Source organism: Triticum aestivum, chromosome 2B, assembly GCF_018294505.1.
Source record: "Triticum aestivum cultivar Chinese Spring chromosome 2B, IWGSC CS RefSeq v2.1, whole genome shotgun sequence".
NCBI classification, from domain to species: Eukaryota; Viridiplantae; Streptophyta; class Magnoliopsida; order Poales; family Poaceae; genus Triticum; species Triticum aestivum.
The window spans coordinates 197957494-198029582 of NC_057798.1; positions in this window are offsets into that span (position 1 = coordinate 197957494).

Consider the following 72089-nt stretch of genomic DNA (forward strand, 5'->3'; position numbering starts at 1 on the left):
CAGAGTCTTTGGCAGTCGAAGACCAACTTTAGTCAGGATAAGTGTACTAGATGTTCCCCTTCAAAACGGCCAATTGTTGGCGCCCTTCTCGCTCAATATTTGGGAAGAGGCCCACGACCTCTATAAATAGAGCTAGCCACCACAGAGTAGGGAGGCGAGATTTTGGGTAGATTAGAGAGGGAGAGAGGCGACTGAAATCACCCAAGCAGTTCATCGCACCAGCTCAAGAACACCTCTCGCGAGGCCGTTCTCCCACTGTACTGTTCATCATCAGCCCCTGAGGCAATCCACCACACACACACTGGAGTAGGGTATTACACCACAATGGTGGTCTGAACCAGTATAAACCTTGTGTCAGGACCCCGACTCAACGCCACATCGATCTAGCATGTAACACCTCATATCACTTTGCGGCCTCACGCACGGTATCCCCACGGGTGTCGCCTTACCTTTGCCCGGGACCGTTTGTGCCTTTTGGCACACGTATATGATAGTGTCGCTAGCATCCATATGATAAGGAGCCCGGGCTGACATGGTTAGTCGTAAACCCAAAGTGGCACAAACTTACAGGGACATGCATCCTTGACCCAGCATCGAACATGTCGGTCATCAGCGAGTGAATCCAGGCTGTAGCACTGGGCTAGTAGGACTCCGGTGAATCCGGGCTATAGCAGGCTAACAGGACTTTGGTAGACACCGCGTGACATTTCCCCGAAGGGACAGACACAGGAACGAAGAAGGACACATGCCAGCCAGCCTAAGTGTTCCGGAGCAGTAGCAAGCTACCAGGGCTCAGTGGAAGCACTAGGAGACATTTCCCGGTAATAAAAGCTACCAAGGATAAACAACTAGATAGTCAGATCCCACACATACCAAGCATTTCAATAACATACACACAATATGCTCGATATGTGCAAATACAACATGGCATCACAACATAACTCTACGACTCAAAGTATTTATTCAATAGGCTCCGAGGAGCGAGATATTACAAACATGAGTCTCATGACCCAGCATTCCGAGCACACAAGTCAAGCACAAGCGGAAGCTTAACATGTCTGAGTACAGACATCCACAAATGAAAAAGGCTGAGAAGCCTAACTATCTACCAGATCCTGCCGTGGGCACAAGATCGTAGCTGAGGTAACAAGCTAAACATCGAAGTCCATGCGGAACTACTAGTGAGACAGAAGTCTCTGCAAAAACATAAAATAGGCAAATGTGAGTACAAATGTACCCAGCAAGACTTACATCAGAACTAACTACATATGCTTCATTATCAACAAAGGGGTGATGGGGTTTAACTGCAGCAAGCCAGCTTTGACTCGATGGCTATCCTGAACTACGACTGCAAGTAACTCTTTTGAGGTGGCGCACACGAGTCCACATATTCACCATATCAATACACCACTATGGATCCGCTCCCGTCTCCCTACGAGAACGCCATCCATAGCACTCATGCTTATCTTGCGCATTTTAAAGTATCCACTTTCACTTGTCTATGAACTATACAGGCAACCCAGAAGTCCTTTACCGCGGACACGGCTATTCGAATAGATAATGTTAACCCTGCAGGGGTGTACTTGTTCACACGTGCTCTCGCCACTTACCGCCATGTACACGTCATGTATCTCGCAACCTTCAAGCGGAAGCCCGGCGAGGGTGTCGGCCATGACCTGACTAACCACACAAGTCTCTCATCCAGGTTTATCACCTATTCGGGTTCCATCCGCAAGGAGATCCGGTCGGGGTGTCGCTCATGGCCCCAAACGATGTGTGCAGGGTTCCCAAGGCCACCATTCGGGTGCCACTTGGTACACCGGGCCATTGTGCCTAGTCTGTCCCAAGCCCACCTGTACCGGGTGCCACTTGGTAGACTACTAGCACTACCTAGAAACACCAGAAACTAGTTGCAACTCCTGGACAGAGATCATGTTGATTAATAAGTCAAGAGGGGTCGAGTTACCGGAATGCAATGTGTGGTAGTAACTGTTCATGGATCACAAACACAGAACTCAGTTCCTGAGGACGGCTGCAATGAGACAACCCACCATGTACTCCTACATGGCCTCTCACCGCTACCTTTACCAAATCATGTTCACACACTTAGCTCTCAACAGTAGGACATGCTCACCACATTCCAATTCATCCCTGATGAATCAGACCTGACACAACTCTAAGCAATAGCAGGGATGACAAACAAGCATGAATGAGTAGGCACATCAGGGCTCAAACAACTCCTACTCATGCTAGTGGGTTTCATCTATTTACTGTGGCAATGACAGGTCATGCAGAGGAAAGGGGTTCAACTACCGCAGCATGTAACAGTTGAATCGTTGTTGTCCTAATGCAGTAAAAGAGAGCAGGAGTGACAGAGTGGGATTGTATCGGAATGAACAAGGGGGTTTTGCTTGCCTGGCACTTCTGAAGATAGTATAGTTCTTCATCAGTGTCATCGATCACATCGTTGGTACACGTCTACTAAGAGGGGACAAGCACCGGCAAACAAAGAAGAAACACAATCAATGCAATGCACAATATGATGCATGATCATGACATGGCAATATGTTGTGGTTTGAGCTAATGCAAATAGCAGCAGGTTAAATGGAGTTGGTTTGAATCTAAGATTCAAATTCAAACTTCATATATGACATCTCAAATGCCATTCATTTCATTTGTCCTAAACAGTAGTCATAAGTTGTTCTAACATGCATGAAAATGGTACAGATGGATAGATTGGATTTTTCTGATCATTTTTCATATATAATTTATCTTATTTGGAGTTACGGTTGAATTTATATGAATTTTAGAAGTTTATACTATTTTCTGGAATTTCCTGAATAAACTTAAATCCAGAAAATGCTTTACTGCATTAGCATTGCATCATTGCGATGTCAGCAGGTCAACAGGGGCTGTTCGGGTCAAACCTGACTAGTGGGGCCTACTGGTCAGTGAGCCAGTGTTGCCTAGTGTCACAGACAGGTGGGCCTAGTCAACGAGCACGTCAGCGTAGTCAACACTGACACATGGGTCCTGCTGGCTTATAAGCTAAACTAAAAATAAAGTAAAACCTGGGTTAATTAGACGTGGGGCCCATCTGTCAATGGCACACGGTTAACTAATGGCATCATTAGTGTTAAACTAATGAGCCATGTCAGCGGTTAGCGCCGGTGATGACCAGAGCACGACGACGCTTGCCGTCCGGCCAACTCCGGCGCCGGGAGGACACGCGGCTGGTGTCGTTGGAACGGCCGCGATGCGGCGCGTCCAACGGTGGTTGCGGCTTTGGCTGGGGTGGCCGGTAGCGGCAACTGCGGCGAGCGAGGCGGCGGCAGGAGCTCGGGCAATGGCGGAGATGGCGCTATAGGGCACGGCAGGGAGAACCCGTGGGTGTTTCGGGTTCGCAGGTGCGTGGCGAGCACGCTGGTGATGCTCGGGCGAGCGACCAAGCTCAGGAGCGCGGAGCTCGTTGACCATGGCGGCGGCGAGCCTCGGATGAGATGGGGAATGGGGCTCGAGCAAGAACGCGAGTAGGAGAGGAGGGGGAATAGGTCCGTGAGCTCACATCAGGTTGAATGAAGGAGACGGCGAGCTCGGGGGAGGCCTGACGACGATGTACGGCGACGGTGATCTCGGCCCTCCGAGGTTGGCGACGACGGCGTAGGTGAGGAAGAAAGGCCTCCCGGCCTGCTTGGCTTGGTGAAGATGACCAGGACGATGCGACGAAGCTCGTGGTCATGGGCAGAGGGCGAGGGGGTGGCTGTGGCAAACGGCGTCAGCGACGACGAGCTCCGCTCGGGCGCGTGTAGGGAGAGAGCAGAGGAGGGGGAGAGCGTTCGGGAGAGAGTGAGAGGGGGCCAGGGGGCTGCGTGGCGCTCGGGGATGACTCCAGGGCACTAGGGAGGCCAACAGGGAGGCAGGAGGTGGCCACGGGTGGCTGTGTGCGCCGCACGCAGCTGCTTCTCCTCCTGGCAGAGGAGGAAGACGACAGGAGCTGCGGTGGTGGGCAGGGTTGCCAGAGAGGCCTGGCCAGGTGGGCTGCCTACTGGGCCGCAGGTAAGGCCAGGTCAGTTCTCTCTCTCTCTCTCTAATATTTCTCTTTTCTATTATTCTGTAATCTTTGTGGCTTTTCTAAAAATACCTAGACCCTTTCAAAAATCACTAACTACACATGCCCACGGTATAAAATATATCCAACATGGAACATTTCAGTTTAGGAGTATTTGGACATTTAAAATAGTTTATAGAATTTAAATGTCCAAATTCAAATACTTATGATTTAATTCAGTGACCTTAGGATGACCTAGAAAATTGTGAACCATTTTTGTCAGAGGTTTAAGACCAAGGCAAAGATGATGAACATTTTAGAAGGGCATTTTAGGTTCATTGATAATGATTTTATGTTGAACCTATTTGATTTGATCTGGTGCTAGGGTTTGATCAGTCCCCATTTCAGGTTTAAGAGAAATTTAAACATGATGCAACACAAGCCTAGCTGACCCAGAGCAGACCAGAACTAGGGAGGTGACAACTCACCCCCACTAAACAAGAATCTCGTCTCGAGATTCAGGACGTGAGGTAAGAAGACAAAGGGGACACTAAGTATCACAACTTCATGATCCAACTGTCTTCTCGAGGTTGTTGATTTGTTGACTCAAATTGATCTTGACGTCTTTGCTTTTGAGATCTTCATCCAACACGAGGGCAAAAGAGCGAAACATGTCTACATGGATGGATCATCTTGATGATCACAAGATCAACTCACGGAATGAGACGTAGAACATCTCTCGAGCTGAGACACGAAGCATACATCCGAGGGGATGTTGTGAAACGGATGACGAAGGTTCACTAGGTAGACAACAATTCCACACCTAAAGAGGGTGGTGAACGGTTGTCAACGTAGCAAGAAATTGAGTTGCCATGATACCACGACGAGACACCTTAGGGATGGTGACTCGTAGATATATCCCCTTGAGTGGCAAAAATAATTACCTTTGATTCAGAGGTCACTGAAACTCTTTATATCATCCTAGGGTAAATCACAAATGATCTTTTAAAGGACTTCTAAGAAATAGCATACTCAGTTGGAAAGGGAGCTAGGGTTTTGAGACAACTCGGCAATGGAAGGCACATTTGGATTGTTACCGAGGATTTAACCCAGTGACTGAGCGTGCTCTCAAGAACTTGAGCATTTCCATATTCATCAAGGTTTTACCAATATCCGTGTCAAGGATCCTGGCAACACAACATACTACCATGATGAATAACGACGGAGGATGCAGGTGCAGAGAAGGACAACACTTTCTCAGATTTTTCCTTGACGACGCCAAGGAAACAAAATTTGGAGGATCGACCGAGAGACATTTAGCACTCCACTTCTAATGTTCTCCTTGACGTTCTAGGTACCACGATCATGCTTAAAAGCATCAACATGGCCATTAAGTAAAGGTCAGACTTCGGAATACAAAGGATCCATACGAAGCAACTTCTATAATAAGTCACTCAAAATCCTCATGGAGAAGATGGTCAAAGTGCTCATTCAAGATACTACAATGATAGATCTTACGACTAGGTGTGTCGGCCAGAACATCAACCTTGTCAGGACCTACATCATAGATCTTGGAAAGGTTCCAACCATCATATCTGCCTGAGATTCAGATCTGGTTGGTGTCAGAATATTCCAGACCCATCAAGTCTAGAAAGAAAAATGAAAGTTTGCAACACAAATTGACGAGATGGCATTGCGAGATTCTCGGGAAATGAACTATGATAGCAAGCTCCAAAACATGAGCTGGTTCTGCTGCACACATGTGAACACGCTGTCCCAGACAGGCATGACCACATAGTAGTCTTATAATAAAACACTACCGAGTTCCGGTGGGGAACCATCAACGAGGATATCGAAGTCTTGTGCATGAACTAGTATTCACACATCAACTCCTTTTCCTTGAACAAGTCAGTCAGTGGCTTGGTGTGCTAGGGACACATATAGAATGGAGGTAGCTTGCCTATCAAACCATAGCATACTTCGCACATGCATGACTGACTTGAGATGGTTCCAAAGGAGGCAACATTGACTTTCTTGGATTCACGGTGGCAACTTGCACCAAATGCACATGAATTAGAGGAAGTCAGTTCTTTCATCCGGGCATATGCTTCATGCATGAGACATGAAGATAATGCTTATAAAAGTTTCCAACACTAGCTTAAGATTCAACAAAATCGTGGAGAAGATAAGGATGTTGTCGATGGGCTCAACAACAACTCATCTAGGATCCCGTACAATGGAATTCCACAATCACGTGAACAAGATGATAGCATTGGTCAGACTCAAAGATATAATGGTGTATGCTCGAGGGGTCAACCACGAGTAAGACAACACTACGAATATCGTTGGTTTTGATTAGATTTGATGATAGCCCATACTCAAATCAAAGTTTTGACAAGACAATAGATCCAATAGTTGATCACGGGGACCAATCGATGAAGATATCGCCTTTATTTAACACACACACACAAGATATCCCTCAAAATGAACTAAGTCAGACAAGCTTCCATCTTCCAGCTCTCCAAGTTGTTGTTTAGCTTAACCAACCAGCTCAGGTGTATGCAACACATATTCTTGGAGAAAGGGTGGTTACAAGCAATCGACTTGCTCACAAACTCAACATAGCGGTCAGGTGTCAACCTGGTTGTACTTCCGAGAAGATATTCGGAAAATCACGAACCACCGATATGCTATTAAGCTCGAGAACAATCTTGCTTTTCGGGGCAAGACGAGATGATCAAATAAGCAAGGGATTGGCATAGCCCTAACTCATTGATCGAAAGGTGCACCGAAAATAAGGACTAGGTAGCACGATCAATCTTAGAATGGTAATGATTCAATAATCAACATGCTAAGAATGAGGTTATCGCCCATTAACTACCAAGCAACGGGGTTGCTAGGAGTATAGATTTCACACATCACGATTCACTTGTCGGTATTCCGGTTGCGACAACATGGAACTAAGGAATGAATTATGATGGCGAGAAGTATCACTGTATCAAGAATTCATAAGAGGGTGTGCAATTCTCATGATACTCTTGTGATGAAAGAGGGTGATACTCCGAGGTAGAACAGAACAAAAGCTGGATTGGCATTTTGATCTGCGGAATACAACTGCTTTGACCAAATCCTAGAAATGGATAAGGTACTGGAGTTTGTTTCTCCTAGTCATTCCGAATAGAATGGCTTGACGGACCACAAGAGTAATAGGCATCGATGAACAAATGCACGCATACACTTGACTATCAATTGATAGACGAGGGTCGGAAGACAACTAAAATGGGACAACCCAAAAGAACATATGATTTTCTGAGTTGTGGATGCATGGATTAGCATGTCAAACCAAGTTCAACATGTTTCTTACAGATAACCCATGCAGAAAGGTAGAGCTGGCAGAGTAACAACACAGAATTGAGAACTCATCAAGAGCACTCTGGTTGTGATCTTTCGGTTCAACAAGGAACTTCTGCCATAAATAGTTCATGGTATTGGAAGAAGGAAATACCACGGACCTCGAGGACTATCACAAAGGTTACTAATAACCTAAAGGAATGAGCAAACATTATCAACATGAAGTGAGTAGGGTGAGTTTCGGGTTCAGAACCCGGAAATAGAATACCTACTAACTAAATGGCATCACAGGATGCTTTCGAGAATGATGGCTAGAATCATCACACTGGGAACACGAAGCATGGCTAGATTGCTAGGTGATACTCTAGACACCTAGGGTCATAATAATAGCTCCAACATAGATGCCGAGGCAATGAAGTACCTCAACACACTAGTTTAGTGTGGTTAATCTGGCCCAAAGGAACATCAAAACGGGAGGAAAGGATTTTGCAATTGCATCGGATTATTTAGAAACCTCGGATGACCCGGATAGCATAACGGCTGTAATTGCTCAAAAATATTTGAGACATGCTACAAAAATGGTGGCATAACCACTCAGAAGCACAATATCAAGGTTTCGAGATCAATAGTTAACATATAGAAGTAGTAGGAACTGGATTGAGGCTTAAATCCAACAATCTTATAAGTCTACGGATTAGTAACGCATGATCCTAATAGACAGAAGAGAAAGCCTAGTTCCTTAACCCCGTAGGAAAGATAAGATGACCCAGATCAGAAGGGCACAAGGTATAAGGAGTAAAAAGAGCCTTAAGTTCCATCCCACAATCAATTCCCTTATATAACTAAAGATTTTCCAGACTCAACTTCGACTAGTTTGGCTTGGTAATCCTACAGGCAGTCAGGCTCTGATACCAAAGCTGTCAGGACCCCGACTCAATGCCACATCGATCTAGCATGTAACACCTCATATCACTTTGCGGCCTCACGCACGGTATCCCCACGGGTGTTGCCTTACCTTTGCCCGGGACCGTTTGCGCCTTTTGGCACACGTATATGATAGTGTCGCTAGCATCCATATGATAAGGAGCCCGGGCTGACATGGCTAGTCGTAAACCCAAAGTGGCACAAACTTACAGGGACAAACATCCATGACCCAACATCGAACGTGTCGGTCATCAGCGAGTGAATCCAGGCTGTAGCACTGGGCTAGCAGGACTCCGGTGAATCCGGGCTGTAGCAGGCTAACAGGACTCCGGTAGACACCGGGTGACATTTCCCCGAAGGGACAGACACAGGAACGAAGAAGGACACATGCCGGCCAGCCTAAGTGTTCCAGAGCAGTAGCAAGCTACCAGGGCTTAGTGGAAGCACTAGGAGACATTACCCGGTAATAAAGGCTACCAAGGATAAACAACTAGATAGTTAGATCCCACACATACCAAGCATTTCAATAACATACACACAATATGCTCGATATGTGCAAATACAACATGGCATCACAACATAACTCTATGACTCAAAGTATTTATTCAATAGGCTTCAAGGAGCGAGATATTACAAACATGGGTCTCATGACCCAGCATTCAGAGCACACAAGTCAAGCACAAGCGGAAGCTTAACATGTCTGAGTACAGACATCTACAAATGAAAAAGGCTGAGAAGCCTGACTATCTACCAGATCCTGCCATGGGCACAAGATCGTAGCTGAGGTAACAAGCTAAACGTCGAAGTCCATGCAGAACTACTAGTGAGACGGAAGTCTCTGCAAAAACATAAAATAGGCAAACATGAGTACAAATGTACACAGCAAGACTTACATCAAAACTAACTACATATGCATCATTATCAACAAAGGGGTGGTGGGGTTTAACTGCAGCAAGCCAGCTTTGACTCGTTGGCTATCCTGAACAACGACTGCAAGTAACTCTTTTGAGGTGGCGCACACGAGTCCACATATTCACCATATCAATACACCACTATGGATCCGCTCCCGTCTCCCTACGAGAACGCCATCCATAGCACTCACGCTTATCTTGCGCATTTTAAAGTATCCACTTTCACTTGTCTATGAACTGTACAGGCAACCCAGAAGTCCTTTACCGCGGACACGGCTATTCGAATAGATAATGTTAACCCTGCAGGGGTGTACTTCTTCACACATGCTCTCGCCACTTAGCGCCATGTACACGTCATGTATCTCGGCAACCTTCAAGTGGAAGCCTGGCGAGGGTGTCGGCCACGACCTGACTAACCACACAAGTCTCTCGTCCAGGTTTATCGCCTATTCGGGTTCCATCCGCAAGGAGATGCCGGCCAGGGTGTCGCTCACGGCCCCAAACGATGTGTGCAGGGTTCCCAAGCCCACCATCCGGGTGCCACTTGGTACACCGGGCCACTGTGCCTAGTCTGTCCCAAGCCCACCTGTACCGGGTGCCACTTGGTAGACTACTAGCACTACCTACAAACACCAGAAACTAGTTGCAACTCCTGGACAGAGATCATGTTGATTAATAAGTCGAGAGGGGTCGAGTTACCGGAACCCAATGTGTGGTAGTAACTGTTCATGGATCACAAACACAGAACTCAGTTCCTGAGGACGGCTGCAATGAGACAACCCACCATGTACTCCTACATGGCCTCTCACCGCTACCTTTACCAAATCGTGTTCACACACTTAGCTCTCAACAGTAGGACATGTTCACCACATTCCAATTCATCCCCGATGAATCAGACCTGACACAACTCTAAGCAATAGCAGGCATGACAAACAAGCATGAATGAGTAGGCACATCAGGGCTCAAACAACTCCTACTCATGCTAGTGGGTTTCATCTATTTACTGTGGCAATGACAGGTCATGCAGAGGAAAGGGGTTCAACTACCGCAGCATGTAACAGTTGAATCATTGTTGTCCTAATGCAGTAAAAGAGAGCAGGAGTGAAAGAGTGGGATTGTATCATAATGAACAAGGGGGTTTTGCTTGCCTGACACTTCTGAAGATAGTATAGTTCTTCATCGGTGTCATCGATCACATCGTCGGTACACGTCTACTGAGAGGGGACAAGCACCGACGAACAAAGAAGAAACACAATCAATGCAATGCACAATATGATGCATGATCATGACATGGCAATATGTTGTGGTTTGAGCTAATGCAAATAGCAGCAGGTTAAATGGAGTTGGTTTGAATCTAAGATTCAAATTCAAACTCCATATATGACATCTCAAATGCCATTCATTTCATTTGTCCTAAACAGTAGTCATAAGTTGTTCTAACATGCATGAAAATGGTACAGATGGATAGATTGGATTTTTCTGATCATTTTTCATATATAATTTATCTTATTTGGAGTTACGGTTGAATTTATATGAATTTTAGAAGTTTATACTATTTTCTGGAATTTCCTGAATAAACTTAAATCCAGAAAATGCTTTACTGCATCAGCATTGCATCATTGTGATGTCAGCAGGTCAACAGGGCTGTTCAGGTCGAACCTGACTAGTGGGGCCTACTGGTCAGTGAGCCAGTGCTGCCTAGTGTCACAGACAGGTGGGCCTGGTCAACGACCACGTCAGCGTAGTCAACACTGATGCGTGGGTCCTGCTGGCTTATAAGCTAAACTAAAAATAAAGTAAAACCTGGGTTAATTAGACGTGGGTCCCATCTGTCAATGGCACACGGTTAACTAATGGCATCATTAGTGTTAAACTAATGAGCCACGTCAACGGTTAGCGTCGGCGATGACCGGAGCATGACGGCGCTCGCCGTCCGGCCAACTCCGACGTCGGGAGGACGCGCAGCTGGTGTCGTTAGAACGACCGCGATGCGGCGCGTCCAACGGTGGTTGCGGCTTCGGCTGGGGTGGCCGGTAGCGGCAACTGCGGCGAGTGAGGCGGCGGCCGGAGCTCGGGCAACGGCGAAGATGGCGCTATAGGGCACGGCAGGGAGAACCCGTGGGTGTTTCGGGTTCGCAGGAGCGCGGCGAGCACGCTGGTGATGCTCGGGCGAGCGGCCGAGCTCAGGAGCGCGGAGCTCGTTGACCATGGTGGCGGCAAGCCTCGATGGAGGTGGGGAATGGGGCTCGAGCAAGAATGCGAGTAGGAGAGGAGGAGGAATAGGTCCGTGAGCTCACATCGGGTTTAATGAAGGAGACGACGAGCTCGGGGGAGGCCTGACAACGACGTACGACAACGGCGATCTCGGCCCTCCGAGGTTGGAGACGACGGTGTAGGCGAGGAAGAAAGGCCTCCCGGCCTGCTTGGCTTGGTGAAGACAACCAGGACGATGCGACGGAGCTCGTGGTCATGGGCAGAGGGCGAGGGGGTGGCTATGGCAAACGGCATCGGTGACGACGAGCTCCGCTCGGGCGCGTGTAGGGAGAGAGTAGAGGAAGGGGAGAGCGTTCGGGAGAGAGTGAGAGGGGGCCAGGGGGGCTGCGTGGCGCTCGGGGACGACTCCAGGGCGCCAGGGAGGCCAACAGGGAGGCAGGAGGTGGCCACGGGTGGCTGTGCGCGCCGCACGCAGCTGCTTCTCCTCCTAGCACATGAGGAAGACGACAGGAGCTGCGGTGGTGGGCTGGGTTGCCAGAGAGGCCTGGCCAGGTGGGCTGCCTACTGGGCCGCAGGTAAGGCCAGGTCAGTTCTCTCTCTCTCTCTAATATTTCTCTTTTCTATTATTCTGTAATCTTTGTGTCTTTTCTAAAAATACCTAGACCCTTTCAAAAATCACTAAACTACACATGCCCACGGTATAAAATATATCCAACATGGAACATTTCAGTTTAGGAGTATTTGGACATTTAAAATAGTTTATAGAATTTAAATGTCCAAATTCAAATACTTATGATTTAATTCAGTGACCTTAGGATGACCTAGAAAATTGTGCACCATTTTTGTCAGAGGTTTAAGACCAAGGCAAAGATGATGAACATTTTAGAAGGGCATTTCAGGTTCATTGATAATGATTTTATGTTGAACCTATTTGATTTGATCTGGTGCTAGGGTTTGATCAGTCCCCATTTTAGGTTTAAGAGAAATTTAAACATGATGCAAGACAAGCCTAGCTAACCCAGAGCAGACCAGAACTAGGGAGGTGACACCTTGTGTCCCCTGTGTGTTCATCTTTTTAGCCTAGATTCCTTGCGAGGCTTCGAGACGTGAGTTGGTAGGAGAGAGATCTTCGCGCGCACCCTAGAGTTCGAACCTCAAGGGTCTGTCGGAACCCGAAATCCGACAAGATCCAACTATAATAGCAAATCTCGCGATACATCAAGATCGTATCACCTCAAGAACACGAGAGAGAGAGATCAAACACATAGCTACTGGTACGTACCCTCATCCCCGAGGGTGTACTACTCCCTCCTCGTCATGGAGAGCGATGGGATGATGAAGATGGCCACCGGTGAGGGATTCCCCTCTGGTAGGGTGCCAAAACGGGCTCCCGAGTGGTATTTGGTGGCTACAGAAGCTTGCGGCAGCAGAACTCCCGATCTATTGTGGTGTCCGATGTTTTTAGGGTATATGGACATATATAGGAGAAAGAAGTCGGTCAGGGGAGCCATGAGGGGCCCACGAGGTTGGGGGCGTGCCCAGGGGGTAGGGCGCACCTCCCTGCCTCGTGGCTTCCTCGTTGCTTCCCTTACGTGCACTCCAAGTCTCCTAGATTGCTTCCGTGCCATAAATAACTCTCCCGAAGGTTTCATTCCGTTTGGACTCCGTTTGATATTCCTTTTCTTCGAAACACTAAAATATGCAAGAAAACAACAATATGGGTTGGGCCTCCGGTTAGTAGGTTAGTTCCAAAAGTAATATAAAAGTGTATAATAAAGCCCATAAACATCCAAAACGGATAATATAATGGCATGAATGCTTCATAAATTATGGATATGTTGGAGACGTATCAGCATCCCCAAGCTTAATTCCTGCTCATCCTCGAGTAGGTAAATGATAAAAGAAATAATTTATGAAGTGTGAATGCTAGTAGGTGCATAAGTTTGATCAATGATAATTTCAATCACCTTTTCTAGCATCATTGTATGCATAATAGCAACTCATCTCATAAAACTTTTCATGATCAAGTGACAAGCTATTCAAATGTTAAAGCATAGACCATAAACTTTCTTGAAAACTAGCAAACTATGTTCTCAGTCATAAAAAAATTGCAATTCATCTTATTTTCAGGAAGGGTTTATGTCATAGCTTTGATTTAGCAAATCCCACATACTGAACTATCATATAGTCTTCCATGATTGCTATCACTCAAAGCATATTTTTAGAACAAATAGCATCCATCAAACACAGAGAAAGATAGGGGCTTAATGTTTCACCTCCCAACTTACTTATCATATAGATAATTGTCAACAATAATAATTCATGATCAAATATATTTGAATGGCCATATATGCTTAGATCTTTCCCCATCACATGATGCTTGCCAACTAAAGAGTAGGTTGGGATGAGAAGGAATAATACTGACTCTTGCATAAAAGTAAAAGATAGGCCCTTCGCAGAGGGAAGCAGGGATTTGCAGAGGTGCCACAGTTCAATTTTGAAATAGAGATAAATAATCTTGAGAGGTATGCTTTCATTGTCAACATAACAGCCAAGAGTTCCCAGTTTCTTCCATACTACATAAATTATAGGCGGTTCCCAAACAGAATGGTAAAGTTTTTACTCCCCTCCACCAACAATCATCAATCCATGGATTGCCCGAAACAACGGGTGCCTCCAACTAACATCAATCCTGGGGGAGTTTTGTTTGCAATTATTTTTGATTTGATTTTGATCTTTTGATCATGGGACTGGGCATCCCAGTTACTAGCCATTTTTCTCGTGAATGATGAGCGGAGTCCACTCATCATGAGAATAACCCACCTAGCATGGAAGATACTGACATCCCCTAGTCGCTACATGAGCGATTCGGGCATACAAAACAGATTATTGTTTGAAGGTTTAGAGTTTGACACATGCAAATTTACTTGGAACAGCAGGTAAATACCGCATATAGGTAGGTATGGTGGACACTCATGGAAGAAACTTGGTTCAAGGGATTTGGATGCACAAGCAGTCTTCCCGCTTAGTACAGCTATTTTGGCTAGCAAAGGATTCTAAAAAGCAAGCACCACATGTTGGAGGATCTATAACAATATGACTTCTATACAAATATACCCAAGCATAACTCACTACATTGTCTTTGTTGTCCAACTTGAACTAATTTGCTCAGGTTTGAAAATAACTAATGGGGCTCACAATCATAGAAGATGTCTAAGATAGTATATTTATATGTGAAATGTCTCTTCCTTCAATATTCTTTCATGAATTGTTCAAATGACTAATACAATGTTTGGTAACCTTCAATAAATTTACCACCTCTACTTCTTAGATGTGAAATCATTACTCCCGATGGGGTAAGCATATGAAACATATATAATTTCAGATTTATGACATTCGACTCATTCAACCATTTACTCATAGGATATAAGTGAAGCACACAAGTAAATTACAAACTACTCCAAAAGATATAAGTGAAGATCAATGGGTAGTTAAATAATTATGTAGCTTATGTGAAGACTCTCTCTCATTCAAGAATTTCAGATCTTGGTATTTTATTCAAACAGCAAGCAAAACAAAATAAAACAAAATGACGCTCCAAGCAAAACACATATCATGTGGTGAATAAAAATATAGCTCCAAGTAAAGCTACCGATGGACGAAGACGAAAGAGGGGATGCCATCCGGGGCATCCCCAAGCTTAGTCTCTTGGTTGTCCCTGAATATTACCTTGGGGTGCCTTGGGCATCCCCAAGCTTAGGATCTTGCCACTCCTTATTCCATAGTCCATCGAATCTTTACCCGAAACTTGAAAACTCCACAACACAAAACTCAACAGAAAACTCGTAAGCTCCGTTAGTATAAGAAAATAAATAACCACTTAGGTACTGTTGTGAACTCATACTAAATTCATATTGGTGTTAAACCTACTGTATTCCAACTTCTCTATGGTTCATACCCTCCGATACTACTCATAGATTGATCAAAATAAGCAAACAACACATAGAAAACAGAATCTATCAAAAACAGAACAGTCTGTAGTAATCTGTATCAAACGTATACTTCTGGAACTCCAAAAATCCTACCAAATTAGGAAAACCTGAGAAATTTATGTACCAATCCATAGCAAAAAGAATCAGATCAAACAAAAGTTTCTGGGAATTATCAAAACTAATTTACTGGGTGCAAAAGTTTCTGATTTTCAGCAGGATCAACACAACTATCACCGTAAGCTATCCTAAAGGTCTTACTTGGCACTTTATTGAAACAAAAGCTATAAAACATGATTACTAAAGTAGCATAATCATGTGGACACACAAAAACAGTAAAGGAAAATATTGGGTTGTCTCCCAACAAGCGCTTTTCTTTAATGCCTTTTAGCTAGACATGATGATGACAATGATGCTCACATAAAAGATAAGAATTGAAACATAATGGGAGCATCATGAAGCATATGACTAGCACATTTAAGTATAACTCACTTCCTATGCATAGGGATTTTGTGAGCAAACAACTTATGGGAACAATAATCAACTAGCATAGGAAGGCAAAACAAGCATAGCTTCAAGATTTTCAACACATAGAGAGGAAACTTGACATTATTGCAATTCCTACAAGCATATGTTCCTCCCTCATAATAATTTTCAGTAGCATCGTGAATGAAATAATATAACCAGCACCTAAAGCATTCTTTTCATGATCTATTTGCATATAAAATTTACTACTCTTCTCATAAGCAAAATTCTTCTCATTCGGAATAGTGGGAGTATCATAAGAGAGTCGAATACTATAAATTGTTTCCATATTAAAAGAGTAATGTTCAGAAAAAGGGTAATCATAATCATGACAAGTTTTATAAATATAATCATCACTACTTTTTATAGCATAAGTTTCATCCCAACAATCATCATAAGTAGCAACTTTGTTCTCATCATAATCGATTGAAACCTCTTCCAAGATAGTGGAATCATCACTAAATAAAGTCATGACCTCTCCAAATCTACTTTCATATTCATTATAAGATTCAACATCCTCCAAAAAATGGGATCATTACTTCCTAAAGTTGACACTCTTCCAAACCCACTTTCATCAATATAATCATCATAGGTAGGAGACATGCTATCATCATAACAAGTTTGCATATCAAAACTTGGGAGGCTAAAAATATCTTCTTCATTAAACGTAGCATCCCCAAGCTTGGGAAAACATTAATTGCAACAAATATATTCTCAAACATGTCATTCTCATCAAACATAGCATCCCCAAGCTTAGGCCTTTTCATATCATAAGCATAATCACTCTCATCATTAATAGTAATGATAGCACCAATAGTATAGCAATTATCATCATCACAATGAGTAGTAGGAGCAACATCATTTGAGGGGATACCTTTCTACCTTTGCTTCTCCGTCTTTTCTTTTTCTTCTTCACATAATGTGTAGGTTCAATCCTCCTTTTTGAGCTATTTATTAATGAGATTGGTTGAATAGAAAGCTCCTCCTCGTTTCCTGATTCATCATAAGAAATAATAGGAGGATATTGGGAAGTCTCTTCCCTTTCATTAGTATTCTCTTCATCTTCTATTTTCTTTCTCTTCTTTATGTAAATGGCAATATAAGGATTTTCAATGCAATTCACCGCACAATACATATAAATCTCCTCTAGATCAATATCAAGGAATTTCCTATGGGCAAATTCTGGAAGGTCCTTAATTAAACGTTTCATTTCTTCATAACCCAAAAGTAAACTAAGTTCATTATGATGTGCAAGGAAAATCAAATAATCACAATTCTTGGACACGATTCGATCATGAAACAATTTGCATCGGAGATGTAAATGACCACGTTCAGTGCAAAGTTCACAAGTACGGCAAAGGAATTTTAATTTTTCAGCACTCTTATCTAGCCTTTCTTGCAACCATTTAGTTTCTAAATGCTTATGCCTCTTGCAATATCTATCTTCCCTATTTGGTGTGTACTTGCAAACCCAATGCACTCCACAAAAATTGACATGCTTATAGGAGACATTTTCATCATAACTAGTGCAATCATCATTAGTACTATGGATATTCAAAGAGTTCATATTAACAACATTGCAATCATGCTCATCATTCAAAGATTTAGTGCCAAACATTTTATAGACTTCTTCTTCTAGCACTTGAGCACAATTTTCTTTTTCATCATACTTACGAAAGATATTAAAAAGATGAAGCATATGAGGCAAACTCAATTCCATTTTTTTGTAGTTTTCTTTTACATACTTAAACTAGTGATAAAACAAGAAACAAAAAGATTCGATTGCAAGATCTAAAGATATACCTTCAAGCACTCACCTCCCCAACAACGGCGCCAGAAAAGAGCTTGATGTCTACTACACAACCTTCTTCTTGTAGTGGTTGTTGGGCCTCCAAGTGCAGAGGTTTGTAGGACAGTAGCAAATTTCCCTCAAGTGGATGACCTAAGGTTTATCAATCCGTGGGGGGCGTAGGATGAAGATGGTCTCTCTCAAGCAACCCTGCAACCAAATAACAAAGAGTCTCTTGTGTCCCCAACACACCCAATACAATGGTAAATTGTATAGGTGCACTAGTTCGGTGAAGAGATGGTGATGCAAGTGCAATATGGATGGTAGATATAGGTTTTTGTAATCTGAAAATATAAAAACAGCAAGGTAACTAATGATAAAAGTGAGCGTAAACGGTATTGCAATGGTAGGAAACAAGGCCTAGGGTTCATACTTTCACTAGTGCAAGTTCTCTCAACAATAATAACATAATTGGATCATATAACTATCCCTCAACATGCAACAAAGAGTCACTCCAAAGTCACTAATAGCGGAGAACAAACAAAGAGATTATGGTAGGGTACGAAACCACCTCAAAGTTATCCTTTCTGATCGATCTATTCAAGAATCCATAGTAAAATAACACGAAGCAATTCTTTCCATTCGATCTATAATAGAGTTCGTACTAGAATAACACCTTAAGACACAAATCAACCAAAACCCTAATGTCACCTAGATACTCCAATGTCACCTCAAGTATCCATGGGCATGATTATACGATATGCATCACACAATCTCAGATTCATCTATTCAACCAACACAAAGTACTTCAAAGAGTGCCCCAAAGTTTCTACCGAAGAGTCAAGACAAAAACGTGTGCCAACCCCTATGCATAGATTCCCAAGGTCAAGGAATCCACAAGTTGATCACCAAAACATACATCAAGTAGATCACGTGAATATCCCATTGTCACCACAGATAAGCACGGCAAGACATACATCAAGTGTTCTCAAATCCTTAAAGACTCAATCCGACAAGATAACTTCAAAGGGAAAACTCAATTTATCACAAGAGAGTAGAGGGGGAGAAATATCATAAGATCCAACTATAATAGCGAAGCTCGCGATACATCAAGATCGTATCACCTCAAGAACACGAGAGAGAGAGAGATCAAACACATAGCTACTGGTACGTACCCTCAGCTCGAGGGTGAACTACTCCCTCCTCGCCATGGAGAGTGCCGGGATGATGAAGATGGCCACCGGTGAGGGATCCCCCCTCCGACAGGGTGCCGGAACGGGCTCTTGAGAGGTTTTTCATGGCTACAGAGGCTTGCGGCGGCGGAACCCCCGATCTATTGTGTTGTCCGATGTTTTTAGGGTATATGGACATATATAGGCAAAAGAAGTCGGCCAAGGGAGCCATGAGGGGCCCACGAGGGTGGGGGGCGCGCCCAGGGGGTAGGGTGCGTCTCCCTGCCTCGTGGCTTCCTCGTTGCTTCCCTTACGTGCACTCCAAGTCTCCTGGATTGCTTCCATTCCAAAAATAACTCTCCCGAAGGTTTCATTCCATTTGGACTCCATTTGGACTCTGTTTGATATTCCTTTTCTTCGAAACACTTAAATAGGCAAGAAAACAACAATATGGGCTGGGCCTCCGGTTAGTAGGTTAGTCCCAAAAGTAATATAAAAGTGTATAATAAAGCCCATAAACATCCAAAATAGATAATATAATAGCATGAATGCTTCATAAATTATAGATACGTTGGAGACATATCAGCAAAGCAGCAAGACCAAGGCATGGAAATAATTAACTGCATGCAGAAGTTGAAGCCTAATTAATTCCAGTGATTTAAGTAGTTGCATGCATGCCCTCGGCTGCAACTCGTTGCATGCTGCTCCGCGTACTGGCTGCGAGCGATTCAGAGTGCCTGCATGTAGCCAGCCGTAATTAAGGCAGCTAACTGATGCGAAAAAAGATGCTCTTTAATTGTTGCGGGCCTTTTAAATCCGTGGAATCATTATTGACAAGGAGGGAGATGATTCGAGTCCACTCGTTTGACCATCATGCCAGCGTGCGACCCAACACAGACGGGACGGGACGACACGGTCATAATTTCTGTTTCTCTAGTTTTCTACGGCAAGCTGGCGCGCTAAGCCATGCGTGCCTATGCATTGAATTCCAATGACCGTCGCGCTACCTTCTGCCTATAAGTACTGTTTCCTGGCCTTCTCCGGTGGCACCGTGACCCAACTCGCCATATCCTCATAAGCCCCCACCGGCCCGACGTCGCTCGCCACTTATCCTCGCTCTCGCCACCTCCGCCATGCCCCCGCCCGTCCGTGATAGGAGAGGCCGGAGGCGGTCACCACCAGAACTAGTGTTCGGTTTTTCACTGGAAGGCAGACGGATGGAGGAGTCATTCTATCGGTCTTTAGATGGCAATGCAGAGATCGAGGACTTGTTGGAGTGAGACCGCCTGGCAGAGGAGTAGGAGTTGTTGGAGCGTGACCGCCTAGCGGAGGAGCAGCGTATCACCGATTTGCGCTGCCAGCGGGACATGGAGCAGCAGCGCACCGACGCTCTGAGTCGCGAGCAGAGCACCTGCAACTGGGACGACTACGTGGAGGCCGGCGCCCGGCAAATAGCCCCGGAGGCTGTCGGGCACGCACGCGTTCGTGACGCTGAGTTTTACTACCAGCTCATCAAGTGGGTTTCCCGCTTAGAAGCCGAAGCTTCGGTGGACCATGCCGGCATGGAAAGGGCCAACGCGCGTGAGCAACCCGCCCTATCGCACCTCTGGAAAGTCCGAGGCGAGGCGGAGGACGCCGATGCCGGCGTTTAGCATGTACTGTAGATGGCGGCCGGCATCATCTAGTTAGCTAAGAGTAAGTTAGTACTTGTACGCTACTAGAGTATTAGTGGGAGTAGATAGTTAACTTGGCTATGATGGTTGTCAACATGGAAGTTCAGTACTCTATATGTGGATTAGACCTGTTACTTTGCTCTGAATGTTAAACTTTCTGTTTGAACGTATGGAATGGGCTGTTATTTTCTTAAATGGGTTGTATTTGTCCTCCACGGATTTAGAGGCTGACTTGTGGGCCTACCAAGTTGACGTGTACACAATCAGGAGATGATTGTACATGGAGAGGATGACAGCAGAGACCCGCCAAGGTTAGGGCAGTACACAAGCAAGTGCCTCCTTATTTCAAGCCAATAAAAAATGGCTCCTCCTAATGGATTTCTGACATCTGGGTCCCATGCCATTGTCAACGTAGTCAATAAACGAGAGATTTGCACAACAAGCGGCTAACACTAGGGACCAGCAGCTCACCCAGTTATTTTTGTTTTGGGTTAATTTGATAAATGCCACTCCAAATCTGGTGTTTCCGAGAAATGCCACTACAATTTCCATACTTTGGAAAATGCCATTTCATGCCATTTCTAGTGGCATTTTTTGAAGTCTGGAGTGACGTTTTGCAAAGTTTGTAAATTGCAATGGTGTTTTTCAAAGTTTGCAAAAATTGCAGTGGCATTTTTCAAAGTTTGGAAATTGCAGTGGCATTTTTATGAATCACCATAATTGGAGTGGCATTTATCTAATTTGTTTTTGAGACGGAAGAAGGGTGTCAACTGGGTTGTGCGGGGCACTCTGGCCTGTCTAGACAACCTTTTCTTTTATGTTTACCACAGACCAGCCTAGTAGTTTTTTTTCTTTCTGAAAATGGCTAGCCAGTTTTTTTGTGATTTGTCAAGTAAGTCGCTTTGTCAGACCTGTTGGGCTGCAAATCTTTCAAGACGAGGAGAGCTTCATTCAGCTGGCCGAGAAAATGGCCTATCAGTAATGAGAAATGGGCTATACATTTTTAAAACACATCAAACTAGCAATTTGTTTCAAACTTCTTTTTTTCATTTTGAGATTTTAAATTGCATTGATTTTTATGCGTGGACAATTTATTGGATTTTATATTGATATACATTTATTTTTAAAATCAGTTTGAATGTGACTCGAAATTTTGGGATTAAAAACAATTCGGACCGCATAGACATATACAAAATTTCGTATAATTTTTTAACCGTGGCCACAATATGGGTCATAATGCTAATAAAAAGAATATGGGCTCAAAAAAACCATAAGAATTAGCAAATGGGCTGTAAATTATTAGAAATAATGGCAGATGGCTTGTATGCTGTTTTCCACAGATTTGAGGCTTTCCTAAAAAAGGTTGACGCACAAGCAGTGACTGTTGGATGTCCATCCAACGGTCGTCATGCTTCTTCAATGTCTGCTCTTTCTGCTCCAGCCACTCAAACAAGCGAAGGCGGGACTGCCTACTCCCTCCTCCCAGCGGCCGATTGTGCTGCCGCGCAGGCCTCACCGCCCCACCGTACTCCCATCGCTGACCTAGCCATCCCTCTACTCACCCACACCTGTTGTTATTCTCCAGCGACGACAGACGAACCAGTAAACCCTTGTACAGTAGTACTACCCTCCGCGTGGGAAACAAGTGTCGAGTCTTCCTTGGTTCCGTATCGTTCCCTTCCTTGTCCTCGCCGTCGTCCACCGCCCTGGTGCTCTTGGCGCGGCGTGGTCAACGTGGTCAACGACCGACATGCATCTAAAGTGAACTGTACGTGGAGAGGCTGACAGCTGGGTCCACGGCCGCACGCAAGGAAATGCCTCCCTATTACACGCAAAATAATGATTCGTCCACCTGACATTTGGGACCCACCAAAAGGGCCTCTGTATTTCGCAAAAAAAACGTTACCGCCGCTGATAGCTTGGACCCACCAGCTATATGTTCGCACGCAAGGAAGTGCCTCCTTATTATGCACAAAAAATGAATACTCCCCCTGCTAGCTGGGACCCAATATAGTGGGCCTACTAAGTTGATGGGGATAGAGGGCTTTGTCAACTTAGTCAATATGCACGATTCTAGCTCCAGTGACCGTACGATGTCCATCCAACGGCCATAGTGCTTCTTCAACCTCTGGTCTTCTTGCTCCAGCCGCCCAAAGCAGCGCCGGTCGTGTCGCCTGCTCCTGACTCCCGTGGCCGGCTGTGCTGCCACGGAGGCCTCACCGCCCCCATACTACCCCCACCGCTGGCCAGGCCATCCCTCCACTCACCCATACCCCCTGTTATTCTGGAGCGACGGCAGCCTCACACCGCAACCGAACCAGTGAACCCTCATACTCCTCTCCGCGTGGGCATCCACTGCCGCGTCTTCCCCGACTCCGCATCGTCCCCTTCCTAGGCCTTGACGTCATCCACCACCGTGGTGCTCTCGGTGCAGCGTGGTAAATGTGGTCAAGGACCGACTTCCTTCGAAAGAGTACTATACATGGAGAGGCTGACAACTGGGTCCACGACAGCCGCAAGGAAGTGCCTCCTTATTATGCGGAAAATAATTATTCCTCAACTTTACAGCAGGGACCCACCGGATGGGCCACCGTATTTCGTGAAAAAAACATTTCCCCCCTGACTGCTGGGACCCACCGGACGGGCCACCTATTTCACGAAAAAAAATGTTCCCCCCGCTGTCAGCTCGGACCCACCGGAAGTGCCTCCTTATTACGCACAAAAAATGAATACTCCCCCTTCTAGCTGGGACCCACCTTGGTGGAAGGCTAACTTGTGGGCCTACTAAGTTGACTGGGACGGAGGGCTTTGTCAACTTAGTCAATATGAACGATTCTAGCTCCAGTGGCTGTATGATGTCCATCCAATGGTCGTAGTGCTTCTTCAACCTCTGGTCTTCTTGCTCCAGCCGCCCAAAGCAGCATCGGTCATGCCACATGCTCCTTCCTCCCGTGGCCGGCTGTGATGCCGCAGAGGCCTCACCGCCCCCATACTACTCCCACCGCTAGCCAGGCCATCCCTCTACTCACCCACACCCCCTATTAATCTGCGGCGACGGCAGCCTCACACCACAGTCGAACTAGTGAACCCCCATACTCCTCTACGAGTGGGCATCCACTGCCGCGTCTTCCCTGGCACGGTGTCATCCCCTTCCTAGGCCTCACCGTCGTCCATCGCCCTAGTGCTCTCGCCGCGACGTGGTCAGCGTGGTCAAGGAACGACTTCCATCGGAAGAGTACTGTATGTTGATAGGCTGACAGCTGGGTCCAGGGCAGCCACAAGGAATTGGCTCCTTATTACGCGGAAAATAATGATTCCTCCACCTAACAGCAGGGACCCACCGGACGAGCCACTATATTTCGTGAAAAAAATGTTTCCCCCTGACTGCTGGGACCCACCAGCTACATCTTCGCATGCAAGGAAGTGCGTCCGGGCAAAAAAGAAAAAATGATTCGCCCCCCTGACTACTGGGACCCACCAGCTACATCTTCGCACGCAAGGAAGTGCCTGACAGTCGGTACCCACATGGTCGAATCGTACGTAGCGTTGCCATTCTGGTCGCGAGCGTGTACTTACATACTGGTCGATGTAGAGGTGCGCACTTGTCGTAGTAGAGGCGCGCATGTGTCGTAGTAGAGGCGCGCACCTAGCATGTACACGTACTTATAGCGGCCAGGGTGTAAGAAAGTAAATACGGCCACGTACGTACATACGAGCGGGGTCTTGAACGCCTACTCGCGCATACGTACGGCTAGGGCTCGTGTACATGGCTGGGTCGGAACGGAGAAACATCGTCATCGTCGTGTTCATGGGGAGCCAACCGTCTAGGTTGGAACGGAATGCGCTGTCGTGTTCATCGGGAGGGCTTGGACGGAACAGCCGATGGAAACGAGGCCTAGCATACCGCACAACGGAGGAAACGGCCTTGTGTTCGACCAACCACGTTCGAAACAGGATCCTGTTCATTGGGAGGGGTCTGGCATACTGCAAGACGGAGGAAACGGACTTGTGTTGGACCTCCTACGGTCTAAACGGGGTCCTGTAGATCGGGAGGGGTGTGGCATACCACAAAACAGAGGATACAGACTTGTGTTGGAGTGCTACAGTCGAAACGGGGGTCCTGTTCATCGGGAGGGTTGTGGCGTACCGCAAAATGGGACTCCACGGGATACTGTTCATCTTCACCATCGACCTCCTTCAGCCTCCATGGGCTGCTGTCATCCACCGTCGACCTCCTCCAGCCTCCACCTGCGACTGTTCATCCACAGGCTCCTGTTCATCCAGCCTCCACCATGTGCTACTCCACCGGCTACTGTTCAACCAGCCCTCTCCACGGGCTCCTGTTCAACCACCCCTCCATGGGCTACTGTTCATCCACCCCTCCACCATCTACTATTAATCCAGCCCTCCACGGGGTCGTCCTGTTCATCTAGCCCTCGACGGGGTCCTATTCATCCAACCCCAACCGGCTCGATTGATCGGGGTCCTATTAATCCAGAGGCAACACCACGGGGTCCTGTTCATCCACCCCCACCGGGAACTGTTCATCCAAACCCCCCTGCAACGCTCACTGTTCATCCAGAGGCAGCATCGATCGGCTTCAGTTAGCAGCAGTAGCAAAGGAATCGCTTGATCGGGTTCAGTTAACAGCCATCGATCGATCGCTCGGGTTCAGTAACGCGTAGCGTGCAGTGCAATCGCTCGGATTCAGTAGGCGAATGCCTCGCTCGGGTTCAGTTAGAGCCCAACGCCTCGCACCCACGCGCGTGCGTGTACGAGAGAAATGTGCAAACCTCTGTGCATCGCTCAGCCCCGACCACCCACCGTAACCGGCAACACGCTGATATTTTCCTCGCCCTCGCTTCTACCACGGTTTTTTCCGTCATGGACGGCCCAAAGAATGTCATGCAGCTGCGTCTCCGGCCCGCCCAGGACGAAAATCCCATTTTCTGTCATGATTTTTTGTCATAGAAGTAGGAGCCCACCACATCTATGATGATATTGGGTTTTGTCATAATTATCGTCATAAAAGTGTCATAAGTATGATAGGAAAAAAATTGTTCTACCCAAAATGTCACGGATGTGTCTTTTTTTTAGTGTTTCTTCATCATCTGATACAGTGGTATGGACTTCTCACCCAACCGGCTTATGAACCGGCTTAAGGCAGCAATGCGACCCGCCAGACGCTGAACGTCATTGATACATGCTGGCTTTGCCAGGTAGGTAATGGCCTTGATCTTCTCCGGGTTAGCCTCAATGCCTTTGTTAGAAACCAGAAAACCCAAAAGCTTGCCTGCTGGCAGATCAAAAACACATTTGGCCGGGTTAAGCATCATCTTGTAGACCCGGAGATTGTCGAAGGTTTCCTTCAAATCATCTATCAAAGTTCCTTCTCTCTGGATTTCACCACAATGTCATCTACATAAGCATGAACATTACGCCCAATCTGACTGTGGAGACAGTTCTACACACATCGCTGATAAGTCGCCTGGGCGCTCTTAAGTCCAAAAGGCATAGACACATAGCAGATGGCTCCAAAGGGAGTGATGAAAGATGTCTTTTCTTGGTCCTTAACTACCATCTTGATCTGATGATAACCAGAATAAGCATCGAAAAAACTCAACCGCTCACAACCCGCCATAGCATCAATGATTTGATCAATACAAGGAGAGCAAAAGGATCAGCCGGACAAGCCTTATTTAAGTCCGTGTAGTCCACACACATACGCCAAGTGTCGTTCTTCTTAAGCACCAACACCGGGTTAGCCAACCATTCAGGATGAAAGACTTCAACAATGAACCCAGACGCCAAGAGCCGGGCCACTTCTTCACCAATGGCCTTACGCCTCTCCTCATTGAAGCGACGAAGGAACTGCTTGACCGGCTTAATCTTCGGATCAATGTTAAGAGTGTGCTCAATGAGCTCCCTCGGTACACCTGGCATGTCAGAAGGTTTCCATGCAAAGATGTCCCGGTTCTCACGAATGAACTCGATGAGCGCGCTTTCCTATTTTGGATCCAAGTTAGCACTTATATTGAACTGCTTGGATGAGTCGCCGGGAACAAAATCAAAAAGCTTGGTGTCATCGGCTGACTTAAACTTTAGCACCGGATCATGCTCTATAGTTGGCTTTTTCAAAGACGTCATATCCGCCGGATCAACATTGTCTTTGTAAAACTTCAACTCCTCCCATTCCACAGACAGACTCAGCATAAGCAGCATCACCTTCTTCACGCTCCAAAGCTATTTTCCTGCTTCCATGCACCGTGATGGTTCCCTTATAACCCGCCATCTTGAGCTGCAAGTAAACATAACAAGGTCGTGCCATGAACTTAGCATAAGCCGGCCATCCAAACAGAGCATGGTATGGGCTTCTAATCTTGACCACTTCAAATGTTAACTTCTCGGCCCTGGGATCGTGCTCATTACCAAAGGCCACCTCCAGCTCAATCTTGCCTACAGGGTATGCCGACTTACCAGGCACCACTCCATGGAAAACAGTATTAGACGGCTTAAGATTTTTATCGGTTAACCCCATGTGATGGAAAGTTTCATAATAAAGGAAATTAATGCTTCTTCCCCCATCCATGAGTACTATAGTGAACTTATATCCTCCAGCTCAATCTTGCCTATAGTGAACTTATATAGTGAACTTGGGGCGCCACTGTAACGCCCCGGATTCGATGCGCCAGGTGTCTGCCAGTTATTCACCGTCATTGCCATGTCATTTGCTTGTGTGTTGCATTTTATCATGTCATCATGTGCATTTCATTTTGCATACGTGTTCGTCTCATGCATCCGAGCATTTTCCCCGTTGTCCGTTTTGCAATCCGGCGCTCCTATGTCATCCGGCGTCCCCTTCTCACCTCTCTTCGTGAGTGGGTGTTGAACTTTCTCGAAATGGCCCGAGGTTTGCCAAGCAGCCTTGGTACACCACTGGTAGACCGCCTGTCAAGTTTCGTGCCATTTGGATGTCATTTGATACACCAACGGTTAACCAGGTAACCGTAAAAGCCCCTTTCGTCTTGCAGCCCAACACCTCTCCAAAGTGGCCCAAAACCCATCTAACTCCCCTCTATGCTCTCGGTCGTTCGATCATGATCGCGTGGCCGAAAACCGTGCCTCAATTGGACTCTCCTAGTTCCCTCTACCTATAAATATGTGCATCTCCCCCGAAATCCCGGTCTAACCCTAGCCATCTTCATTCTCGCGCCGCCGGACACGTCCGCCCGAGCCGGACATGTCCGCCGGACACCTCACCCCGGCGAATCAGATCACGCCATGTCACCCCACCACCGCCCGCAGCCATCCAGCCGCCGCCACCTCACCCGGCCCGCGCCCTCTCTCTCCCCACCGCCGCCGCCCACGCGAGCCCATCGCGGGCCCGCCCGGCCCGCTCCGCCGCCGCCACCCGTCCGCGGGACGCCCACACGCCTGCCGCCGCGCTCGCGCCGGCGCCCCGCCTCCAGTCGCCGCCCCTCCGCCCCGGCGACCGCCGCCACTCCGCCCAGCCCGTCGTCGAGCTCCGGCGCCTCGCCGCCCCTCCGTCCCCGCGCCCTGCCGGGTCACCGCCGCCGACCTTCCCATGCACCGCCGCCGTGGCCATCTCCGCCTCCGGCCGGGCGCCGCCCTGCGCCTCGCCGCGCCCCGCCTCTGGCCTCCCCCGTCATCGCCGGCCATCTCCGCGCCGGATCCGGCCAGATCCGGCGGGGGCCCGTCCTCCCCGACCTCTCCCGCAGCTCCGGCCGCCGTCTCCCTCCTCTCCGGCCGTTCTCCGGCGGAGATTCCGACGAGGTTGACTTTTCCCCTTCCCCAAAAACACCTGTCCCAAATATTTTGCGTAATCATGTCATGTTCACCATATTGTATCTCTGCATCCGTAGCTCCGTTTCGTGCGTGTAATATGCCAAATTGTTTGTCTCAACGAGTACTTCATTTAATTCCATTGCATCATATTCATTTGATGTCATCTTGATGCCTGAATCATCATTGCAAGAGTGCTTCATGATGTTTTCTGCTGTCTGTTAACAGAACGAACTCATTTGTCATTTTTGCCATGATTGATGTGTGCATCCTATGAGGTTGACGTCTACATGTGTTTTGATCTATGCCATGTCTTCTTTACAGAGGTTCTTACCATGTATTTTTGTGATCAATGTGGTGACTAGCACAAGCATGCAAACTAGGCTTCGTGATATTGCTGATTTCAGTCCCTGTTCTGCTGTTATTTTGATGCCATGTAAAAGTGATGCTATAGAGAGATCCATGCATATTTTGAGATACTTCAGTAAGGATGTTTTGAACATATGGTTATGCTCTATCCATTCATGCCCCTGGTTGCAATTATGAAGTAGTCTAGCATGTCATTTTCGTGCTCTACTTTTGCTTCAAAATGTTTCCTGGCAGATTGTTTACATGTTATTCAATTTTGCCAAGGTTGTTGTAGTTGATCCTTGCATGCTATGAACTTGTTCTTGACATGCCTAGCTTCATAAACATGTTTTCTTACTGTTGGTTGCCTTGCCATGCCATGTTTTGCTCTATGGTGAGTGGTTCAACCTCACCAACATGCCTTCATAATTCTGTTTCTGCCATGTATGAATCTGTATTATAACTTGCCATGTTCACATGGGTGCCATCATATTTTCTGATCCTTTTTGGCTCATGATCAGTAAGGGACTTTTGTTCTATGAATTTAGTAGTATCATGCCATGCCTTTGTTTTACATGATAAGTTCCTGTAACATGTTGTTTGATAGCTCTGAACATTGCAACCTGATGTTATTTTCTGCAAAGTTTGAACTGTTATTATTTGCAATCTTGCCATGTGTGTTTGAGCATGTTCTAGTGATTTATGGAGATAGCTCAGTGTTCATGTTTTGTTATGCATTACCTGTACATCATGCCCATGTCTTTTGTTTTCATGTTGAGATGTTGTAGCATGTTGTTTTGGTGATTGCAATATGCCTAGTTGCTGTTTTGGACAGTTTGTCCTTTAAACTTGTATAGTGTGTTCAGGTCAAAAAAAACTTGTATAGTGTGTGTGTGTTGAACCGTTGCTCCGTTTTGAGTGTGCTATATATGAAACTTGCTTGATTTTGCATATAGTTTCATATTATCATGTTGCATCCATGTTTTGAGGTGTTTGCTTGATGTTTGTATGCATTTTGCATCAATGCCATGTTTAACTTGTTTTGCTCATATCTTCTAGGCCGTAGCTCCGAATTAAACGAACTTTATATGTAACTTGACTAGAATCTCGTGTAGATCATCTTGGTGCATCTTAACTTTCTGTTTAACAACTTGAACATAAGGTTTGTTCAGTTCTGGACCAACTTCGAAATTTGCATATGAGGACTTACCGGAATTGTTATATGTTGTTCCCGGCCACATTTAAACTTGCTTTGATGTGTTGCTCTTGTTTGCATCGTCTCTTGCCATGAGTAGCTTCATGTAGCCTTGTCATGCATCATGCTTGTTGTGCATCATGCCTTGTTCATGTGTGGTGTGTTACCATGTTGTGTGCTTCTTTTCGATAGTTCCTGTTTCATTGCGATCGTGAGGATTCGCTCGTCTACGCTTGTTCGTCTTCGTGGCTTCATCTTCTTCATGGACTCGTTCTTCTTCCTTACGGGATTTCAGGCAAGATGACCGCTACCCTAGATCTCACTACTATCATTGCTATGCTAGTTGCTTCGTTCTATCGCTATGCTGCGTTACCTATCTTTTGCTCTTCAAGCCTCCCAAATTGCCATGTCAGCCTGTAACCTTTTCACCTTTCCTAGCAAACCGTTGCTTGGCTATGTTACCGCTTTGCTCATCCCCTCTTATAGCGTTGTTAGTTGCAGGTGAAGTTGAAGATTGCTCCATGGTGAACAAGATTATGTTGGGATATCACAATATCTCTTATATTGTTAATGCATCTATACACTTGGTAAAGGGTGGAAGACTCGGCCTTATGCCTGGTGTTTTGTTCCACTCTTGCCGCCCTAGTTTCCGTCATACCGGTGTTATGTTCCCGGATTTTGCGTTCCTTACACGGTTGGGTGATTTATGGGACCCCCTTGACAGTTCGCTTTGAATAAAACTCCTCCAACAAGGCCCAACATTGGTTTTACCATTTGCCTCACCACCACCTACCTTTTCCGTTGGGAGTCGCCCTCTTGAGGGTCATCTTTATTTTACGCCCCCCCGGGCCAGTGCTTGTTTAAGTGTTGGTCCAAACCGAGCGATGTCCGGCGCCCCCTGGGCAACCAGGGTCTATGCCAACCCGATGTCTGGCTCATCCGGTGTGCTCTGAGAATGAGATATGTGCAGCTCCTATCGGGATTTGTCGGCACTGCAGGAGGCTTTGCTGGTCTTGTTTTGCCATTGTCGAAATGTCTTGTAAACCGGGATTCCGAGACTGATCGGGTCTTCCTAGGAGAAGGTATATCCTTCGTTGATCGCGAGAGCTTATCATGGGCTAAGTTGGGACACCCCTGCAGGGTATAATCTTTCGAAATCCGTGCCTGCGGTTATAGGAAGATGGGAATTTGTTAATGTCCGGTTGTAGATAACTTGACACCAGATCCGAATTAAAACGCATCAACCGCGTGTGTACCCGTGATGGTCTCTTCTCGGTGGAGTCCGAGAAGTGAACACAGTTTCTGGGTTATGTTTGACGTAAGTAGGAGTTCAGGATCACTTCGTGATCATTGCTAGCTTCAGGACCGTTCCATTTGCTCTCTTCTCGCTCTTATTTGCGTATGTTAGCCACCATATATGCTTAGTCGCTGCTGCAGCCTCACCACTTTACCCCTTCCTTTCCCTTTAAGCGTTGCTAGTCTTGATACCCATGGTAATGGGATTGCTGAGTCCTCGTGGCTCACAGATTACTACAACAACAGTTGTAGGTACATGTTATGCGATGATCATGACAGGAGAGAGATGTTTGCTTGTCTTGGAGTTCTTCTTCTGCTTCTTCTTCGATCAGGGGATAGGTTCCAGGTCGGCAGCCTGGGCTAGCATGGTGGATGTCGTTTGAGTTTCTGTTTGTGTTTCATCCGTAGTCGGATGATGCTCTTATGTATTGTGATGTGTATTCGTGTGGCATTGTATGCCTTATGTATGTATCCCCATCTATTATGTAATGTTGATGTAATGATATCCACCTTGCAAAAGCGTTTCAATATGCGGGTCTATCCTTGGTGGGACCTTCGAGTTCCTTTTGGATAGGGTTGCATATTGGGCGTGACAAGTTGGTATCAGAGCCTCGACCGACCCTAGGAGCCCCCTTGATTGATCGTGTAGTTTGGCCGTTGTTGAGTCTAGAAGAAAACTGTTTTCGAAGTCTAGTTATATCGGAGAGTAGGACTTCTTTTTACTCCTCAGCCCTTCGTCGCTCTGGTGAGGAATCTTGACGTAGGTGTTTTGAATTACTCCTCTTCCCCTTCAAATTTTTCTTTAGGATCACGCAGTTGGTTTCCCGGTAGTTGTTTCTCAGCTCTTTTTATCCGGTGCATTTCTCGTCAAGTTGACTCAAGCCTCTTCATCTCTGAGTTCAATCCTCAGTTGTTTTCTTTTCCCACCCGCCCACCCTTCTTCTTCTCGGAACTGGAGTCCGTAATCGAGTATCCATCCTACTCGTGCGAAGTCTTTGCTTTCTTTCCTCAATGATTTTAACCGGTGGTTTCTCTTCAAGATATTCGTCGGTTTCCCCTTCAAAGTTGCCTTTGTTTTCCCGCCCTCCCACCCTCTTCTTCCCGGAGCCTGAGTCTGTTTCGAGCATCAATTTCATTCGTGTGGAACCTCTTCAGTCTTTCGTAAATTATTTCAACCGGTGGATTCTCGTCTCGTTCGTCATACTTCATCTCTTTTTCTTTTTCGGTGTTGATCATATTCTTTTCCTCGGCTCAAGTGTTTTACCTGCTCGTTCGCCTCTCGCTAGTTTATCCTTCCGGAGTTTGCAAGCCATCTCAGAAGGTTCGTCTGTGTTCCAATTAATTCGAGGTTGTCACCTCATTCAATTATTTCAATTGTTCCGGTGCATCATCTATCTTTTCAACAATCCTTTCCAACGTTGTTTTCTCTTCAGTGGGCCCTAACCCACAGGTCTTTTTCCAGGATCTTACCTGACTCTTCTAATTCCCATGGAGTTATTCTTAAATTCTTTTCAAGTGTGATGTAAGAATGGATTCCATCAGTCACATGCCTTTTTCCAAGATCAATTTCAAATCATTTTCATTGTTGGCTCACCCCCCTTCGCTTTTCATTCTCCCGGAGTATCTTAGTAATTTGGTGGTATTTTCGGTCGTCATTTGAAGACCGAAGAAGAGTTTTCCCTCCAAATCTTGCCCGTTCTCTCGAAGTTTCGTGGTTTTAGCTTCATGCTATCCTTTCGAATTATTCCATTCGTCAGATATTCTTTTCATCCATCCGGAGTATTTCAGGAGTTGTTTTCCGTCTCGATCATCCGGAGGCCATCATTCCAGTTATTGTTCTCTATTTATCCCGATGCTTCGTTCAAGTGTTCTTTAATCAACTCATGATCTCTTTGTTCTTTTACATCTAAATCCCCTCTAGTTTTATTTGTTCTTCTAATTCTTCCTGGTGATTCTTTCTCTTTCATCAGTCATTTTTGAATTCTTACGGTGGCTCGTTCAAGTTTCTTTTCCTTGATTATCATTTTAATCCATTCGTTCTTTCGAATCCTACCGGTGGTTCATGAAGACCTTCTCAAGTTTGCGATATGTCACTTCTCAATATTTTTCAAGAAGAATAAGTGGTATGCAAAATCCTTTGCTTGTCATCAATTTAATTTGATGAAGGATAAGCATACAATAAATCTTATTCTTATTTCATCCAAGTGAAAAATCCCTTCCTTCGGAGTTTGTTCTTGATGAATAAATTCTAGTTCCAAGTGTTTTCATCTTTTCTTTTCCGGAGTTCAATTTCCTCGGTCATTTCGTCGGAACCTCCATCTAAATCATCGCAAGGCTTTAATCTTATTCTTTCATTCTTCATTCTATCTCATCATCCTTTTTGTCAATGGAGTTCTTCACGGCGGTCCGTCAGTATTTAATTCATTCTTTCAAGAGTTCATCAAGATTCTTGTTGGCGGAGTTCAAGTATCTTTTTTTCTTGCATCTCGAAGTGCAATTAATTCTCTGTATTCTTTTGAAGTGGAGTTTTGCATTTCTTCGTTCTTCTAAGCTATCCAATCATTTCCGTTTGTGGTCGGTTATCACCTCATAATTTTGAGATGTTATCCATAAGTCCACAACAAGCTTATTCTTTTCGTTGTTGAATTTTCTCAACAACTCCATTCAATCTTTTCTTCTAAGGTTTCTTTCTATTTCATTCGTGGCACAAGTTGTCATTTTCTTCTTCGTTCTTTTCATTCAACTCTTTCAATTCTTTCCAGAGGTTTTGTGTCATGTCTCCATCAAGTATCATTCCATTCTCTCAAGTTCGTGTTCTATTCCTTCCATGTTTAGCCGGAGTGCTACCTAAATCCTTTCAGTCTTATTCCTTTCTTATCTCGTTCTAACCGGAATCGTGTCATAGTCTATCTGATTCCGTGAGCTTTCGATTCCCGTCATTCTCGTCGTTCCTCTCTTCTTCTCGAGTGCTCTCGATTCTTTGATTCTTCTCTTAAGTTCTTGCTTCACCTCATCCCTTTTTCCCTTCCGTCTCGGTCCTAAGATCTCGGGACGAGATCTCTTGTTAGTGGAGGAGTGTTGTAACGCCCGGGATTCGATGCACCAGGTGTCTGCCAGTTATTCGCCGTCATTGCCATGTCATTTGCTTGTGTGTTGCAATTTATCATGTCATCATGTGCATTTCATTTTGCATACGTGTTCATCTCATGCATCCGAGCATTTTCCCCGTTGCCCATTTTGCAATCCGGCGCTCCTATGTCATCCGGCGTCCCCTTCTCGCCTCTCTTCGTGAGTGGGTGTTGAACTTTCTCGGAATGGCCCGAGGTTTGCCAAGCGGCCTTGGTACACCACCGGTAGACCGCCTGTCAAGCTTCGTGCCATTTGGAGGTCGTTTGATACTCCAACGGTTAACCAGGTAACCATAAAATCCCCTTTCGTCTTGCAGCCCAACGCCCCTCCAAACTGGCCCAAAACCCATCTAACCCCCCTCTATGCTCTCGGTCGTTCGATCACGATCATGTGGCCGAAAACCGTGCCTCAATTGGACTCTCCTAGCTCCCTCTCCCTATAAATATGTGCATCTCCCCCGAAATCCCGGTATAACCCTAGCCATCTTCATCCTCGCGCCGCCGGACACGTCCGCCCGAGCCGGACATGTCCGCCGGACACCTCACCCTGGCGAATCAGATCACGCCACGTCACCCCGCCGCCGCCCATAGCCATCCAGCCGCCGCCACCTCACCCGGCCCGCGCCCTCTCTCTCTCCCCACCACCGCCGACCCACGCGAGCCCATCGCGGGCCCGCCCGGCCAGCTCCGTCGCCGCCGCCCGTCCGTGGGACGCCCGCCGCCGCGCCCGCGCCGACGCCCCGCCTCCGGTCGCCGCCCCTCCGCCCCGGCGACCGCCACCACTCCGCCCAGCCCGTCGCCGAGCTCCGGCGCCTCGCCGCCCCTCCGTCCCCGCGCCCTGCCGGGTCACCGTCGCCGAAGGAGCGCGCCCCGCCGCCGACCTTCCCCTGCGACGCCGCCGCGGCCATCTCCGCCTCCGGCCGGGCGCCGCCCCGCGCCGCGGCGCCGCGCCTCGCCGCGCCCCGCCTCCGGCCTCCCCCGTCATCGCCGGCCATCTCCGCGCCGGATCCGGCCAGATCCGGTGGGGGCCCGTCCTCCCCAACCTCTCCTGCAGCTCCGGCCGCCATCTCCCTCCTCTCCGGCCGTTCTCCGGCGATGATTCCGACGAGGTTGACTTTTCCCCCTTCCCCGAAAACGCCTGTCCCGAATATTTTGCATAATCATGCCATGTTCATCATATTGTATCTCTGCATTCGTAGCTCCGTTTCGTGTGTGTAATATGCCAAATTGTTCGTGTCAACGAGTACTTCATTTCATTCCATTGCATCATATTCATTTGATGTCATCTTGATGCCTGAATCATCGTTGCAAGAGTGCTTCATGATGTTTTCTGCTGTCTGTTAACAGAACGAGCTCATTTGTCATTTTTGCCATGATTGATGTGTGCATCCTATGAGGTTGATGTCTACATGTGTTTTGATCTATGCTATGTCTTCTTTACAGAGGTGCTTACCATGTATTTTTGTGATCAATGTGGTGACTAGCACAAGCATGCAAACTAGGCTTCGTGATATTGCTGATTTCAGTCCCTGTTCTGTTGTTATTTTGATGCCATGTAAAAGTGATGCTACAGAGAGATCCATGCATATTTTGAGATACTTCAGTAAGGATGTTTTGAACATATGGTTATTCTCTATCCATTCATGCCACTGGTTGCAATTATGGAGTAGCCTAGCATGTCATTTTCGTGCTCTACTTTTGCTTCAAAATGTTTCCTGGCAGATTGTTTACATGTTATTCAATTTTGCCAAGGTTGTTGTAGTTGATCCTTGCATGCTATGAACTTGTTCTTGCCATGCCTAGCTTTAGAAACATGTCTTCTTACTGTTGGTTTCCTTGCCATTCCATGTTTTGCTCTGTGGTGAGTGGTTCAAGCTCACCAACATGCCTTCATAATTCTGTTTCTGCCATGTATGAATCTGTATTATAACTCTCCATGTTCACATGGGTGCCATCATATTTTCTGATCATTTTTGGCTCATGATCAGTAACGGACTTTTGTTCTATGCATTTAGTAGTATCATGCCATGCCTTTGTTTGCCATGATAAGTTCTTGTAACATGTTGTTTGATAGCTCTGAACATTGCGACCTGATGTTATTTTCTGCAAAGTCTGAACTGTTATTATTTGCAATCTTGCCATGTGTGTTTGAGCATGTTCTAGTGATTTATGGAGATAGCTCAGTGTTCATCTTTTGTTATGCATTACCTGTACATCATGCCCATGTCTTTTGTTTTCATGTTGAGATGTTGTAGCATGTTGTTTTGGTGATTGCAATATGCCTAGTTGCTGTTTTGGACAGCTTGTCCTTTAAACTTGTATAGTATGTGTGTGTTGAACCGTTGCTCCGTTTTGAGTGTGTTATATATGAAACTTGCATGATTTCGCATATAGTTTCATATTATAATGTTGCATCCATGTTTTGAGGTGTTTTCTTGATGTTTGTATGCATTTTGCATCAATGCCATGTTTAACTTGTTTTGCTCATATCTTCTAGGCCGTAGTTCCGAATTAAATGAACTTTATATGTAACTTGACTATAATCTCATGTAGATCATCTTGGTGCATCTTAACTTGCTGTTTAACAACTTGAACATAAGGTTTGTTCAGTTCTGGACCAACTTCGAAATTTGCATATGAGGACTTACCGGAATTGTTATATGTTGTTCCCGGCCTCATTTAAACTTGCTTTGATGTGTTGCTCTTGTTTGCATCGTCTCTTGCCATGAGTAGCTTCATGTAGCCTTGTCATGCATCATGCTTGTTTTGCATCATGCCTTGTTCATGTGTGGTGTGTTTACCATGTTGTGTGCTTCTTTTCGATAGTTCCTGTTTTGTTGCGATCGTGAGGATTTGTTCGTCTACGCTGGTTCGTCTTCGTGGCTTCATCTTCTTCATGGACTCGTTCTTCTTCCTTACAGGATTTCAGGCAAGATGACCGCTACCCTAGATCTCACTACTATCATTGCTATGCTAGTTGCTTTGTTCTATCGCTATGCTGCGTTACCTATCTTTTGCTCTTCAAGCCTCCCAAATTGCCATGTCAGCCTCTAACCTTTTCACCTTTCCTAGCAAATCATTGCTTGGCTATTTTACCGCTTTGCTCAGCCCCTCTTATAGCGTTGTTAGTTGCAGGTGAAGTTGAAGATTGCTCCATGGTGAACAGGATTATGTTGGGATATCACAATATCTCTTATATTATTAATGCATCTATACACTTGGTAAAGGGTGGAAGACTCGGCCTTATGCCTGGTGTTTTGTTCCACTCTTGCCGCCCTAGTTTTCGTCATACCGGTGTTATGTTCCTGGATTTTGCGTTCCTTACGCGGTTGGGTGATTTATGGGACCCCCTTGACAGTTCGCTTTGAATAAAACTCCTCCAGCAAGGCCCAACATTGGTTTTACCATTTGCCTCACCACCACCTACCTTTTCCCTTGGGAGTCGCCCTCTCGAGGGTCATCTTTATTTTACCCCCCCGGGCCAGTGCTTGTCTAAGTGTTGGTCCAAACCGAGCGATGTCCGGCGCCCCCTGGGCAACCAGGGTCTATGCCAACCCGACGTCTGGCTCATCTGGTGTGCCCTGAGAACGAGATATGTGCAGCTCCTATCGAGATTTGTCGGCTCAGCGGGAGGCTTTGCTGGTCTTGTTTTACCATTGTCGAAATGTCTTGTAAACCGGGATTCCGAGACTGATCGGGTCTTCCTCGGAGAAGGTATATCCTTCGTTGATCGCGAGAGCTTATCATGGGCTAAGTCGGGACACCCCTGCAGGGTATAATCTTTCGAAAGCCATGCCTGGGGTTATAGGCAGATGGGAATTTGTTAATGTCCAGTTGTAGATAACTTGACACCAGATCCGAATTAAAACGCATCAACCGCGTGTGTAGCCATGATGGTCTCTTCTCGGTGGAGTCTGGGAAGTGAACACGGTTTTTGGGTTATGTTTGACGTAAGTAGGAGTTCAGGATCACTTCGTGATCATTCCTAGCTTCACGACCGTTCCATTTGCTCTCTTCTCGCTCTTATTTGTGTATGTTAGCCACCATATATGCTTAGTCGTTGCTGCAGCCTCACCACTTTACCCCTTCCTTTCCCTTTAAGCGTTGCTAGTCTTGATACCCATGGTAATGGGATTGCTGAGTCCTCGTGGCTCATAGATAACTACAACAACAGTTGCAGGTACAGGTTATGTGATGATCATGACGCGAGAGGGATGTTTGCTTGTCTTGGAGTTCTTCTTCTGCTTCTTCTTTGATCAGGGGATAGGTTCCAGGTCGGCAGCCTGGGCTAGCAGGGTGGATGTCGTTTGAGTTTCTGTTTGTGTTTCATCCGTAGTCGGATGATGCTCTTATGTATTGTGATGTGTATTCGTGTGGCATTGTATGCCTTATGTATGTATCCCCATCTATTATGCAATGTTGATGTAATGATATCCACATTGTATGTGTTTCAATATGCGGGTCTATCCTTGGTGGGACCTTCGAGTTCCTTTTGGATAGGGTCGCATATTGGGCGTGACAGCCACCACCAAAGCCAAGTGACCCGGGTTATCGACCCGGGGCAGGTGATCCGCTCGACTCCACATAATGGGTTGCTCAGACTATCGCAAGTAACGGGGAACTGCTGGCTCAACGGCGTTCACAACCCGCTTGTGGAGCTTCTGGTCCCGCCCGCATACACGTGTGGTGAAAACGTGATACTGCCCACTATTCAACTGCTTCAGATTACTTTGATATCCAGATTGATGCTACTGCTGACCCCCTGGTCGGATTGTTGATTGTAACCACCCTGACTACCTTGATTATAACCACCCTGATTACTTAGATTATAAGCACCCTCATTACTTCGGTGGCCCTGGAAGCCGGAATTAGAGCCGCAACCTCCATAACCAGGGCCATGAGAACCGCCGCCACTGGAACCTGAGCCGCCACCCGGCCCATGATTGTTGTGAAATGAGTTAGAATTTTTGAAAGCCCTCATAATTGAACAACCTTTCCAAAGGTGAGTAGCTGGTTTCTCCTGCATGCCATGCTTTGGACATGGCTTATTCAACAACTGCTCAAGAGTAGGACCTTATCCACCGGTCCGAGGAGGCATCCTCCCCTTACGACGCTGATTATTACTCTGTGCATTGGTGTTAGACACAAACTCTGAGTTGCCATCAGCCTTGCGTTTATCATTGCCCCCCTGATTCGCCGGGTTAAGTTGTGGACCCTTGGCGTTGCCATTCTTCTTTCCCTTTCCCGGGTTGTCATCATCAGACTCGGGGTCCTTGGTACTATCAGAGTCGGCATATTTGATTAGAGCCACCATCAACTGCCCCATATCATTACAATCGCACTTGAGCCACCATCAACTGCCCCCATATCATTACAACGGCAATTTTTCTCCAACATTAAGACTGCAGAGCCGACATTCATGTTATCGGATGAATGTATGATAGCTTTGACCCGACGCACCCAATGGGTCGTTGATTCACCCTCCTCTTGGGTGCAAGTAGCCAAGTCCACAATCGACATGGGTTGTTTGCATGTGTCTTTAAAGTTCTGAATAAACCGGGCCTTTAGCTCAGCCCATGACCCGATGGAATTAGCTGGCAGCCCTTTTAACCAGGTACGAGCCGTTCCATCCAGCATCATGGTGAAGTACTTAGCGCACGCGGCGTCACTGACCTCCAACAGTTCCATGACCATCTCATAACTCTCAATCCATGCCTCAAGGGGTAAGTCAGCTGTGTAATTAGGCACCTTACGAGGTCCTTTGAAATCCTTGGGCAAACACTCATTACGCAGAGCCGGCACCAAATAGGGTACACCTGTAGATCTAGAGGTCACGCCTGCCTCTACCGAAGTCGCTGGATAAATCGGAAGGGGCTGGTGAGCCGCCCGCTGAGCCGCCTACTCAGCCTCTTAACGCACTATGTCCTGATCGACCAAGTTATGAGCTCCATCACGCGCCGGGTCATGCCCACGTGGCTGGTCATGGTGTTGGGCGTTGCTTGAAACGGCTGGTGAGTCCATGTGCCTACTATAACTCCGACTTGGGCAAGGGATTGAGTGAATCATATCTCAACTATAAGAATATGCCTCCTGCTGCAACAATGCTATGTGGAGAAGCTCTCTAGCCTTTCATGTTTCAACCGCTGCTGGAGAATCGCCATCCACAGGGAGAGCCGCCAATCGTGCCGCCACAGCAATCATGTTTTTTCCAAGGGATTGGAATAATGACCCGGTGGTGTTGGGACATGTTGAGGCAGAGCGCTGTCCAGACGAGGGGAGTCCCTCATGTGTGGCTGAACAGGCGTTCCAACTCTAGGTGCTGCAGCCCGGTTTATCTTCGGTGGGTTACTGGTCCCTGCTCCAGGCGCGCGAAAGAGGTTTCTCGCCTCGTAAACCGGAGGTAGACGAGACTGGTGCCTCCTCCTCATGATTTCATTTGAAGCGTTTTGATCCATCATAAGCCAGAAAGCCTCTGACTGAATCCATTGGGCTTGAGCATCCAGGGCAGCCCGTTCGCGGCCATCCTGACGTTCTCTACCGCCAGGTTCTCCTTGGCTTGCGCTATCTCATCATGCAACTTTGCAATTTCTGCGCTATGCTGAGCTTGATTTGCCGGGCTAACTTCTTTTATTAACAAGCCTATGAGTCTATCCAGTAACTCCGTCAACACCTGAGCCGGTGGGCGCACAGGACCACCTGCCCCAGGTGCCATCACCGCTGCTGACCCGGAAGTCATTGATGCCGCGGTTGAAGAATTTTGCCCAGGCTGCGTACCAGCCATGAAGATTGCAACCCGGTTCGGCGGCTCATAGGGGTCTAGAATATTGTTGCCATCAGAATAGCCCCCAAGCCTGCCGTCTTGCAATTGGTACAAGGAAGTAGTCTCGCCTATGGACGACTCACCATGAGAATAGATGGTCATCTCACCACCAGACATTGACCCTTCATCAAATTCTGCTCCATGGATGAATCCCATGAAGGCATGCTTCACGGCGGGCTGAGTGCGGGCGGGTCTCGCACGCTGAGTCGTCTCGATGATGTCAGTGCAGATGTCCTGCTCAGGGCCCGGCTCGCCGATCTTGCCGATGAAGACATCAATTCCGCCAAAGGGGGCCCGGTACCCGTACTCAATTGAGCCGGCCTCAGGACCCCAGCATGCATCGTCGATGTAGAGCTTTCCGCGACGACTCTTGGTCATCCGACCCATAGCGTATCCCTTGAGCCCTTCGAAGCTGCCCTTTAAGAACTCGAAACCACCGTGCGCTGGCCCCATGGTGAGCGCCAACTGTCGTGGAATAGTCACTGCAGATGTCCTAGCGAAAGGACTTAGTCATGGAGCCATCACAACTAGGTTAGCTTAAAGGGGTTAAACGGGACAAAGGACACAGGAGTTTATACTGGTTCGGCCCCTTGCGGTGAAGGTAAAGGCATAATCCAATTTGAGATGGTATTGCTTATGTCTCGAATACCAGGAAGCGAATCCGCTTGACCTAGCTTTCGATATGTTGTTCCTTGCCCTGAACCGCCACCGGGTCATCCCTTGATATACACAGTGTACGCCCAGTGGCTCACGGAGTCCTGGCCTGCTCATAGACAACGTGTCCGACTTGGTGACTACCTATACATGCCTTACAATACAAGTTTTACACATATGGTGGTTTATTCTACGGGCCTTAAGTCGCCCTTGGGCCTTGGGCCCTTATCTTAAACCACCATCTTCGATATCCTTGTGGGCTTCATATGATGAATCTCCATAGGTATAACCCGCCCCCTCCTGGGCGGGTCATACCTAACAGTTATATCTCCAACAAGACCCAAGCAGGGTGCTCCATTTGACATGCTTCGTGACTCTTTTCGAGTGCTTTCTTGGGACCCATCCCCATTTTGACCTCTTCAGATTTTTCTTTGAAGTAGTTCCTCATCTGAAGGAGGGTAAGGTCCCTTCTTGGGGTGGAGTAGTAATCCGCCCATGCCCAGACTCCGGCTATTTTGAGCTAACGACCTTCGATGAGCCGGAATCGTGGGAACAGAGGTGGTTCTATGCCTCCAATATTTCCCGCAACTATCGGGAGACCTCAATGCCTGTTTTCACCAATCTCCCATGCTGGCAGAGGTTGGATATTTGAGCTGCCAGATCCAAATTGGGATTTGAGCTGTGAAACTCAATTTTGGGGCGGTATTGTGAGTTTTTGGGTTCAAAATGGATGAGGGGGAATAAAAAATGGTGCTAGGAAACCACAAGGAAGGTGATCAAATCCAACAAAAAATCACTAGAACAACAAATCACTCAAAAATTGGTATGTCTATTTTTGTGTGGATTTTCAAAATTGGCAAGAACACAACAAAATTAGGCTATAAAAGTGAGGGGAAGGGGTTCCAGTTCATGGCAACCTTGCTCATGATACCAAATGATGTAGGGCCAAGCCCTAGTTCACCCGATCTTCACAATTTGGAGGTGAATTTGGGAGAAATCACGAACAACACAAGGGGGAAACTTATAACTCACAAGTATAGGGGATCGCAACAGTTTCCGAGGGTAGAGTATTCAACCCAAATTTATTGATTCGACACAAGGGGAGCCAAAGAATATTTGTAAGTATTATCAGTTGAGTTGTCAATTTAACCACACCTGGAGATTAAATATGTGCAGCAAAGTGATTAGTAGCACAGTAATATGATAGTTTGATGGTAGTAGCAGTGATAGCAATAGTAACAGTAACAACAGTAACGGTAATAGTAAATTAGCAAGAACAATATGTGAAAAGCTCGTAGGCATTGGATCGGTGATAATATTGGATAATATTCATCCTATAACAGTCATAACCTAGGGCGACACAGAACTAGCTCCAGTTCATAAATATAAGGAAACTAAGGGATATTAATCCGCAAATAGTCATAGGTGCTTATGGAAAAGAACTTGCATGACACCTTTTGTCCTACCCTCCGTGGCAGCAGGGTCCATAAGGAAACTAAGGGATATTAAGTCCTTTTAATAGAGAACCGGAACAAAGCATTAACACATAGTGAATACATGAGCTCCTCAAACTATGGTCGTCACCGGAAAGAATCCCAATTGTTGTCACCTTGGGGTATGCGGATCATAACACGTAATAGGTGCATATAACTTGCAAGATCGGATCAAGAACATAGATATAATGGTGAAATCATAAACGGTTCAGATATGAAAACATGGCACTCGGGCCCTAGTGACAAGCATTAAGCATAGAAAAGTCATAACAACATCAACCTCAGAACATAGTGGATACTAGGGATCAAGCCCTAAAAAAAACTAACTCAATTACATGATGAATCTCATCCAACCCATAACCATCCAGCAAGCCTACGAAGGAATTGCTCACTCCCGACGGTGAGCATCATGAAATTGGTGATGGAGGATGGTAGGTGATGATGAAGAAGGATGACCCCCATCTCCAGAGCCCAAAACAGACTCCAAATCTGGCCTCCCGATGAAGAACAAGAGGTGGTGGCGGCTTTTGTATCGTGAAATGCGATGAAACTTCCTCTCCTATTTTTTTCTCTCCAAAAATAGGATTTTATAGAGTTGGACTTAGGGTCAACGAAGCCTCGTGGGCCCCATACCCACCAGGGCGCGCTAGAGAGGGGTGGCGCGCCCTGGTGCCTAGTGGACATATGCCCCCCTCCAGTGGGTCTTGGTTCTAGTATTTTTATTTTATTCCAAAATAATTCTCCAAAAAGTTTTGTCCAATTACAAGAACTTTTATTTCTGCACAAAAAAACAACACCATGGTAGTTCTGCTGAAAACAACATCAGTCCGGGTTAGTTTCATTCAAATCATGCAAATTAGAGTCCAAAACAAGAGCAAAAGCGTTAGGAAAAGTAGATACAGACGTGTCAGAAACACATAAGAGGGACACCATATTGGACATGATCCACACACAAGCACTCAAATAACAAGGCATAGGGATGAATCTCAAGCACTCAACTACAAGAAAGGAAAAGATACAAAGGTACTTCACGAAATCTCTATGAGATATGTATCTTGATGATTCATATGGGGAATCCTTATCCCATTAGGAGGCCTTGGTAACCACAGATGGTTCTTATCCCATTAGGAGGCCTTGGTAACCACAGATGGTTCTTCTCCCATTAGGATTTCCTGTTCCTGTAAGAGGGGATATATCCCACAAAGGGGAGGTACATGAGCTAAGCTCTACGGTTGGAGTTCTAATCTTAGCTAATCCTATAAAGGAGGTGGAAAGAGGTATATTAGGCTATTCCACAAAGGGGCAAGTGGGAAAGGGGTACATGGGCTTTGGGCCCAAAACTACACATAGGAAGGGGCCGGATGCCCGGATTTTTGGGCAATGAAGGGTCGGACGTCTGAACCGTTGTCCAGATGTCCGAATAGGCTCTAGTGTTTGGTCTCCGTGGGGACGCGCTCCATGTGTCAGATGTGTGGACAGGTGCGTTGGGGAACACGGTAATTTCAAAAAAATCCTATGATCACGCAAGATCTATCTAGGTGATGCATAGCAACGAGAGGGGAGAGTGTGTTCATGTACCTTCGTAGACCAAAAGCAGAAGCATTTAGTTAACATGGTTGATGTAGTCGAACGTCTTCGCGATCCAACTGATCAAGTACAAAATGCATGGCACTTCCGCGATCTGCACACGTTCAGCTCGGTGACATCCCTCGAACTCTAGATCCAGCTGAGGCCGAGGGAGAGTTCCGTCAGCATGACGGCGTGGTGACGGTGATGATGAAGTTACCGGCGCAAGGCTTCGCCTAAGCACTACAACGATATGACCGAGGTGGAAAATTGCGGAGGGGGGCACCGCACACGGCTAAAGATCAACTTGTGTGTCTATGGGGTGCCCCCTCCCCCGTATATAAATGAGGGGAGGAGGGTGATACGTCTCCAACATATCTATAATTTTTGATTACTCCATGCTACTTTGTCTACTGTTTTGGACTATATTGGGCTTTATTTTCCACATTCATATTATTTTTGGGACTAACCTATTAACCGGAGGCCCAGCCCAGAATTGCTGTTTTTTGCCTATTTCAGTATTTCGAAGAAACAGAATATCAAACGGAGTCCAAACGGAATAAAACCTTCGAGAACATGATTTTCTCATCGAACATGATCCAGGAGACTTGGACCCTACTCCAAGAAGTGCCAGAGGCAGTCACGAGGGTGGAGGGCGCCCCCCTGGGCGCGCCCCCCTACCTCGTGGACCCCTCGGAGCTCCACCGACGTACTCCTTCCTCCTATATATACCTACGTACCCCCGTCAGATCAAATACGGAGCCAAAAACCTAATTCCACCGCCACAACCTTCTATATCCGCGAGATCCCATCTTGGGGCCTGTTCCGGAGCTCCACCGGAGAGGGCATCTACCACAGAGGGCTTCTACATCAACACCATAGCCTCTCCAATGAAGTGTGAGTAGTTTACTTCAGACCTTCGGGTCCATAGTTATTAGCTAGATGGCTTCTTCTCTCTTTTTGGATCTCAATACAATGTTCTCCCCCTCCCTGGTGGAGATCTATTCGATGTAATCTTCTTTTTGTGGTGTGTTTGTTGAGACCGATGAATTGTGGGTTTATGATCCAGCTTATCTATGAACAATATTTGATTCTTCTCTGAATTCTTTTATCTATGATTGAGTTATCTCTACAAGTCTCTTCGAATTATCCGTTTGGTTTGGCCAACTAGATTGGTAGTTCTTGCAATGGGAGAAGTGTTTAGCTTTGGGTTCAATCTTGCGTTGTCCTTACTCAGTGACAGAAAGAGTTGCAAGGCACGTATTGTATTGTTGCCATCGAGGATAACAAGATGGGGTTTTTATCATATTGCATGAATTTATCCCTCTACATCATGTCATCTTGCTTAAAGCGTTACTCTATTTTACTTAATACTCTAGATGCATGCTAGATAGCGGTCGATGAGTGGAGTAATATTAGTAGATGCAGAATCGTTTCGATCTACTTGTTTTGGACGTGATGCCTATATACATGATCATACCTAGATAATCTCATAATTATTCGCTTTTCTATCAATTGCTCAACAGTAATTTGTTCACCCACCGTAGAATACTTATGCTCTTGAGAGAAGCCACTAGTGAAACTTATGGCCCCCGGGTCTATTCTCATCATATCAATCTCCATTACTTTATTTACTTGCTTTGTTTTACTTTGCCTTTTATTTTTTACTTTGCATCTATCTATCAAAAATACCAAAAATATTATCTCTATCAGATCTCACTCTCGTAAGTGACCATGAAGGGATTGACAACCCCTAAGCGTTGGTTGCGAGTTGCTATCGTTTTGTGTAGGTATGAGGGACTTGTGCGTTGTCTCCTACTGGATTGATACCTTGGTTCCGAAAAACTGAGGGAAATACTTACGCTACTTTATTGCATCATCCTCTCCTCTTTGGGGAAATCCAACACAGTGCTCAAGAGGTAGCAAGAAGAATTTCTGGCACTGTTGCCGGGGAGTTCGCGCAAAAGTCAATATACCAAGTACCCATCACAATCCCTATCTCTCGCATTAGATTATTTGCCTCTCATTTTCGTCTCCCCGACTTCACCCTTGTCGTTTTATTCGCCCTATCTTTCCCAGTCTCCTCCTCTCTTTCTCGTTTGCCTTTTTCTCATTTGCCTTTGCTTGTGTGTTGGACTACTTGTTGCCATGGCACAAGATAATACCAAATTGTGTGATTTCTCGAATACCAATAATAATGATTTCCTTAGTACTCCGATTGCTCCTCTTAATAATGATGAGCCTTGTGAAATCAATACCGCTTTGCTGAATCTTGTTATGAAAGATCAATTCGCCGGCCTTCCTAGGGAAGATGCCGCTACTCATCTAAACAATTTTGTTGATTTGTGTGATATGCAAAAGAAGAAATATACGGATAACAATATTGTCAAATTGAAGTTATTTACATTTTCACTTAGAGATCGTGCTAAAATTTGGTTTTCGTCTTTGCCTAAAAATAGTATTGATTCCTGGAACAAGTGCAAAGATGCTTTTATCTCTAAATATTTTCCTCCTGCTAAGATCATCACTCTTAGGAACGATATCATGAATTTTAAACAACTTGATCATGAGCATGTTGTCCAATCTTGGGAAAGAATGAAATTGATGCTTCGCAATTGCCCTACTCATGGTTTGAATTTATAGATGATCATACAAATTTTTTTTGCCAGATTAAATTTTGCTTCTAGAAATCTTTTAGACTCGACCGCGGGAGGCACGTTTATGGAAATTACGTTAGGAGATGCTACAAAATTGCTTGACAATATTATGGCTAATTATTCTCAATGGCATACCGAAAGAACTTCTAGTAAAAAAGTGCATGCTATAGAAGAAATCAATGTTTTGAGTGAAAAGATGGATGAACTTATGAAGATGTTTGCTACTAAAAATACTTCTCTTGATCCCAATGATATGCCTTTATCTACTTTGATTGAGAATAATAATGAATCTATGGATGTGAATTTTGTTGTAAGGAATAGTTTTGGAAATAACGCGTATAGAGGGAATTTTAATCATATGCTTTATCCTAGTAATCCTTCTAATAATTATGGAAATTCCTACAACAACTCTTATGGAAATTTTAATAAGATGCCCTCTGAATTTGAGAGTAGTGTTAAAGAGTTTATGAATTCACAAAAGAATTTTAATGCTTTGCTTGAAGAAAAATTGCTTAAGGTTGATGATTTGGCTAGGAACATTGATAGAGTTTCTCTTGAAATTGATTCTTTAAAGCTTAGATCTATTCCTCCTAAGCATGATATCAATGAGTCTCTCAAATCTATGAGAATTTCCATTGATGAGTGCAAGGAAAGAACCGCTAGGATGCGTGCTTCCAAAGATGCCTTTATTAAAGCGCGTTCTTCCGATTCCTATGAAAATCAAGATGAAGATCTAAAAGTTATTGATGTGTGCCATATTAAATCCTTGTTTTGCAATATGAATCTTGATGAAACTGAATATGATCTTCCTTTACCTAGAAGGCGTCCTAAGAATTCTGAGTTTTTAGATCTTGATGATGAAATTGATGAAAGTGGGATTGAAAGAAATAAAAATCTTGATGTTGTTAAACCCACTATTTTGGATCTCAAGGAATTTAATTATGAAAATTTCTCTTTGATTGGTTGTATTTCCTTGTTGCAATCCATGCTAGATTCTCCTCATGCTTATAGTCAAAATAAGGCCTTTACCGAACACATTGTTGATGCCTTGATGCAATCTTATGAAGAAAAACTTGAGTTGAAAGTATATATCCCTAAAAACTCTATGATGAGTGGGAACCTACTATCAAAATTAAAATTAAAGATTATGAGTTTCATGCCTTGTGTGATTTGGGTGCTAGTGTCTCCACTATTCCCAAAACTTTGTGTGATTTGCTAGATTTTTGTGACTTTGAAGATTGCTCTCTAAATTTGCATATTGCGGATTCCACTATTAAAAAGCCTATGGGAAGAATTAATGATGTTCTTATTGTTGCCAATAGGAATTATGTGCCCGTAGATTTTATCGTTCTTGATATAGATTGCAATCCTTCATGTCCTATTATTCTTGGTAGACCTTTCCTTAGAACGACTGGTGCGATTATTGATATGGAAGAAGGGAATATTAGATTCCAATTTCCCTTGAGAAAGGGTATGGAACACTTCCCTAGAAAGAAAAAAAAATTACCATATGAATCTATCATGAGATCCACTTATGGATTGCCTACCAAAGATGGCAAAACTTAAATCTATCTTCGCTTTTATGCCTAGCTAGGGGCGTTAAACGATAGCGCTTGTTGGGAGGCAACCCAATTATATTTTGTGTTCTTTGTTTTTGTTCCTGTTTAGTGTAAAATTTTGTTTCTACTTTCTGTTTAGATGTGTTTTTGTGTTTTAATTAGTGTTTGTGCCAAGTAGAACCTATATGATAAGCTATGATGATATTTGATTTGATTCTGCTGAAAAACAGAAACTTTGCACTCACGAGAAAAAATGCAATAAATCACAGGAACGTGCTTTAGCATTGATTCGTTTTGCTACTGATCAATAAACAAATTGTCCAGTACGTCCTATTTTGTTTGGAATTTTTAGAGTTCCAGAAGTTTGCATTAGTTACAGATTGCTACAGACTGTTCTGTTTTTGACAGATTCTGTTTTTCGTGTGTTGTTTGCTTATTTCGATGCATCTATGGCTAATAAATTAGTTTATAAACCATAAGGAAGTTGAAATACAGTAGGTTTAACACCAATATAAATAAAGAATGAGTTAATTACAGTACCTTGAAGTAGTCTTTTGTTTTCTTTCACTAACGGAGCTCATGAGATTTCTATTGAGTTTTGTGTTGTGAAGTTTTCATGTTTTGGGTGAATTCTTTTGATGGATTATGGAACAAAGAGTGGCAAGATCCTAAGCTTGGGGATGCCCATGGCACCCCTAAGATAATCCAAGGACACCAAAAAGTCAAAGCTTGGGGATGCCCCGGAAGGCATCCCCTCTTTCGTCTACTTCCATCGATAATTTACTTGGAGCTATATTTTTATTCACCAACATGATAAGTGTTTTGCTTGGAGCGTCTTGTATTATTTGTGTCTTTTCTTGTTAGTTTGCCACAATCATCCTTGCTGTACACACATTTTGAGAGAGCCATACCTGATTTGGAATTTGCTAGAATACTCTATGTGCTTCACTTATATCTTTTGAGCTTGATAGTTTTGCTCATAGTGCTTCACTTATATCTTTTGAGCGTAATAATTTTTGCTCTAGTGCTTCACTTAGATCTTTTAGAGCATGGTGGTGGATTTGTTTTAAAGAAACTATTGATATATCATGCTTCACTTAGATTATTTTGAGATTTATTAATAGCATGGTAATTTGCTTAAAGTTAATATACTTGATATTCAAGATTTGTGAAACTTTCTTTTGAGTGCGTTGAATACTAAGATAAGTTTGATGCTTGATAATTGTTTTGAGATATGGAGGTGATAATATTAAAGCAATGCTAGTAGGGGTAATTATGAATTTAAAGAATGCTTGTGTTGAAGTTTGTGATTCCCGTAGCATGCACGTATGGTGAACCACTTGTGATGAAGTCGGAGCACAATTTTATTTATTGATTGTCTTCCTTATGAGTGGCAGTCGGGGACGAGCGATGGTCTTTTCCTACCAATCTACCCCCCTAGGAGTATGCTTTTTACGCTTTGGGTTTTGATTACTCCTAAATTTTTGCAATAAGTGCATGAGTTCTTTTGATTAATGTTGAGTCCATGGATTATACGCACTCTCACCCTTCCGCCATTGCTAGCCTCTCTAATACCGCACACTTTTCACCGGTATCATACACCCACCATATACCTTCCTCAAAACAGCCACCATACCTACCTATCATGGCATTTCCATAGCCATTCCGAGATATATTACCATGCAACTCTCCATTGTTCCGGTCATATGACACACATTACTTTTGTCATATTGCTTTTTGCATGAACATGTAGTTGACATTGTATTTGTGGCAAAGCCACCATTCATAATTCTCTCATACATGTCACTCTTGATTCATTGCATATCTCGGTACACTGCCGGAGGCATTCATATAGAGTCATATCTTGTTCTAAGTATCGAGTTGTAATTGTTGAGTTGTAAGAAAAATAAAAGTGTGATGATCATCATTATTAGAGCATTGTCCCAGTGAGGAAAGGATGATGGAGACTATGATTCCCCCATAAGTCGGGATGAGACTCTGGACTTTATAAAAAAAGAAAAAAAAGGTGGCCATAAAAAAAGAAAAAAAGAGAAAGGCCAAATAAAAAAAGAAAATAAAAAAAAGTTGAGAGAAAAAGAGAGAAGGGACAATGCTACTATCCTTTTTCCACACTTGTGCTTCGAAATAAGCACCATGATCTTTATGATAGAGAGTCTCATATGTTGTCACTTTCATATACTAGTGGGAATTTTTCATTATAGAAATTGGCTTTTATATTCCAATGATGGGCTTCCTCAAAAGTGCCCTAGGTATTCATGAGCAAGCAAGTTGGATGCACACCCACTTAGTTTCTTTTGTTGAGCTTTCATATACTTATAGCTCTAGTGCATCTGTTGCATGGCAATCCCTACTCACTCACATTGATCTCTATTGATGGGCATCTCCATAGCCCGTCGATACGCCTAGTTGATGTGAGACTATCTTCTCCTTTTTGTCTTCTCCACAACCACCATTCTATTCCACCTATAGTGCTATGCCCATGGCTCACGCTCATGTATTGCGTGAAAGTTGAAAAAGTTTGAGATAGCTAAAGTATGAAACAATTGCTTGGCTCGTCATCGGGGTTGTGCATGATTAAATACTTTGTGTGATGAAGATAGAGCATAGCTAGACTATATGATTTTGTAGGGATAACTTTCTTTAACCATGCTATTTTGAGAAGACATGATTGCTTTGATTAGTATGCTTGAAGTATTACTACTTTTATGTTAATATGAACTTTTGTCTTGAATCTTTCGGATCTGAATATTCATGTCACAATTAAGAAGATTTACATTGAAATTATGCCAAAGTATCACTCCGCATCAAAAATTCTTTTTTATCATTTACCTACTCGAGGACGAGCAGGAATTAAGCTTGGGGATGCTTGATATGTCTCCAACGTATCTATAATTTTTGATTACTCCATGCTACTTTGTCTACTGTTTTGGACTAGATTGGGCTTTATTTTCCACTTCCATATTATTTTTGGGACTAACCTATTAACCAGAGGCCCAGCCCATAATTGTTGTTTTTGCCTATTTTAGTATTTCGAAGAAACAGAATATCAAACGGAGTCCAAACGGAATAAAACCTTCGGGAACGTGATTTTCTCACCGAACGTGATCCAGGAGACTTGGACCCTACTCCAAGAAGTTCCAGAGGTGGTCACGAGGGTGGAGGGCGCCCCCTGGGCGCGCCCCCTGCCTCATGGGCCCCTCAGAGCTCCACCGACGTACTCCTTCCTCCTATATATACCTACGTACCCCCTTCAGATCAGATACGGAGCCAAAAACCTAATTCCACTGCCGCAACCTTCTGTATCCGCGAGATCCCATCTTGGGGCCTGTTCTGGAGCTCCACCGGAGAGGGCATCTACCATGGAGGGCTTCTACATCAACACCATAGCCTCTCCGATGAAGTATGAGTAGTTTACTTCAGACCTTCGGGTCCATAGTTATTAGCTAGATGGCTTCTTCTCTCTTTTTGGATCTCAATACAATGTTCTCCCCCTCTCTTGTGGAGATCTATTCGATGTAATCTTCTTTTTGCGGTGTGTTTGTTGAGACCGATGAATTGTGGGTTTATGATCCAGCTTATCTATGAACAATATTTGATTCTTCTCTGAATTCTTTTATGTATGATTGAGTTATCTCTACAAGTCTCTTCGAATTATCCGTTTGGTTTGGCCAACTAGATTGGTAGTTCCTGCAATGGGAGAAGTGTTTAGCTTTGGGTTCAATCTTGCGGTGTCCTTACTCAGTGACAGAAAGAGTTGCAAGGCATGTATTGTATTGTTGCCATCGAGGATAACAAGATGGGGTTTTTATCATATTGCATGAATTTATCCCTCTACATCATGTCATCTTGCTTAAAGCGTTACTCTGTTTTACTTAATACTCTAGATGCATGCTGGATAGCGGTCGATGAGTGGAGTAATAGTAGTAGATGCAGAATCGTTTCAATCTACTTGTTTTGGACGTGATGCCTATATAGATGATCATACCTAGATAATCTCATAATTATTCGCTTTTCTATCAATTGCTCAACAGTAATTTGTTCACCCACTGTAGAATACTTATGCTCTTGAGAGAAGCCACTAGTGAAACCTATGGCCCCCGGGTCTATTCTCATCATATCAATCTCCATTACTTTATTTACTTGCTTTGTTTTACTTTGCCTTTTACTTTTTACTTTGCATCTATCTATCAAAAATACCAAAAATGTTAACTCTATCAGATCTCACTCTTGTAAGTGACCATGAAGGGATTTACAACCCCTAAGCGTTGGTTGCGAGTTGCTATCATTTTGTGTAGGTATGAGGGACTTGTGCGTGGTCTCCTACTAGATTGATACCTTGGTTCTCAAAAACTAAGGGAAATACTTACACTACTTTACTGCATCATCCTCTCCTCTTCGGGGAAATCCAACGCAGTTCTCAAGAGGTAGCAGAGGGCGTCGGCCAGCCTCATGGGGCGTGGCCCAAGGGAGGAATCCTACTCCTACTAGGAGTAGGTTCCCCCTTTCCTAGTCCAACTAGGAGGGGAAGGAAATAGGAAGAGTGAGAGAAAGAAAGGGGGGCCAACCCCTCCCCAATTCAGATTGGGCTTGGGGGGCGCATGCCTCCACCTGGCCACCTCCTCATCTCTTCCACTAAAGCCCATGTAGGCCCATTAACCCCCCGGGGGGTTCCGGTAACCCCCTGGTACTCTGATTTTATCTGAAACTTCTCCAGAACACTTCTGGTGTCCGAATATAGTTGTCCAATATATCAATCTTTATGTCTCAACTATTTCGAGACTCCTCGTCATGTCTGTGATCTCATCTGGGACTCCAAACAACCTTCGGTACATCAAATCACATAAACTCATAATACCAATCGTCATCGAACGTTAAGCGTGCGGTCCCTACGGGTTCGAGAACTATGTAGACATGACCAAGACTCATCTCTGTCAATAATCAATAGCAGAACCTGGATGCTCATATTGGTTCCTACATATTCTATGAAGATCTTTATCGGTTAGACCGCATAACAACACACGTTGTTCCCTTTGTCATTAGTATGTTACTTGCCTGAGATTTGATCGTCGGTATCATCATACCTTGTTCAATCTCGTTACCGGCAAGTCTCTTTACTCGTCCCATAATACTTCATCCCGCAACTAACTCATTAGTTACAATGCTTGCAAGGCTTATAGTGGTGAGTATTACCGAGAGGGCCTAGAGATACCTCTCCGAAACACAGAGTGACAAATCCTAATCTCGATCTATGCCAACCAAACAAACACCTTTGGAGACACCTGTAGAGCACCTTTACAATCACCCTTTTACATTGTGATGTTTGGTAGCGCACAAAGTGTTCCTCCGGTATTCGAGAGTTGCATAATCTCATAGTCTAAGGAACTTGTATAAGTCATGAAAAAAGCGGTAGCAATGAAACTGTAACGATCATAATGCTAAGCTAACAGATGGGTCATGTCCATCACATCATTCTCCTAATGATGTGATCCCGTTCATCAAATGACAGCACATGTCAATGGTTAGGAAACATAACCATCTTTGATTAACGAGCTAGTCAAGTAGAGGCATACTAGGGACAATATGTTTTGTCTATGTATTCACACATGTACTAAGTTTCAGGTTAATACAATTCTAGCATGAATAATAAACATTTATCATGAATTAAGGAAATAAATAATAACTTTATTATTGCCTCTAGGGCATATTTCCTTCAGTCTCCCACTTGCACTAGAGTCAATAATCTAGATTACATAGTAATGATTCAAACACCCATGGAGGTTTGGTGCTGATCATGTTTTGCTCATGGAAGAGGCTTAGTTAACGGGTCTGCAACATTCAGATCCATATGTATCTTGCAAATCTCTATGTCCCCATCCGACACTTGATGACGGATGGAATTAAAGCATCTCTTGATGTGCTTGGTTCTCTTGTGAAATCTGGATTCCTTTGCCAAGGCAATTTCACAAGTATTGTCACAAAAGATTTTCATTGGACCCGATGCACTAGGTGTAACACCTAGATCGGATATGAACTCCTTCATCCAAACTCCTTCATTTGCTGCTTCCAAAGCAGCAATGTACTCCGCTCCACACGTAGATCCCGCCACGACGCTCTGCTTGGAACTGCACCAACTGACAACTCCTCCATTCAATAAAAATACGTATCCGGTTTGCGACTTAGAGTCATCCAGATCAGTGTCAAAGCTTCATCAACGTAATTGTTTACGACGAGCTCTTTTTCACCTCCATAAATGACAAACATATCATTAGTCCTTTTCAGCTATTTCAGGATGTTCTTGACTGCTGTCCAGTGCTCCACTCCGGGATTACTTTGGTACCTCCCTTCTATGCTTATAGCAAGGCACACATCAGGTCTGGTAGACAACATTGCATACATGATAGAACCTATGGCTGAAGCATAGGGAATGACTTTCGTTTTCTCTCTATCTTCTGCAGTGGTCTAGCATTGAGTCTGACTCAACTTCACACCTTGTAACACAGGCAAGAACCCTTTCTTTGACTGATCCATTTTGAACTTCTTCAAAACTTTATCAAGGTATGTGCTTTGTGAAAGTCCAATTAAGCGTCTTGATCTGTCTCTATAGATCTTGATGCCCAATATGTAAGCAGCTTCTCCGAGATCTTACATAAAAAAACTTTTATTCAGGTATCCCTTTATGCTATCCAGAAATTCTATATCATTTCCAATCAACAATATGTCATCAACATATAATATTAGAAATGCTACAGGACTCCCACTCACTTTCTTGTAAATACAGGCTTCTCCAAAGGTCTGTATAAAACCATATGCTTTGATCACACTATCAAAGCGTTTATTCCAACTCCGAGAGGCTTGCACCAGTCCATAAATGGATCGCTGGAGCTTGCATACTTTGTTAGCACCCTTTGGATCGACAAAACCTTCTGGTTGCATCATATACAACTCTGCTTCTAGAAATCCATTCAGGAATGCAGTTTTGAGATCCATCTGCCAAATTTCATAGTCATAAAATGCGGCAATTGCTAACATGATTCAGACAGACTTAAGCATCGCTACGGGTGAGAAAGTCTCATCGTAGTCAACTCCTTGAACTTGTTGAAAACCTTTCGCAACAAGTCAAGCTTTGTAAACAGTAACATTATCGTCAGCGTCGGTCTTCTTCTTAAAGATTCTTTTATTTTCTATGGCTTGCGGATCATCGGGCAAGTCCACCAAAGTCCACACTTTGTTCTCATACATGGATCCCATCTCAGATTTCATGGCCTCAAGCCATTTCGCGGAATTTGGGCTCATCATTGCTTCCTCATAGTTCGTAGGTTCACCATGGTCTAGTAACATGACTTCCAGAACAGGATTACCGTACCACTCTGGTGCGGATCTTACTCTGGAAGACCTACGAGGTTCGGTAGTAACTTGATTTGAAGTTTCATGATCATCACCATTAACTTCCTCACTAATTGGTGTAGGAATCACTGGAACTGATTTCTATGATGAACTACTTTCCAATAAGGGAGAAGGTACAATTACCTCATCAAGTTCTACTTTCCTCCCACTCACTTCTTTCGAGATAAACTCCTTCTCTAGAAACAATCCATTCTTAGCAACAAAGATTTTGCCCTCAGATTGGTGATAGAAGGTGTACCCAACAGTTTCCTTTGGGTGTCCTATGAAGACACACTTCTCTAATTTGGGTTCGAGCTTATCAGGTTGAAGTTTTTTCACATAATCATCGCAGCCCCAAACTTTAAGAAACGACAACTTTGGTTTCTTGCCAAACCACAGTTCATAAGGCGTCGTCTCAACGGATTTTGATGGTGCCCTATTTAAAGTGAATACAGCCGTCTCTGAAGCATAACCCCAAAATGATAGCGGTAAATCTGTAAGAGACATCATAGATCGCACCATATCCAATAAAGTACAGTTACGACGTTCGGACACACCATTTCGCTGTGCTGTTCTAGGTGGCGTTAGTTGTGAAACTGTCCCACGTTGTTTCAAATGAAGACCAAACTCGTAACTCCAATATTCTCCTACACGATCAGATTGTAGAAACTTTATTTTCTTGTTATGATGATTTTCCACTTCACTCTAAAATTCTTTGAACTTTTCAAATGTTTCAGACTTATGCTTCATTAAGTAGATATAACCATATCTTCTCAAATCATCTGTGAAGGTAAGAAAATAATGATACCCGCCACGAGCCACAACACTCATTGGACCGCATACATCGGTATGTATTATTTCCAACAAGTCAGCAGCTCGTTCCATTGTTCCGGAGAACAGAGTTTTAGTCATCTTGCCCATAAGGCACGGTTTGCAAGCACCAAGTGATTCCAAAAGTCCATCAGCATGGAGTTTCTTCATGCGATTTATACCGATATGACCCAAACGGCAGTGCCACAAATAAGTTGCACTATCATTATCAACTTTGCATCTTTTGGCTTCAATATTATGAATATGTGTATCATCACTATCGAGATTCAACAAATATAGAACACTCAGCAAGGGTGCGTGACCATAAAAGATATTACTCATATAAATAGAACAACCATTATTCTCTTATTTAAATGAATAACCGTCTCGCATCAAACAAGATCCAAATATAATGTTCATGCTCAACGCTGGCACCAAATAACAATTATTCTGGTCTAAAACTAATCCCGATGGTAGATGTAGAGGTAGCATGTCGACGGTGATCACATCGACCTTGGAACCATTTCCCATGCGCATCGTCACCTCGTCCTTAGTCAATCTTCATTTAATCCGTAGCCCCTATCTCGAGTTGCAAATATGAGCAACATAACCAGTATCAAATACCCAGGAGCTACTACGAGCATTAGTAAGGTACACATCAATAACATGTATATCAAATATACCTTTCACTTTGCCATCCTTCTTATCCGCCAAATACTTGGGGCGGTTCCACTTCCAGTGACTTGGGTCCCCTTTCACTTTGCAGTAGAAGGACTTAGTTTTAGGCTTAGGTCCAGACTTGGGTTTCTTCTCTTGAGCAGTAAGCTTTTTGTTGTTCTTCTTGAAGTTCCCCTTCTTCCCTTTACCCTTTTTCTTGAAACTAGTGGTCTTGTTGACCATCAACACTTGATGCTCCTTTTTGATTTCTACCTCCGCAGCCTTTAGCATCACGAAGAGCTCGGTAATAGTCTTGTTCATCCCTTGCATATTATAGTTCATCATGAAGCCTTTGTAGCTTGGTCGTAGTGATTGAAGAACTCTGTCAATGACACTATCATCAGGAAGATTAACTCCCAGCTGAGTCAAGTGGTTATCGTACCCAGACATTCTGAGTATGTGTTCACTGACCTAACTATTATCCTCCATTTTGCAGCTATAGAACTTGTTGGAGACTTCATATCTCTCAACTCGTGCATTCGCTTGAAATATTAACTTCAACTCCTGGAACATCTCATATGCTCCATGACGTTCAAACCGTCTTTGAAGTCCCGATTCTAAGTCGTAAAGCATGGCACATTGAACTATCGAGTATTCATCAGCTTTGCTCTGCCAGACATTCTTAACGTCATTAGTAGCATCTGCAGCAGGCCTGGCACCCAACGGTGCTTCCAGGACGTAATTCTTCAATGCAGCAATGAGGATAATCCTCAAGTTACGGACCCAGTCTGTGTAGTTGCTGCCATCATCTTTCAACTTAGCTTTCTCTAGGAACGCATTAAAATTCAAAGGAACGGTAGCACATGCCATTAATCTACAATAACATAGACATGCAAAAAAACTATCAGGACTAAGTTCATGATAAATTAAAGTTCAATTAATCATATTACTTAAGAACTCCCACTTAGATAGACATCCCTCTAGTCATCTAAGTGATCACATGATCCAAATCAACTAAACCATGCCCGATAATCACGTGAGATGGAGTAGTTTTCAATGGTGAACATAACTATGTTGATCATATCTACTATATGATTCACGTTCGACCTTTCGGTCTCAGTGTTCCGAGGCCATATCTGCATATGCTAGGCTCGTCAAGTTTAACCCGAGTATTCTGCGTGTGCAAAACTGGCTTGCACCCGTTGTATGTGAACATAGAGTTTATCACACCCGATCATCATGTGGTGTCTCAGCACGACGAACTGTAGCAACGGTGCATACTCAGGGAGAACACTTATACCTTGAAATTTAGTAAGGGATCATCTTATAATGCTACCGTCATACTAAGCAAAATAAGATGCATAAAAGATAAACATCACATGCAATCAAAATATGTTACATGATATGGCCATCATCATCTTGTGCTCATGATCTCCATCGTCACCGGCGCGACACCTTGATCTCCATCATAGCATCGTTGTCGTCTCGCCAACTATTGTTACTACGACTATCGCTATCGCTTAGTGATAAAGTAAAACAATTACATGGCGATTGCATTGCATACAATAAAGCGACAACCATATGGCTCCTACCAATTGCTGATAACTTTGTTACAAAACATGATCATCTCATACAACAATTTATATCACATCAGGCCTTGACCATATCACATCACAACAAGCCCTGCAAAAACAAGTTAGATGTCCTCTACTTTGTTGTTGCAAGTTTTACGTGGCTGCTACGGGCTTCTAGCAAGAACCATTCTTACCTACGCATCAAAACCACAACGATTTTTTGTTAAGTGTGTTGTTTTAACCTTCAACAAGGACTGGTCGTAGTCAAACTCGATTCAACTAAAGTTGGGGAAACAGACACCCGCCAGCCACCTTTGTGCAAAAGCACATCGGTAGAACCAGTCTCATGAATGCAGTCATGTAATGTCGGTCCGGGCCGCTTCATCCAACAATACCGCCGAATCAAAGTAAGATGTTGGTGGTAAGCAGTATGACTATTATCACCCACAACTCTTTGTGTTCTACTCGTGCATATAACATCTACGCACAGACCTAGATCGGATGCCACTGTTGGGGAACGCGGTAATTCAAAAAAAAATTCCTACGATCACGCAAGATCTATCAAGGTGATGCATAGCAACAAGAGGGGAGAGTGTGTCCACGTACCCTCGTAGACCGAAAGCGGAAGAGTTTAGTTAACGTGATTGATGTAGTCGTACGTCTTTGCGAGCCAACCAATCAAGTACCAAACGCACGGCACCTCGGCGATCTGCACACGTTCAGCTCGGTGACGTCCCTCGAAGTCTAGATCCAGCTGAGGCCGAGGGAGAGTTCCATCAGCACGAGGGCATCGTGACGGTGATGATGAAGTTACCAGCGCAGGTGTCAGTGTCAAAACCGGCGGATCTCGGGTAGGGGGTCCCGATCTGCGCGTCTTAGGCTGATGGTAACAGGAAGCAAGGGACACAATGTTTACCCAGGTTTCGGCCCTCTCGATGGAGGTAAAACCCTACTTCCTGCTTGATTAATATTGAAGATATGAGTAGTACAAGAGTAGATCTACCACGAGATCATAGAGGCTAAACCCTAAGAGCTAGCCTATGATGGTATGATTGTAATTGTGATCGGCCTTCTAAGGACCAACCTCTCCGGTTTCTATAGACACTGGAGAGGGCTAGGGTTTACATGGAGTCGGTTACAAGGAAGGAAATACAATATCCGGATCGCCAAGCTTGTCTTCCACGCAAAGGAGAGTCCCATCCGGAAATGGGCCGGAGTCTTGAGTCTTGTATCTCCACGCTTCAATAGTCCGGACGATGTATATAGTCCGGCTCTCCGGATACCCCCTAATCCAGGACTCCCTCAGTAGCCCCTGAACCAGGCTTCAATGATGATGAGTCCGGCGTGCAGTCTTGTCTTCGGCATTGCAAGGCGGGTTCCATCTCCAAATACTGCAATGTACCTATTACGACGAACAGTATCCGACTTCTCATCAATGTTGTACTCCTCAGCTTTAGTGCCTTAATAATGACCATTTTCACGTGTCGAGCGAATGCGAGGAGTCAAGGTATTTTTGCATTTGCCACCCTCGATCCTTCGGGCTAGCCGTCTATTTGAAGAGACGGGGATTCCCAGACCCAAACCTCACCCTTCCCCCCTGAGCAAGCATCCAACAGAGCGCCCTAGAAAAACCATTCCAACATGGCCAGTCGTCGCAGCTCTTCTGCTCGCTCCCCTTGCCCCAAGCCGGGGGACTAGGGAGAGTTCTCAGTTCCTCATAGCCATTTGATAAAGCTACAAACCCAAGGGTTTGTCCCACCGACATTCATGGTCCCCCTCCGAGCCGGAATAGCCACCTATAATGGCGGGGAACAAGTGGAGAGATCCCCTAATCCGTCTCCAGAGGAGCGAATATGCCTCATTCCACATCTGTTAAGGGGCGTCGGGTTTCCTATTCATCCGTTCCTTCGCGGGTTCCTGGAGTTCTACGGCCTCTAGTTGCACAACTTTACCCCAGCTTCCGTGCTACATATAGCAGGGTATGTCGCCCTTTGTGAGCTATTTCTAGGCTGTGAGGCTCATTTCGGTTTATGGACGAAGTTGTTTTGCCTTGTCCCCCACAACCAGGGAGAGTCCCTATGTCAAGTGGGCGGGGCCGAAATATGGCGTATCACCAAGACCGGATACCTATCCGGCACTCCCAAAAAGGCACCAGAGAACTGGCCTTTAGAGTGGTTTTACATTGATGACGTCCCCCTTCCGGATCCATTCCGGACAGGTCTCCCCAAGTTCAGTAACGCCCCGCTGAGGGCACGTCTAAGCTGGCGCCCCCGAGGCCCCCAAGAAGAGGATACCAGGGAAATACATTTCCTGATGAGCAGGATAAAGTTACTAGCCAGATCCGGACTGACGATAGTTGAGGTCATGGAAATATGCATAATGCGGGGAGTGCAACCGCTCTAATATCGGGGTAATCCCATGTGGCATTTCAACGGGGAAGACGACGCCACCCGTTGTGGCCGTAAGGGTCCAGACTCCGCCACTGCTTTGGCAAGGATACTGTCCGATTTATACAAAGGAGAAGAGGAAGACTTCCTTCACATCAAACCGCGGGACGGATTCTCCATGTACAATCCCCCAAACTAGGTAAGTCATCGTTCATTTTCCCGCTTCACTTATTATGGCATTTTTCGCTAAGATTACCTGCCTCGATATTTCCGAGCAGGAACTGAGGAAGGCCGTAGAAGGAATCTCCAGCCCTTCGCCGCAGCCAGAGGACCCCGGAAGGGCCCTGGACCCAGGACTCGAAGAAGATCCGGATACGACTATGGAGTTTGTCAATGGAATATTTTAGCAGGCGAGCCGTGACGGCGCCTCAGTGGCTATTACTGCCGATTATCCCGGACTACTACCTACGTCGCGTGTAAGCCAGGCCGAAGACTCGATCCTTCGAGGAGGACTCTTTCCTGATGTCATGCCTTATGCCTGAAGCGTCGTGTTTTGGCAGAGATGATGGTCGGAGCGCAGGGCCGAGCCCCTAGGGACCCGTCGTCCACAGGCGTCCGGATTGGGTAGGCTCAAAAGGAAGGCGGTTAGGGCCGACACGCCTCTACAGAGGTAAGGAAACAACCTGTCATGTAATTATTGTTATTTGAAGTATAACAGCGCCCTTTACATCATGGTAGGAAGAGGAGTATCCGAACTATATCCGGGGATCCTGCCAACCACGCCTCCACCAGTCGGGCTCCAGAACCGACTTCGAGAGAGGAGGCGGATGTAGGGCCGATGCCGTATAGTCCTCCGACAGAGGACACAGATATGCTCTCTGCCAGGAATTCCGAAGTAGAGAGCGCCATGAATCACCGGCGTCGACGGGCCGTGCTTCGCAACAACATATTTTCCGAAGAGGTATTTAATGCTTTCAATTCGGGAGACGCATACATCCGGGCTGCTCAAGGCGGGCTTGCCCGGGCGACAGACCAGTATACCAAAGATATACGGGTAAGAAAGTTTGATAAGCATGTATAGCAGTAGCCCCTGAGACTTGAAACGGTTGGAACAACAGTTTTAAGGATCAATTTATGCGCAGGTTCTTGTAGATAAGAATGAGCAATTGTCTCGGGATCTAGAGGAGTGCAAGACCCAACTGAAGGCCACGGTTGCCAAGCTAGAGGAATCCCAGAAGGCCTCATCTGGTAACATTTATCTCAATTGGACGAAAATGTACCAGTTAGCAACTGGCTGGTATGATGAGTTTAACAGAAAATTCTGCAGATAACCCCGGAGTAAATCCGGAGGGCGAGAGAGATGACGAGTCACATCTCTAGAGGCAACTAAAGGCTGGCGAGCGCATTCTTATGCAAGTTAGTCAGGAGAAGAATACTCTCCAAGATGCCAATGTTCGGCTGGACGTGGAATTGAAAGACGTCCGCGCGCAACTGGCAGACTCCATGAAGGAGAACAAAAGGCTTCGCCACGGCATTTATCGTAAGTGCCTAAACGAACTGTAGCATAGTTCGGCGAGGAAGTATATTGAAAGAGTTGTGCTTGTAGGAATAGTAACGGGTCGCCCTGAGGGGGGCATGCCCGCATCTGCGGGCTATTTACTGCAAGAACTCTCACAACTGCATGAGCGAGCTCGGCAGGCGATGCAGAGCATTGCGCAGGCTTTGTGGCCATCAAGCTTCCTGCCGAATGGCATGGGGGAGCTTGTGGACATGCTTCAAGGAGCACGGTGGCGCTTCCGTTTGTGGAAGATGTCAGCCTGCCGGCAAGGTGCAAGAGAAGCATGGGCTATGGTGAAGACGCGCTACACCAAGCTGGACCCGAACCATATGGCCGAAGTTGGACCGGCAGGGCCAGATGGGCAAGAAATTCCCGTGAGTCTGGTATATGACCATGTGGCATTAGCTGCAAAGTATTCTCAACAGGATTGTAAGCTAGATAGCCTGTTGAATGGTATAGAGGAGGAATATAGTCAGTCCAAGTGACTGTGTACTTCGATGGACATAAGTAGCCCCTAGCCGGATTAAAATCATTTGACATGGCGGACCTTTTCGCTTCAGTCCCCGGATCCTACAGTCCGGGGTGTGTCTGAATACTCGCTCAGTTATACAAAACCGGAGTATGCGTGGAAATCAGGCGTAGGGGTCATAAGTGCTTGAACAGACAAGTACCCAACTAGTTATGTTATATTACATGGATAGTAAGAAACATCTTCCAGGGAGAATAGTTCTGTTAAGGGTTCCTTTCCCTGGGTAAGCATGCGATAAGGCACATGTCCGGACTGCGAACCATGGCGCAGGATACAAAACTTCTGGGGATTTATGTTATGATAAACGAGACATATTTTGTTCACCGACCAAATATTATGTTAAGGAAACTAGCTTTCGGCTTCACCCAGTCTGAGGTACACATCCGGCAGAACCGTTAGTAACAATCACAGAGGTGCTCCCCTTATGCCCTAGCCGAATTAACGGGAATGTAGGGCATAAACACAGGAGCCAGGCCACCCAGCTTGGCCACATCGTGAAGAAAAGGCACACCTGGAAAACACATGTGTGATGGGAAAAAAGCCCTTTAGAGTAAGTTATGTTTAGCTTCCGTATAGGAAGCCCCCAGGTATTGCTTACACACATAGTGCGGCCGGAATCATCCAGGAGTCCGTACTATATTAAATACTTTGTGTGAAGAGAGAAAGATCGAGAAAGGAAGAGGGAGGGAGCATAATTAAAAAGGAGGAGGTAAGGAGACGAACACTGAGTTCGGCGCTAGGCGTAGAATCTCTGGAGTCTGGCCGCGTTCCATGGGTTCGGCTCGAGTCTGATATTGGACGCATTACGTAAGCAGTACGCTCCTCCGGTGAGAACTTTGTCGATGACGAAGGGACCTTCCCACTTGGGTTTGAGCTTGTCCTTCTTCTTCTCCGGTAAGCGTAGAACGAGCTCACCAATATTATAAGTTTTGGCCCGCACTTTCCTGCTTTGGTATCGTCGAGTCTGTTGCTGATAGAATGCGGAACGGGCCTTCGCGACATCGCGCTCCTCCTCCAGGGCGTCCAAGTTATCCTGCCGATCTAACTCCGCTTCCTTCTCTTCGTACATGCGTACGTGTGGTGAATCATGTATTATGTCGCAGGGTAGTACTGCTTCCGTGCCGTACACCATAAAAATGGTGTATATCTGGTGGTGCGATTCGGCATGGTCCGCAGCCCCCCAGAGTACGGAGTCAAGCTCCTCGACCCAATGAGTGTCCGACTCTGTCAAGGATCGCACTAGTCTGGGTTTGATGCCGCTCATGATGAGACCGTTTGCCCGTTCGACCTGGCCATTTGTTCGAGGATGGTAGGTGGAAGCATAGTTGAGCTTAATGCCCATTTTGCCGCACCAAGCTTTCACTTCATTGGCTGTGAAATTTGAGCCATTATTGGTGATGATGTTGTGGGGGACACCATATCGGTGTACGACCCCGGATATAAAGTCTATTACTGGTCCGGATTCGGCCGTTTTCACTGGTTTGGCTTCTATCTATTTGGTGAACTTGTCTACCATGACCAATAAGTATTTTTTCTTGTGGCTTCCCCCTTTAAGGGGTCCAACCATATCCAGCCCCCAAACCGCAAAGGGCCAAGTTATGGGGATTGTTTGGAGAGCGGTAGGGGGCATATGACTTTGATTGGCAAAGAGCTGGCAACTGACGCAGTGTTGGACAAGGTCTTGTGCGTCTGGTCAGGCCGTCGGCCAATAGAAACTTGTACAGAAGGCCTTGCTGACTAGTGCTCGAGCCGCGGCATGGTGCCCGCCCAGTCCGGCATGGATTTCAGCCAAGAGCTGCCGCCCTTCCTCTTCGGAGATGCACCTTTGGAGCACTCCGGTCGCACTTTTCTTATAGAGTTCCCCTTCATGGACTTTGTAAGCTTTAGAACGTCGGAAAATGCAGCGTGCTTCATTTTGATCTTCGGGGAGCTCCTGCCTATTTAGGTAGTCCAAGAAAGGCTCAGTCCACAGGGCGATGACAACCATTATTTCGTGGGCTGACGATGTTATTTCGGTGGTAGAGCCTCCGATTATGTCTGATAGTTCGGAATCTGGGGATATATTCGGATCTGTGCTGGTATTGCCGGACTCCCCTTCCCATACCACGGATGGCTTGAACAACCTTTCCAGGAATATGTTAGGTGGGACAGGGTCGCGTTTAGCGCTGATGCGGGCAAGGACATCTGTCGCTTGATTGTTTTCTCGAGCCACATGGTGGAATTCGAGTCCCTCGAACCGAGCTGACATTTTAAGGACGACATTACAGTAGGCCGCCATTTTCGGATCCTTGGCATCAAAGTCTCCGTTTATTTGTGATATAGCAAGGTTTGAATCCCCGCGTACCTTTAGGCATTGAATGCCCATAGAGACTGCCATCCGAAGACCGCGCAATAGAGCCTCATATTCGGCTGCATTGTTGGAGTCTGTGTATAATATTTGGAATTCGTATTGGACCGTGTCTCCGGTGGGAGACGTCAGGACTACGCCTGCTCCCAATCCGGCCAGCATTTTAGAGCCGTCGAAGTGCATGATCCAGTTAGAGTATGTGTCGTACTCTTTAGGGAGTTCAGCTTCCGTCCATTCGGCGACAAAGTCAGCTAATACTTGCGACTTGATAGCCCGCCAATGCTTGTATGTTATGTCGAACGGAAGGAGCTCGATGGCCCATTTAGTGATCTAGCCCGTGGCATCGTGGTTATTTATTATATCATTTAGTCGTACTTCAAAGGCCACCATAATCGAACACTCTTGAAAGTAGTGTCGTAGCTTTCAGGATGCCATGAAGACCGTGTATGCTATTTTTTGATAGTGTGGGTATCGGGATTTTCTTGGGGTGAGGACCGTGGATACGTAATAAACCGGCTTCTGTAGCGGGAATTTGTATCCGTCAACCTCTCGTTCGACGACGAGTACTGCACTTACAACTTGATGTGTTGCAGCTATGTACAGCAGCATAGGTTCACTGATATTTGGCGCTGTTAGGACTGGATTATTGGCCAATAAGGACTTTATTTCATCGAGTTCGTCCGCGGCTGCATCTGTCCACACAAAGTGTTCGGTGCACCGAAGAAGGCGGTAAAGAGGTAATGCCTTTTCTCCTAACCTAGAGATAAAGCGGCTCAAAGCAGCCACGCATCCAGCTAGTTTCTGGATGTGTTTGAGGTCTGTTGGTATAGCCAACTACGACAAAGCTCGGATTTTTGCTGGATTAGCTTCAATTCCTCTATTAGAAACAATGAAGCCCAGCAGGTTTCCAGAGGGGACACCGAAAACGCATTTCTCTGGATTCAGCTTGATGTCGTATGTTCGGAGGTTGTCGAACGTAAGCCTCAAGTCATCTATTAGGGTTTCGACGTGTCTTGTTTTTATGACTACGTCGTCCATGTATGCCTCCACTGTTTTGCCGATTTGCTTTTCCAGACATGTTTGAATCATGCGTTGGTAGGTTGCGTCGGCATTCTTAAGCCCGAAAGGCATAGTGTTGAAGCAGAAAGGGCCATATGGCGTTATGAAAGCTGTTGCAGCTTGGTCGGACTCTGCCATCTTTATTTAATGGTATCCAGAGTATACACCGAGGAAACACAATGAGTCGTGTCCTGCTGTGGCATCGATGATTTGATCGATGCGAGGGAGGGGAAAGGGATCCTTGGGGCAAGCCTTGTTGAGGTCTTTGAAGTCGACGCACAGGCGCCAGGATTTGTCCTTCTTTGGTACCTTTACCAAGTTCGCGAGCCAATCCGGATGTTTGATATCTCTGATGAATCTGGCCTCAAGTAGCTTGGCTAGCTCTTCCCCCATGGCTTGTCGTTTGGGCTCTGAAAATCTCCTTAGGGTCTGTTTAACAGGTTTGTATCCCTTTAGTATGTTAAGGCTATGTTCAGCCAATCCACGCGGGATGCCCGGCATGTCCGACGGGTGCCAGGCGAAAATGTCCCAATTCTCATGTAAGAAGTCTCGCAGTGCGGCATCCATAGCGGGGCACAACTGTGTCCCGATGGAAGCTATCTTCGTGGGGTCCGTTGGGTGGACTTGGAATTTGACTATCTCATATGTGGGTTTAAATGAGGTGGACTTGGGTCGCTTGTCGAGTATCACGTCGTCCCTGTCCACGGTGGCGCATAGTTTTGTTAATTCTTCTGCTGCTAGGGCTTCGGATAATGCTTCCAAGGCTAGTGCTGCGGTTTTGTTTTCGGCGCGGAGTGCGACGTCCGGATCACTAGCTAGAGTGATGATTCCATTGGGTCCGGGCATTTTAAGCTTCACGTACCCGTAATGGGGTATAGCTTGAAAGCTTGCAAATGCGTCCCGCCCTAGAAGGGTGTGGTATCCGCTGCTGAAAGGAGCCACTTGGAAGGTGATTTCTTCGGACCTGTAATTCTCTGGGGTGCCGAATACCACATCGAGTGTGATTTTCCCCGCACACCAAGCTTCCCGGCTAGGGATAATTCCCCTGAAGGTTGTGCCGCTTTGTTCAATGCGGCTTTTATCAATTTCCATCTTCTTGAGTGTTTCTTTGTAGATCAAGTTTAATCCGCTTCCGCCGTCCATGAGTACTTTAGTGAGCCGAAAGTCGTCCACTATTGGGCTAAGGACCAAAGCGGCTGGTGCCCGGATGGTATGGAGTTGGGGTTCGTCACTGGCATTGAAAGTTATAGCAGTGTTGTTCCATGGATTTATTTTTGCCACATGGCAAATTTCCGCGGAGCTTCGATGAGCTCGCTTGCGCCTATTGTTTGAGTTGAAAGTCTCGAAGACTGTTAGTACCGCATTGTGTTCCTTGGGGGGATGTTGTTCTGCTTTATGGCTTTCGAGGAGATCCTCGCCACTTTTTGCTACCTGCTGGAGTATCCAACATGCCCTAAGGCTATGGGTTGGTGTTGCATCCGGCGTACTGTGAAGCTTACATGGCCCATTGAGCCATTCTTCCTATACGGTTCCATGCCCTGGGGCGGGTTTTGGTTTCTTGGGAATTGAATTGGTCGACTCACGAGAGTTCGGCCGTTTAGTTCGGACAAAGGTTCTGGTGAGGGTCGTACTATCCCAAAATTCTGTTTGGGTCTTCCAGGCGCTTTCCATCGCATAGTACTTCTATACTATGGTTGCCAAGTCCGCAAAGTGTACTATGTCACGGCGACTTATAGCATTAAGGAGTCCTTTGTTCGTGCAGTTTTTGCAGAAAAGTGAGACTACGTCCTCCTTGTGGCAGTCCTCGACCTTGTTAAGCGCAAGGAGGAATCTGGCCCAATAACGGTGTACCGTCTCCTGGGGCTCTTGTCTGATGCGGGGGAGACGGTTTAAGTCCGAGTGAGTGTCGTTGGCTGAATCCGGATTTTGATCTGATCTAACACCGGGGGCACGGGAGGTTCCGAGCCTGACAGTTCGGGATCCGGAGTATTACCCAATCTCTTCGGCCCAATGCCCGATTCTAAGTCCGGGGCCTGGGTCATGTCTTCCTATGAGTAGGTGTTCGGCTCACTGAGTACAGTGACCCGGACATAATTCATCCTCAAAGTTGAGGGGCAACCCGTGTGTGGTTCCTCCACTACCGCTATCTCATGGGTGGCCGGTGGGGATCTAATGTCCCTTTGGTCGGGTTTAAGCCCAATCCGGTCATAGTCCGTAGCGACTCCCAAAGCGGCGATGCGATCCAAGATCTCATTAAGGGAGGAGAGCTCAATTGGATCCATCTTTTCGGCAAGCTCTGAATTGATGCGAAGGTTATGCGTGACGACCCGAGAGGCCATCGTTGGCGCGACAGCCGATGGGGCGACCATAATGAAGCCGCCAAGTCGGAGAGTTTGGCCTACAGCCAGCGCTCCCCCAGAGGTGATGTCATCCTTGACAACGAGACGAGTCATCGAGCCTTACAACGACGACACAGAGGAACTCTCAATGAAAGCACCAATGTCAGTGTCAAAACCGGCGGATCTCGGGTAGGGGGTCCCGATCTGTGCATCTTAGGCTGATGGTAACAAGAAGCAAGGGACACAATGTTTACCCAGGTTCGGGCCCTCTCGATGGAGGTAAAACCCTACTTCCTTCTTGATTAATATTGAAGATATGAGTAGTACAATAGTAGATCTACCACGAGATCGTAGAGGCTAAACCCTAAGAGCTAGCCTATGATGGTATGATTGTAATTGTGATCGGCCTTCTAAGACCAACCTCTCCGGTTTATATAGACATCGGAGAGGGCTAGGGTTTACATGGAGTCAGTTACAAGGAAGGAAATACAATATCTGGATCGCCAAGCTTGTCTTCCACGCAAAGGAGAGTCCCATCCGGACACGGGCCGGAGTCTTGAGTCTTGTATCTCTACGCTTCAATAGTCCGGACGATGTATATAGTCCGGCTCTCCGGATACCCCCTAATCCAGGACTCCCTCAGCAGGGCTTCGCCTAACCACTATGACATATGACCGAGGTGGAAAACTATGGAGGGGGGCACCGCACACGACTAAAGATCAACTTGTGTGTCTATGGGGTGCCCCCTCCCCCGTATATAAAGGAGTTGAGGAGGGGGTTGTCCGGCCTCATGGGGCGCGCCCCAAGGGAGGAATCCTACTCCTACTAGGAGTAGGTTCCCCCTTTCCTAGTCCAACTAGGAGGGGAAGGAAAGAGGAAGAGGGAGAGAAGGAAAGGGGGGCCGACCCCCTCCCCAATTCGGATTGGGCTTGGGGGGCACGCGCCTCCACCTAGCCACCTCCTCCTCTCTTCCACTAAAGCCCATGTAGGCCCATTAACCCCCCGGGGGGTTCCGGTAACCCCCCGGTACTCCGGTTTTATACGAAACTTCTCCAGAACACTTCTGGTGTCCGAAGATTAAGCGTGCAGACCCTACGGGTTCGAGAACTATGTAGACATGACCGAGACTCATCTCCGGTCAATAATAAATAGCGGAACCTTGATGCTCATATTGGTTCCTACATATTCTACGAAGTTCTTTATCGGTCAAATCGCATAACAACATACGTTGTTCCCTTTGTCATCAGTATGTTACTTGCCCGAGGTTCGATCGTTGGTATCATCATACCTAGTTCAATCTCGTTACCGGCAAGTCCCTTTACTCGTTCTGTAATACTTCATCCCGCAACTAACTCATTAGTTACAATGCTTGCAAGGCTTATAGTGATGAGTATTACCGAGAGGGCCCATACCTTCCCAAAACATGGAGTGACAAATCCTAATCTCGATCTATGCCAACCCAACAAACACCTTCGGAGACACCTGTAGAGCACCTTTATAATCACCCTTTTATGTTGTGACGTTTGGTAGCACACAAAGTGTTCCTCTGGTATTCGGGAGTTGCATAATCTCATAGTCAGAGGAACTTGTATAAGTCATGAAGAAAGCAGTAGCAATGAAACTGGAACAATCATAATGCTAAGCTAACGGATGGGTAATGTCCATCACATCATTCTCCTAATGATGTGATCCCGTTCATCAAATGACAACACATGTCAATGGTTAGGAAACATAACTATCTTTGATTAACAAGCTAGTCAAGTAGGGGCATACTAGGGACAATATGTTTTGTCTATGTATTCACACATGTACTAAGTTTCCGATTAATACAATTCTAGCATGAATAATGAACATTTATCATGGATTAAGGAAATAAATAATAACTTTATTACTGCCACTAGGGCATATTTTCTTCAAGGTGGGGGATGTCCGAGTAGACTATTTCCTCTCTTGACTCTGACTGGATGTCCGGTCTGGTGGTCGGACATCCGATCACTGGCTTGCAGTGCTTGCATCTTCTTCCATTGCCGCTTCCACGCTTCCCTCTTGGATGGTGTTGTCGTCCTCTTGTGCTTGCACTCCTCCGCGATACGCGCGAAGCTCTACTCAGACCTACACATGCACGAGAGGGGTGAAGTAGTATACCATCCAAGAGAACACCAAGTAGACATGCATAAATGATAAAATTCACATTAGTATATGTGATGTGTGTCTCTCTTGATGAATGGAGCCAAGCCATGGTGATGACCCTAGGGTTCTCCGCACCAAAAATGAAGCAATGTTATTTGACCATGTATTACAGTTATATTG